The sequence below is a fragment of the Xyrauchen texanus genome, chromosome 1, assembly GCF_025860055.1.
Source record: "Xyrauchen texanus isolate HMW12.3.18 chromosome 1, RBS_HiC_50CHRs, whole genome shotgun sequence".
Classification (NCBI taxonomy): Eukaryota; Metazoa; Chordata; class Actinopteri; order Cypriniformes; family Catostomidae; genus Xyrauchen; species Xyrauchen texanus.
The window spans coordinates 60,379,003-60,439,002 of NC_068276.1; the positions used below are offsets into that span (position 1 = coordinate 60,379,003).

The 60,000-nt window shown below is 39.2% G+C and overlaps 4 protein-coding genes across 4 annotated transcripts; 1 reads left to right on the forward strand and 3 right to left on the reverse strand.

The window, feature by feature from the left end:
- Window positions 1–3,277: 3,277 nt before the first annotated feature.
- Window positions 3,278–5,950, reverse strand: sox32 (SRY-box transcription factor 32). The gene is made up of 2 exons (XM_052148052.1): window positions 5,638–5,950; window positions 3,278–4,139 (listed from the first exon to the last, which is right to left on the reverse strand). The coding sequence occupies exons 1-2, from the start codon at window positions 5,948–5,950 to the stop codon at window positions 3,520–3,522; spliced, it is 933 nt and encodes a 310-aa protein (XP_052004012.1). The 3' UTR covers window positions 3,278–3,519.
- An 11,038-nt stretch (window positions 5,951–16,988) lies between these two features.
- On the reverse strand, window positions 16,989–21,171 carry mrpl15 (mitochondrial ribosomal protein L15). Its single transcript, XM_052148289.1, has 5 exons — window positions 21,018–21,171; window positions 19,463–19,620; window positions 19,171–19,336; window positions 17,985–18,108; window positions 16,989–17,586 (listed from the first exon to the last, which is right to left on the reverse strand). The coding sequence occupies exons 1-5, from the start codon at window positions 21,120–21,122 to the stop codon at window positions 17,249–17,251; spliced, it is 891 nt and encodes a 296-aa protein (XP_052004249.1). The 5' UTR covers window positions 21,123–21,171; the 3' UTR covers window positions 16,989–17,248.
- Window positions 21,172–23,833: 2,662 nt separating this feature from the next.
- lypla1 (lysophospholipase 1) lies at window positions 23,834–38,529 on the forward strand. Its single transcript, XM_052148505.1, has 9 exons — window positions 23,834–24,249; window positions 28,731–28,762; window positions 28,862–28,927; window positions 32,082–32,129; window positions 32,210–32,280; window positions 32,393–32,466; window positions 32,634–32,735; window positions 35,454–35,627; window positions 38,034–38,529. Exons 1-9 carry the CDS (start codon window positions 24,181–24,183, stop codon window positions 38,085–38,087), a joined length of 690 nt encoding a protein of 229 aa, XP_052004465.1. The 5' UTR covers window positions 23,834–24,180; the 3' UTR covers window positions 38,088–38,529.
- A 1,559-nt stretch (window positions 38,530–40,088) lies between these two features.
- LOC127658981 (regulator of G-protein signaling 20) lies at window positions 40,089–45,344 on the reverse strand. The gene is made up of 5 exons (XM_052148616.1): window positions 45,243–45,344; window positions 44,400–44,581; window positions 43,135–43,215; window positions 41,512–41,746; window positions 40,089–41,272 (listed from the first exon to the last, which is right to left on the reverse strand). The coding sequence occupies exons 2-5, from the start codon at window positions 44,576–44,578 to the stop codon at window positions 41,087–41,089; spliced, it is 681 nt and encodes a 226-aa protein (XP_052004576.1). The 5' UTR covers window positions 44,579–44,581; window positions 45,243–45,344; the 3' UTR covers window positions 40,089–41,086.
- Window positions 45,345–60,000: the final 14,656 nt, after the last annotated feature.

Consider the following 60,000-nt stretch of genomic DNA (forward strand, 5'->3'; position numbering starts at 1 on the left):
ACATAATTAGTTTAAAAGTGTAGTTGTAAGACCGCATCTTGGGTGTGGACGGTCGCAACAGAGCTCTTTTGGCGCACTTTGTGTGTAGCGATTCTCTGATTGGTGGGTTTCCCCCCTGAGGATCATGGGTAGTGTAGTTTCTCCTTAGGCTTTCTGCTATTAAAAACAAGGTAATATGACCTTGATCAACAAAAAGCATCCACCATTGATTAAAAACCTCGGAGATCAGAGTAGGTCTGTCTTGAAAGGTTTATCAGTTATTGTTATAGGGATAGTTCACCCAAAAATGTAAATTCTCTCATCATTTGAATGACAAACAATGATTTTTAGTAGACTATCTCAGCTCTGTAGGTCCATACAATGCAAGTGAATGGTGATCAGACAAGTGTAGCTCCAAAAATCACATAAATTCAGCATCAAATATCCATACGACTTCCATGTCTTTTTACTTTTTACCCTAAATCTCTACTTTCACTTTTACATCTGAAAGTCACATGTGGTGCCTGTTTAGTTTCACTTTCACATCTCAAAGTGAAATTTAAAGTGGCGATTTAGAGTAAAAAAAAGGACTTAAATATCGTTCTGTTTCGCTTCAGGATACATGGATTAAACCACTGGAGTCGTATGGATTACTTTTATGCTGACTTTATGTGATTTTTGGAGCTAAAATTTTCTGGTCACCATTCACTTGCATTGTATGGACCAACAGAGCTGAAATATTCTTCTAAAAATCATTGTTTTTGTTTTACTGAAAATAGTAAGTCATACTATTTTCCTTTTAATGTTTTTTTATTAACAAAGTTCGGGAAGAGCAAGTTTATTTAATCTGACCAATCACAGCCAAAGTAAGAGTATATTACCTCTATGTAGCATTGAGAGTTTCCGGCATCCCACCACCACCCCATCTCCTCCTATCTATTCCATCAATACTAATCCAGTCCAGGGTGGCATTAGAGCTCAGGTCAAGTCTCGAGCCCCGAGCCCTCTGCCAGGGACAGCAAGCCACATACTGTGTGTTTACACTCTCCTCACTGCAGGATTACATTAACTAGCGAACTACTGAAACCTGTCTGTTCTTCATCTCTTCCTCTCTTGTTTTATTTGATGACCTGCCATTTCATCCAAATACTTCCTGTCTCACTTCCTTTTTCCAACATCTGCTAAATTCTTTCATGTATCCTGAATGTTCCACTAACACCCCTCCACCTCTATAACGTCATTTTAAACTCTTCTGAAACATTCTTGACATTTCTTCCTGCTGGGGCACTCAGGGTTAATTATGTTCCCAACAGCCCATCCAGATGGACTAATGATTCAAATTGATGGAATTTGGATTTCAACATATCTAAGGAAGGTGAGATGCAAGAAATATTTCCAGAGGCTTGCCTGGTAAACTGATGATAGTTCAGAATCAATATTACACATTCCAGATTCGTTGAACAGCATTTATTTATTTATTTTTGTCATAAATGGGTGTGTCCCAGGGGTTGATTTAGGTCCTCATGGTGGCGCTTCTGATACGTCAATCCGCGCATCTTATCACGTGACTCGTCGTGCATGACACCGCGGAGACTCACAGCATGTGGAGACTCATGCTACTCTCCGCGATCCACACACAACTCACCACACGCCACATTGAGAGCAAGAACCACTAATAACAACCACGAGGAGGTTACCCCATGTGACTCTACCCTCCCTAGCAACTGGGCCAATTTGGTTGCTTAGGAGACCTGGCTGGAGTGACTCAGCACGCCCTGGATCGAACTCACGACTCCAGGGGTGATAGTCAGCATCAATACTGCGTGGGTAAAATGTGGGTGCTATTTAAATGTCTTTTTTTATACATATTTCACTGTTTAGCCTTTTCCATTATAAATTCATATTTATAAAATATATAAATGACATGTTTAAAAATATGATAATCTAACAAGGAGTCAAATGAACAAAAACCATTTCAATATTTATTGAGTGAAAATTATTTCAATAATTTTTCACAAATTTTGACTAACACGTCCCGGCGTAATTTACGCCACACTACGTTTTTTCGAAAGTTAGTGTACTTGATAAAAAGTCGACAAAAATGTCATTGAAGAGCACGCTTGAGATGACAAGTGATGTTTGAAAATTCAAGGTAGATGAACACTTCTGACCAGAATGTGTTTACTGAGCATCATTTCCAGTCTAGCTGTAATTTTGCCGAATTATTACGTGTGAAAATATTATTTAATTTTGTGCATTTAGCATATATAAAATGTTAGCTATGAAATTAGCCTTAGCAATGGCCAATTTTTTCCCCAAAAAATGTATTTTCCATCACCGTCATTTCCACCACAGACACAAATTTTTGGTGTGGTGGTGGTGTAGTGGGCTAAAGCACATAACTGGTAATCAGAAGGTTGCTGGTCCGAGCCCCACAGCCACCACCATTGTGTCCTTGAGCAAGGCACTTAACTCCAGGTTGCTCCGGGGGGATTGTCCCTGTAATAAGTGCTCTGTAAGTCGCTTTGGATAAAAGCGTCTGCCAAATGCATAAATGTAAATATAGTTTTAGCTCAACAACATCTCTTCCAATCCTGTAGCACTTTCTTTCTCCTTTCATAAGTGGCTTTTCTTGTTCTTTACAGATCTGTGATCCTTCAAAAAGGCAATGCTTATCTGTTCATAGGGTGTTTCCTTACATTCAGTTTTACAGCAAGAAACCCTGCAAAATCTTTGGTCGGTAGCCATCAAGAAATCCAGAAATAAATATTCTCTCTCTCTTTGGTGTGCCAAGATAATAAACACGTAGAAAATGTATTTAAATTCTCTATGGTAAGCACATGCAAAAAGCATGAGAAGAGTTGAGACGCTCCACGTACTGCATTCATTCCAGACACATTGATCAGTTGCTGGGCATTTTGGGCTTTTAGTGGGTGGCTTTGTTGATTGAAAGTGTGCTTGAAGCAACAAATATCTGCTCCCCCTTACAGAACTAACAGATTAAGTCTTGTCCAACGGATTACTCCTAAAGTTACATACGGGTTTTGTGATTTTGCCTGGTTGGTTTAACTTATTTGCATTTAGGAGACATGAAGTCTGTCATCTTTGAACATAATATTATTTCAGAAATGATATATCTGTTTGTACATACAAAATTGCCCCCTAAAATATAGCAGAACAATACAGGGATAAAAGCAATGAAGTCTACGACATGTCCCCAATTAGGTAGTTAAACACGCATGCATGTGTGAAAGTAGGAACCGTACATGTGTTATGTCTAGATATTTTATTTATAACATGTGAACCGTCATACACGTATAAAACAAATGTATAAATACACACTGAACTTGAAGTATACAATGACATGACCTTTCTGCGTGCATGTCAACAACTAAAACATTACATATAAATAAAGAGATTTCTTTCTATACAGTCATTAGTCACAGTCTCACAGCAGCAAAAGCTGCTTAAATGTTTCCAGTCTGTGGTTAAACCATTGCAGTCTCTGGACGGAGGTAGTAAAGGACAAGTAGTTTGCGGTCACTCTTTGTTGTGGTCTGGCAGCATTGGGTTGAGGTACTGGTCGAATTCACTGCGGTCAAGCTGATCCAGCATGTCTGATCTCACCTGTTCTAGATAAAACTCCAGAGAAGTTCCACCCAAGCAAAGTACACATGCACACACCTCCATCCCCCGCCAATCGTGGGGCTCCACCCCACTCTGCTGCATGGCATGCTGTGGAAATGAGTAAGCAGCCAGGGGTAGATGTACTGAAGATGAATTCTGAGGATGTAATGATGCACTGCTGGGGAACATTACATCTCCATTTGATGATGGTGCTCCATGGTGGAATGCTGAAGAGTGGTTTTGTAATGCAAAGCCACTGTGTGGGAGATTATAGGAGTTTATTCGGTTGTATGAGTGCTGAAGATTGTACGGATGCTGTGGGACATGGCTTTGGAACATGTAGCTGGGGTGAAAGGAGCTGTTTGGAGAAGTGGTGGTGTCTCTTGGAGGTGTCTTGCTACGCTTGTTGCACTTCCGCCGACGGGGCCTGTATTTGTAGTTGGGGTAGTCGATGGTGTGCTGGATTCGTAGTCTTTCTGCTTCTTGCATGTAGGGACGCTTCTCTGCCAGAGACATGGACTTCCATGTCTTGCCTATGACAAGAAATGACAAAAAAAAAAAAGGGTTTTAGTTGATGTATTATTTAAGATTATGGCTAAAGGGCATTCCCAGATGTACATCTCCGAGATGTCTATTTCAGAGTGTTTCATCTGGAAAGCATCTTCAATCTGATTAACATCTGCTAAACATCTTAAAAAGATCAGATTTACAAACAGTCTCAGTCAATATCTCAAAGACATCTGCTGAATGTCTTATTGCCATCTGAGAGAAAACGTCTTACAGACGTATTTCAGATGAGCACACTACATTAAAATACATCTTCCAGATGTAAACATGCCCATCAGATAGAGGTCTAGGTGATGTACATGTGCTATCAGGGTTGTTAGACACCACACGTTGCAGAATGATTACCCTGATAGCACACATACATCACCTAGACCTCTATTTGATACGTGTTTACATCTGGAAGACATATTTTTTAGGTTGTTTCTTCATCTGCAATACGTCTATAAGACGTTTTCTCTCAGATGCCAATAAGACATTCAGCAGATGTCTTTGAGATGTTTATAATTTTTAATGTTTGTGAATCTGATCTTTTTAAGATGTTTAGCAGATGTCTTTGAGACGTTTATTTAGACTGTTTGTGAATCTGATCTTTTTAAGATGTTCAGCAGATGTCTTTGAGACATTTATTTAGACTGTTTGTGAATCTGATCTTTTTAAGATGTTTAGCAGATGTCTTTGAGATGTTTATTTAGACTGTTTGTGAATCTGATCTTTTTAAGATGTTTAGCAGATGTCTTTGAGACATTTATTTAGACTGTTTGTGAATCTGATCTTTTTAAGATGTTTAGCAGATGTCTTTGAGACATTTATTTAGACTGTTTGTGAATCTGATCTTTTTAAGATGTTTAGCAGATGTCTTTGAGATGTTTATTTAGACTGTTTGTGAATCTAATCTTTTTAAGATGTTTAGCAGATGTCTTTGAGACGTTTATTTAGACTGTTTGTGAATCTGATCTTTTTAAGATGTTTAGAAGATGTTAATCAGATTGTGATGCTTTCCAGATGAAACACTCTTAAACAGACATCTCAGACGGGGATGTATGTGTGCCATCTTGGTATGTATACAACCCAGATAGCACACGGACTGTATGTCTCCGAGAATTAAGTAAATTAATTAAGTGTGATGTTTCTGCTAAAAGATATAGATCCTGACATCACATATCGTTAATATGCATACAGAAAATATGCGATATGGCGAACAGGTGTTTCGCGTCATAGCGAAATAGGCCTATATTGTGTTGTTTTTTTAGTGCGGCTGGGGTGCTGCATTGACCAATAAGCATCCAGCTCTATGATTTTTTTATACAGAATATAGAAGTTACAGCGCCTTCATATTACATTGTGCACTTTACAAAGTTGTTTATTGTAAAACACTATGCAATCTTTACATACAAACGATTGGCCAACCAGATAAATATTACAGTCCCGACTGATTTCAATTAAAATGTGTAGTAGGCTACTCACCGAGGATTTTACTGAGGTCAGTGTTCTCCAGGTCGGGGTTCAGCTGCGCAAGGCGTCTGCGCTCCACTTTGGTCCAAATGATGAACGCGTTGAGAGGGCGTCTCACCCGAGTTTCCGTAGCCGATTTCGGTTCCGGGCTTGAACAGCTGGATTCAGAGCCTAACGACACCGGGCTTGGTGGACCCGACGTGGGGCAATGAGCCACCCTGCGCGTCTCATTCTGCGGAGGTGCCGCGTAATGGCACTGTTGACTCTCGAGCGTCATTGTTGTGTTGCCCATTTCGAGTTCCGGGAGCATCTGGTCGAGGTACATGTTGATGCCTCCTGATTCTCTGAGGAATTCGTCCTGGTCCACCTCAGAGATCAAGTGGGGCTTTAAAAGGACCGCGGACCAATGGGCGCGCAGAGGAGTGGATTAAAGGTGTGAAGCGCAAGAAGTTTCACCTCAGAGATAACACTGATGTCCTTGTAGCAATGAAATGTGTAGGACAAAATTAATAACCTTGTTAGTTAAAACAAAAGACTGGCTGAAGATGTCAGTGGTATCGAAACCATGCAATGGCTAAACCTAATTAAATATCCCGTGTCCAAAAGTCCAAAGGGGATGCTAATTGAATCAGTTTATGTTTATTTTATTTGGAACCAATCCTAATGGATTCTGGTCAACAAATTCTGATAATTATATGAGATATTCTTGTTTGATCCTGATCAAAATATTAAGATTATAATATTATTTATATTAAATTAAATATATATATTATAAATATTTATTTAGAATTATTTTAAGACTCCATTAATATATATGTATATATAAAACTCGAATTATAATAAAAATTATTATATTTTCTATAATTATTTATCTATAATTTTTTTAAGAGGGAGTCTTGTTTGATCCTGATCAAAATATTAAGATTATATATAATATTATTTATATTAAATTAAATTTATATATATATATATATTATATTTAGAATTATTTTAAGACTCCATTAATATATATGTATATATAAAACTCGAATTATAATAAAAATAATTATATATTCTATTTTTTATATAATTATTTATCTAGAATTATTTTAAGGGGAGTCTTGTTTGATCCTGAACCAAAATAATTTCCCCCTAAATTTTTCCTTTTTGTTTTGACTTGTATATAGTAGCTTCAGTGACCCTTCAACTGGGCTGGCTGGATAAGAGGTCATGTTCGGCGTGGACAATGGCAGCTCTCAACAGGTCACTGCCTACAAACTAATAAATGAGTCAGGATGCACTTACAATGGCATGAATAAGTCATTAATCATTAATAATGGCACTATTAATAAGAATGACTCAAGCAATGAAAATAATAATAATAAGGATAATTTATAATGGGAATAAAATCAAATAAATGCAATCTATAGTCAGAAAATCACAAAGGAGTTTGCATAGGATTCCCATTTACATGTATATGGTTTAAAAGAGTACAATCTGAATCCTCAAAGACGAAAAAAATTGATATTTCATAATAATCATAATCATGTTGTGGAATAATGTCTTGATACTGGCCAGTTAACGGAAATCGCAAGTGAAGCTAAATGAGTTTTAACATTCTAAACGATTGTCTAAAATCCCTTGTGATGTCATATTGAGGTGTTCTATAAGATTTTATATTTATTTATTTATTCAAACGTTCTAAACTCGCATGTTTATATTGAAGTAGAAGAACTTACGGGCTCGCAAAATGCAATACACCAAGACAGAACAGTCAATCTGTAATGGGCAACATTAAATATGCAAAGTGGCCGACACGTTGCCAACAGACAACAGAGGCTAGAGATTTTGCCCCGGGTCAAGTCTGATGCACCTGTTGCCCTTGTGTTGTGAGAGACTCGGGCAGTCAGCTATGGCAGCCATACATAATAGAATCATGAAAAGCTTTGACACCTTGATTAAACACAGACTCGTCTGATCAGAAATAGCCGCTCAGTTAATTCAATGACTGCAGTGATCAAGGTTTAGATTTTATCTTATGGTCTGGCCCATGTCTACCCGACGAGCAGCGAAACCTGTGGCCTGCCCTTTGACAGCGGCAAAAGAGGGGCGTTCATTAATCTACACGATTTGGGTATAATGCATGTTAGACAGTCTAATGATACTGAGGATAATCGAATTGAAGTCGAGCGTTTTGTTTTATCATTCGGCTCACGAGACCCGCGTGATTGAGTATTCGCTAATTGGAGACTAATTCGATCTCCCGATGATTATGATGAAATGTCATTAAACTTTAACAATGTTGAAACCAACTTTGAACTGAATGCATCATCACATCCAAATTGATAAACAAGTAATAGGCTAATATTAATTAAAAAAAACGCCACAGTATAAAACACACATAGGCTTATGCTATTTTTAGGCTTTCATAATTCTGGTAGGCCTAATTCAACGTATTGGCATCGCGATCAATAACAAAGCGATTAAAACTTATATTAAAACACAAACACGCGATATAGGCTGATTCATTTTATAGTTTGCTTTGTTTGCTCAATCAAAACGCGCGATTTTAATAATCGCATCAACCCCAAACGCAACACGCGATTTTACGATAATTTCGATATTCGATTAAACTACGCAGCGATATTAAATATGAAACCATTAAAAAAACTCAAAATGAACCAAATGCATCAAAAATTTAACTAATAGGCCTACTTTAGATGTCAAAATTGGAATACACGTCATAGGATGAAGAATTTACATGAATGGCGCGAGATGACTAAACCAATAAACATGCGTCTTTAGTGCAGTAATGTATGTTTACACCAATAAATTATTCCTTTTTTTTTTCTGAAAACTTTGGATGTTCACACTCGATTTAGATTTACGGCTGGAATCCACATCCGAGCACAAAAGCTCTTGTGTTGGCCCGCGCGCTGTAATTTAAGAGTGTTAATGGGTTTAGTTAATTAGTTGGAGCGACTCAGCGTGAATACAATAATGTTAGTTTCGGTCGATGTTTTCCAAAATGGGAAATATTTAAGATATATATATTTTAAAATGGGCTAATAAAAATCACTGGAACACGGGGCTAAACATCCATTTAGGCTATAGTACCTCCCTGTCAAATCCATTTTTTAAGGGTTTTAATAGTGTTTTTGTAATGCTTTTTATATAGTTTGCTTGTATGCAGGTGTGCAATACATATGTGATCCATACAATACAATATGTCAATACTGACCACCTCTCTAAATGCCTGTGTGTGTGTGTGTGTGTGTGTGTGTGTGTGTGTGTGTGTGTGTGTGTGTGTGTGTGTGTGTGTTGGTTCATATCTTTGGGAATGTGATTATCCTGGGCTTCACTGTACCTAATTCAATAGTTTATGTACTGAGTGAATGGGGATTATCCTGAGCACAATGTTCCATTGTATCGGTCAGGCAGTCATATATGGGACTGAGCAGTTCAGGGCCAGTATGATCAAGAAACTCTGGAGAATCCACAGTTACTCTTGTCTGGGATTGCTGAAACCTCTGGAACTGCCAGGACCTACCAGTTGGACATTGTGGATCAAACTATAGAGCGTTCCTGGATTTGGTCTGACATTAAGCCTTAATACCTTCTTGGATCCAAGTGCAAATTTGGATGAGGACTGTGATGTATGTATTCTATTTTCCACCACTTAGATGACACATAGAGATGGACAGATAAGATACATGAGATACATTTGCTATACCATTGTAAATGTTAAAACATTGCATACTGAATTGCATGATAGCACTCTCTGTCCATACATACATATTGTATATATGCTACTCACATATATGCTATTTGCACATATTTGTATTCACTATATGTCATAATGTATGTCCTTTGTCTTTAACTGCCAAGTCAAATTCCTTTTAAGGGTACTCTTACCTGGCTAATAAAAATATACTCTATTCTATATTCTATGTGAGCTGAAGTACTGAGTTTGCTTCAAAAGTCTCTCTGAGATACAATGTGCTTCATGTGTGATTACAGCAACTTCCATACAGTGCTGTCTAAGGGAGCGCATTAAATAGCCATTGTCTGCTTATTGCATTGGCTCAGCAGGTAGCGGAATCAGATAGGCAAACACGGCATTCAATTCGCTCAGTCTGTCTCTCTCTCCATCTCTCGCATTCTCTGGCAGTCTCTCAGATGGCAAAGTAAGAACATACAGGCACACACACAAGTGTGAATGTATTGCCCCATGCCCCCTCCTCAAACAGAAGTCTGGTCAGCAAAACACACATACTCATGCAGGCATACAGTGGATTACAAGACCCCTGCGGGGGCTCCATCCTTACAAAGCCCTCATTAGTGGTCCACAATGACACCCCACCTCTAAAAGAAGATTACACAAATAACACACAACTCAACAGAGTCTTTACACTTTATTGGGAAACACACTTCCCGTTCAATGCAAAAATAAAATGGCACTCATATGCCACCCTCCCTTGCATCCAGTCTGATTTATAACCCAGCAAGGGTTAAACCCCCATACTTCAGAGCTCTTCCCCAGTTTTGGCAACACTCAGGGAGGCTGAGTTCTTCTTTAAAGTGTATATGCATGTGTGAGAGAGACAGGAAGGTTATAATTCACAAGCATTCAGTGGTAACGCTCGATTGTATTCTGTGGTAAATATGTGATAAGACACTGGTTATCAGCACTGGCCATTGTTCACCTTTCAGCTAACTGTGATCAACTACTGTATGTCACAGCAGGCAGTGCACTGTATTCTGTCTTTTCTCACACATTTGTTTTAAGCTCGCTTTTTTTCTTCTTCCTCTTCTTTATAATATAAAATACTTTCAGCTGCCCTCTGTAAGTGTAATTGTGATTTAAAAAGTTAAGCACTTTTTAATCACAATTAGTGTTCACAATTTTCACAATTTATATCAAAAGGTTGACCAAGTCTGAATTGGGCCCTGATTTCCTAGCCTAAAATCAGGCCATGCAAGTTTACAATCACAGAGACAACAGAGTAATAATAAACGTATGAGGTATATCAATGTTAGGTAACCCAGGGACTTTGCAGCTCAAGCAAACGGGACCTTGAGTGCCACATAAAAGTCTTTTATACGAATTTTAGAGAGAATACAGGCCTTTTTATATTTTAAATGTATCTGCATCCAGAGTGGCCCTACAAACTTTGATTATGTTGGATTGACAAAGGCAACATACAGGACTCTACACACTTGCTTTATGTCTTTTTATTTTTTTTAAATCCCTAAACCAAGACCAAAATGATCAATCTTAACTCCTCTTTACAAGCTACATCCACCAAACTTTGCACAGACCTTCAGACTGTCCTTAATTAGCATGCCTTGTCTGTTCTAAATTATCTGAGTTTTCCCATAATGGACCATAAAAATATCATACACTCCCAACCCTGTTCCTGTCTGTCTCATTCTATCTATCTATCTGTCTGTCTGTCTGTCTATCTATCTATCTATCTATCTGTCTGTCTGTATGTCTCACTTATATAGCATCTTATTAACCTTAGCGGTTTAAAAAAGCGCTTTACACTGCGTCTCATTCACCAATTCACACACCAATGGCGGCAGAACTGCTATGTAAGATGCTAGCCTGCCATTGGGAGCAACTTGGGGTTCAGTGTCTTGCCCAAGAACACTTGGGCATGTGGAGTCATGTGTGGCCCGGGAATCGAATCGCCAACCCTGCGGTTAGTGGCCGACCCGCTCTACCACCTGAGCCACAGCCGAATTCTGACATTTGTTTTTAGGCAAAGAAATTGTATTATAGTAGTAATAAATAGCTTTAGAAATTACCTCAAACTCCGACATGCAAATGATACTCCAGAGCTGGCAGGGGCAGCAGAGACGGTCATGCAGATCCACGTCGATAGATGGCAGTATAGTGTCTAACATCACTGTTGTATCAGTACTCAAAGTACAAGAAGAAGAGCAATGCTAAAACTAGCTAGAACTACTGAATGCCCCTTTAAGATTAACATGTTGGTTTCTTCAAAACACCAGTACATAGATGAATTCCTCAATTAAACTAGAGTTAAAAGTCATTTGTAAAACTTTAAAGGAATATTCTGGGTTCAATACAACTTAAGAGCATTTGTGGCATATTATTGATTAGCACAAAAAAATATTTTAACATTATAAGGACAAAAAGAAAGTTATAGTATGGCACTTACAATAGAATTTAATGGGGCCTTGAACACTAAAATACACATTGTTTCAAAAGTATAGCAACAGCATGTAAAAACTATACATTATTAAACTAACCCTAGCCCTAAACATGAATTTAGTGTGATAAAAGTGCTTACTAACCTTATTTAAGTGTATGTATATCCAATATTATAACTTTGTTGTCATGACAACGGAACTCTGTGATCCCGGAATTGGATTTATCTTTACCCAGATCCAGTAAGTATGTGATTTTATTGCACTAAAATCATGTTAACATGTTTAATGATTACATCATGTGCTATGGCCTACTTTTGAAACTATGACTATTTTAGCGTTTTGAAAGTGCTTTACCGTAACTTTATTTTAATATTATTATTATTAGAACTAATGAGGGATGAGTCAAATGTATTTGTTGTGGTGATCAATCACACTTACTTGCACTTTCCTTTTTACACGCACGCACACACACACACACACGTTTTTATATCATTGTGGGGACTCTCCATAGACTTACATGCATTTTATACAGATCTAACGATAATTTCTATCCCCTACCCCTAAACCTAACCCTCACAGAAACCTTTTTGCATTTTTACATAAAAAAAAACAACATAATTTTGTTTGTTTAATTAGACATTTCCCTCATGGGGACCGCTGGCTGGGCCCCACAAGGTAGGTGATCTCAGGTTTTACTATCCTTGTGGGGATATTAGGTCTCCACAATGTAGTATAAACACACACACACACACACACACACACACACACACACTCACACACACTTTGAGTCAGCCTAATATCGAGCTCAACACATTCAGATGTGCTCTCTGCTGCTTTGAAGATAAGCCCTGGTGTTTGCTCATAAACACTGATTGTGAGCCCGCTTTCCTGAGGTTTTGATTTATTTAGAAAATAACGCTGAAAGGATTTGGGGGGCTTTTCCTGTACTGTTCTGGCCATATAAATATCTCCTCGCAGTAGGTTTATTATTGGCGACAGGAACACACTCCAGAGACCCACCCTGTCACAAGAAAATAGTGCAAAATTTAGCCTATGGGGAATACCTTGCACTTGAATGATTTAATTATGTTTCCTTGGTCAAAGGGAACATACGGGGGCATTTAAATAGATGTTATTAAGAATTCATAAAGTTTTTTAGCTCAGATGTAGTATTATTTATATTGTTTTGTTGCAAATAGTTGTTTTGTGTGACGTCACGGTGATCTGTATCACCTTTAGTCAAGTTGGACCCTGTTAGCGCCATAAGTTTTCCTTATGCATTAGCATCTGAATTTCAGGCGTCTATGCATTTCTGTGGAGAAACAAATATTCTTCATTATTTAAGGTGTGCTTTTGTATGACCAACATTTTAGTCCTTTCAATTAAAATGATTAAGTAGTAACAATAACATTTAAATAGCAAATCTGAGTGAAGTCAGAGATTATTTAGCAGAGACGGGCCACTTCTATTGAAATTAATGGGAGAAATTGGACCACTCAACCAAGGAGCTCTGAGTGCCTGTAGAAAGGAAGTCCCGCCTTACAGGTACAACAGCAATCACCTTTTAGATGCAGACATCACCTGTCAATCAACTCTAGCACGGTCATGCGCATTATACAAGCTGGGAATATTGTGTTTTTTAGCGTAATATGAGGTAAAGAATCACAATTTATGATTCCAGTATTGTCAGATTTTATTGCTGATATTGAAATATGGCCTACGATCATAATCTTGACAAACCGTTTTTGAGATTTTGGACTTTCTCGATTCACGTAGATGGGAGCTGCACTGGTATGACTGGACGAGAGCGTTCCAAAGATGGCCGACAGTGGACTGACATGCTAGAAAGACTTTGGTTATGTCTACTTGCATCTAGTTATCTTGACTTAAATGGTTTCGAGTTTAAACTGGAGGCGGATCATAAGCCGCTTCTGCCACTGCTGAGCACCAAAGCGCTAGATGAGCGCCCTCCATGAAAACGGCGATTTCGACTGAGGCTGTTGAAGTTCTCTTTTGACATTGTGCATGTGCCTGGTAATCGATAACCGCTGACACATTATCTAGAGCTCCAGTTAAACACAGTGTGATGGGGCGGAGGGCGGAGCCAGGACGTGATGCTAGTGTAAAGGTATTAATGGAAAGGAGGCGGCGAGAACCGGCTTGACGATATATGATAAACTTAACTAAACACACAAAGGTGTCGGGCAGCTGCCCGTAAATCTCTCTCTCTGTCCCACGGCGGTCTCCAGTCAGCCTTTATCCCTCTCTGAGGCTTGATTAGCCTGATTAGGGTCGGGTGTGTAGCATCATGACCCGGCCCCTCCCAAGGTTGAAAGAGATGGTTGAGAAACAGAAGGCGGACCCTATTTGTGCTAAAATAATCCAATACCGTAAGACTGAGTGGCCTGAGAAACATGTCGTATTACCAGAGTTGCAAAAGAAAACCTCACTGTGGCTGGAGAGCTGCTTCTCATGGGGCAAAGAATTGTGATACCCCACGATATAAGACAAGAAATCCTCCACAGTATACATCAAGGGATTGTCAAATGCAGAGCGAGAGCTCTCCAGTCCATTTGGTGGCCCGGGACTGTCTGTGCATATCAGCCAGCTGTTTGGAAAGCTGCAGTATATGTTCACAGTATAGAGCAGAACACAGAGAGCCTTTGTTGACCACTCCTATGCCGGAGCAACCTCTCACTCTACATAGAAGGAGCACGTCTAAATGACACCACAGCCAACGCGGTCATTGCGGCTCTGAAGGAGTTCAGCCGCCATGGAGTCCGTGAGTCTGTTATGTCTGACAATGGCCCACAGTACAGCTGGCCACTCTTGAAGAACTTTGCCATGGAGTACGGGTATACGCATACTACCAGCAGTCCAAGATACCCGCAGGCAAATGGCGAGGCAGAGCGTGCTGCTAGCGCCTTACATGGCAGCTCTGCCATCATTGGTGTATGAGTGTGTGTGAATGAGTCAGTGTAAAGCGCTTTGAATACTGCACAATATAAGTGCAGACCATTTGCCATAATGTAAAAAGCATAAGTTAATGCAGACTCACGCACAGATATAAACTGCACTTACAATGTGTGCATTTCACGTAATGCTGCCAATCAAGAACGATATGCCGATAAATAACTCTCATTTGCGTGTTCCTCGTCTCTAGATTCATAATTTAGATTAACATCAATGCCAATAAAAAACATGGATAATGTCTGTCTGATGGGCTGTTACGTAAGGAAGGGTTGTTTTGGCTCATGAAACTCACCTGTGTTGCGACATAACCTGATTTTAGAGTTCCCCCACCACCGAAATCCCAATTTAACCCCTGGCAATGACTGTTAACAAACTGGTGACGAGGTGATGTACAACAGGTGTAGGTTGTCACATTAAACATTGACATGTTCCACTATAAGTCTGACAACCACGAAGTGTCCTTTATACTTTCTTTTGCTTTATCATTTCAAACCGAACAAATATATTGGGTCAAACGTTTTGCTTGAAAAGTGTGCTTGTGGGCTCTCTTTCAGTGTATGTGACTGACACATTATGTGAGGTTTTGTCATAGTGCAATGGCATTCAGACCTCTAAGTGTGCATTATGTCACGTGTGGGGGCGATTTCCTCAAACTGGTTTCCAACTGAACTAAACGGAGCTTGATGGATATTCAGTTCTTTTAAAAAAATAAATAAATCGATTTTCCCAAAATAAAAAAAGCTAATTTGCTTACTTACAATGTCAGTGCATTTATTCCTCTATAAAAATAAAATAAATCTGAGCATCTGAAAGGGCAAAGAAAGTGACATGGACGAGAGACTGCAAAGCTACTGGTGGTAGTAGATGGTTGGGTTACTCACACAGACCATGTGCTTCCTTCGATAATGTCAGCAGCAGCTGAGTCTTTATGACAATACAGCAGGGTGCTATATTTAGTCACCATCGAGTACATTTTAAAAAGCAATAAATAAAAGAACAAATGTGACTTTAAGATTAGGAGATAATGAGTCTGATAAAATGTACCATTTCTATTTTCAAGGCAATGTGCTTTATCATTGGGAAATAGTGCAATTACATCAATATAAGAGACGCATACTGTTTTTTTTTTTGTTTCGTTGAGATTCCCAAAAATGAGGCCATAGGAAAATTTCAAGAATTTAAGGTACTTTACCCGTGTTTTTCCAATAATAACAAATTATTGAGAGAGAGAAAATTGCATTACGATAAGTTTGTAGGACCACGACACGTCCAACACACTCTCATGGCGAAATCGTCAGGATTCGAACGACTTTTCTAGATTTGGCTAATTCACACTATCAAGGTGAAATCGTCAGGATTCGAACGACTTTTCTAAATTTGGCTAATTCACACTATCAAGGTGAAATCGTCATGATTCGAACGACTTTTCTAAATTTGGCTAATTTGTTTGATATCGTGCGACTGCACTCGTTTAATTTCCTTCGATCTAATACTTGACAATTACTTGCTGTCATGTTTACACACTCTATTGATTGATTAAGTTTTGATAAGGGGTTTGGGTAAGGGCATAATATTAATAAGTAAGTCTTTAACGCATTGTGCGCGGAATTCGTGCTTACTTCCGCATTAGACATCCGGGAATTTGCTTGACTTCACGTGATGAAGTCATCCAACTTCATGCAAACAACATCGTGCGAGACCATACGAAATAGCCAACTCGAAAATTAGCCAATAACGTCGATTTTTACTGGTAAAAAATAAATGTCATGACTTCCATGAAGAAATGTATAACATTCTTATTCGCTACTCAAATAAATGCAAATAGGTGACTGTGTTGCCAACTGTCCCATATTAGCTGAGATGTGCTGTATTTTGTCCAAAATGTATAAGTCCCTTACGGGACACCTATTGCCCCGTATTTCAGTGGCGAGATGCTCTTGGAAGAACGCAGATGGCAATATTTTTACGATTGAAATCATTGTGTTGATTGAAGAGGGGACATTGTGTGCTCAAGGGGGTCCCGTCCCGTATTTAAGTGCTCAGAATGCTCAAATGTCCCATAGTCATGTGGCAAAAAGTTGGCAACCCTAGACTAACTCCTTAGTATAAAAGTTCAGATTTTCTTGCTTCCACTGAAGCACACAAGAGGCTGTTAAAAAGCAGTTTATTTTTCAATTAGAAAATGCAGATGCATTTTCACTAGAGCTCTCAGACTTTTGGAATCCACTGTATGTATAGACTTCATACAAAGCGTTTCCGGTACGGCACATCTTTCTTCAAATTATGGTTGACTCATTAAGACGTTTTCATTGGCAAGGCTGATTCATCCTTCAAATGGTATCCTTAGATGTCTTTCTGGTTTTAAATCAACAATAAGAACGGACTGTGGGATGGAATTTTATTATAGAAAAAGAATTTAAACAAGTATTTCACTCTATATACACACTGATCTTACGTCCATAGTCAATACATTGTGAGTAATGAAGCATTATGAGCCATAATACTGCAAGACTTTATCATCTTTAGGTTTGAGGATCTTCATGTCGGCCATATTAACCACCCACCCGGGTGACAACCCGAAGAAGATCTGACGAGGATCCTTTCTTTGAGCCAGCATTTCAAACATCATATCTGTGGTGATGTCAGGTAAGCTGTATCCGTACTTCTTAGCGAGAGCTAGCCGCGCAGCTTGAATCTTATCATGCTCTGCGAGGTAGCCGCGGTTACTGGCGTCCGTGTAGTATGGGAGAAGGTCTTCACCAGGAAGGAGGCGTTTGGGAATGGGTTGCCCAGATAGGAAGAAAGGGACTGGTTTGATGAGGACCTCTACAATGACATACACACACACAAACTTAAGAATGCAACTTATATTACAGTAAATTAAAGGTTTGTGTAAAGTGTGGATATTAATCAAGGGGTCAAGGTTTGGCTGGTTAGCATGGTGCGATTAACTCTGCTGGTAGATGCCATAACTACACCATCTGGGCCCAAAAAGCATCTTTCTCCTTTCATGACCAATCAAAAGTATTCAGACAAAATAAAGTCAATTGTAAAATAATTCATTATAGTTAGCGTTAGCGCCATGTTTTTTGGAGGGCTCTTCAAAGCCTGAAATCGACTTGTATATTGCCATTGAGATGAATGGGAATGCTAATGGAGAGCTCTCTTCAGGAATTATAGACCTCCTTGATAATTATTTCTGCAGAGTATGCAAGTATACTGACGGAGACTGCGTGGATCATAGTAGCTGGTTGTGATCACGCCCCCATTTCGTTCAACAGCAGCAATGGCTTTCTCTGATGCAACCTGAACCTCCAGGTTAACTTTGGCACAAAACATATCAGCACCCTGAAACAAAGACAAATAGACAGTAAATAACAAGCATAAATTGAAAAATAAATAAATAACAAATTCACTTGTGAGTCAATTATGCTTTAATGCTGCCCCCTTCTGGACAGTCAGATTTCCTACATATATCCATTAAGAACAGAGAGAGCGTCACCAGCCATGTTTATTTTCTTTAAGCACATTTTTGTCCTTTAAATTTAGTCAATATTTCATCATGTCATATCCATCAATTTTAGTCATTTTTGCTCTGACTTAAAAGTTTCTCTGTTGTGCATTCCTCACGTTAAGGCAGTTTGCTTTGGTGCACCTTTGTCAGTCAACACCATTCACTGCTGCATCCACAGATGCAACTTAAAGGGACAGTACACCTAAAAATGAAACTTCTCTCACCATTTACTCACCCTCGTGCCATCCTAGATGTGCATGACTTTGTTTCTTCAGCAGGACACAAATTAAGATTTTTAGCAGAATGTCTCAGCTCTGTAGGTCCATACAATGCAAGTGAATGGTGACCAGAACTTTGTACCTCCAACAATCACATATTCAAGTAATCCATAAGACTCCAGTGTTTAAATCCATGTCTTCAGAAGCAATATAATAGGTGAGGGTGAGAAACGGAACAAATTTTAAATCCTTTTTTTACTCTAAATCTCCACTTTTGCTTTCAGGTGTGAAAGTAAAAACTAAAACAGGCACAACATGTCCAGATGTAAAAGTGAAAGTGGAGATTTAGAGTAAAAAAGGACTTATATATTGATCTGTTTCTCACCCACACCTATTATATCACTTCTGAAGACATGGATTAAACCACTGGATTCTTATGGATTACATCAATACATGATTTTTAGTGGTACAAAATTCTGGTCACCATTCACTTGCATTGTACGGACCTACAAAGCTGAAATATTCTTCTAAATATCTTCATTTGTGTTCTGCAGAAGAAACAAATTCATACACATCTGGGATGGCATGAGGGGGAGTAAATGATGAGAGCATTTCAATGAAAAATGAAACAACTTTGTCAACAAACATTCCCGTCAGGTATCAAAGACATGCACGCACCTCATCAATGAGCTGGATGCCATAGTCTCGTTTCAGAGGCTGGACCGTGACTCCTCTGCTGTTGACGAGCTGGGTCAGATCGATGGGCTGTGTGGGGTCAACACGCCCCAAATCTATGAGGTACTGCAGTCTGCGCAAGGAGAGTGGGGGATACTGGGGTCTACGACTGGAGGGAAATCGCACAAACACACACACACACATTAGTGTTGCTTCACAATAACAGGATGTATGAACCACAAAGGTCAACGATATATATTTAGCTCCCTATACCGTGACAACTGTAAACCATTACCTGTGATTAGCGTTGTAGCCATATTTTGGGATGATCAGATAGAACGGTGTCTGTCCACCCTCAAAGCCCAGTCGTGGTCGATTCCCGCGCTGTCGTTCACCTTTATGTCCCCGCCCACTTCTGTTGCCGCCATGCATACCTCGACCTCTGTGCTTCTCCTGTGAAGAGAGAACACATCCACGATGATCCATTCTACATAAAAATGGTTGTGCTTTCCAGCAAAAACCACCTAGCTTCCTCCTCTCCTGTGCTCACCTACTTGGAAATATTCCATCTCAGTCTAAACCTTAACCCTTGCGCGACCTTCGGGACATTTTTCTCCTTTTCATTTTAGTTTTTTTCTATCATTTTGGCTGTGTTAATGCTAATGGGATACATTTAGCCAAAGGAGTGTATTTTTGGGAGGAATTTTGAGGTTTCAACCTCAGTTCCTATAATACATCTATAATACACTGTGTACACAAAATAGCAACACTCAGGACTTTCAGGACAAAAATGTCCCCCATTGAAACCCATTAAAACTGCAATATTTGATCCCAGTGTCATTAATGCATAAAACCATGAATTCTGTGATATTGTGCTTTCATTACGGAGCCCTGGCTTGTAAATGTAAATTTTTCCACCACATGGCGCCATTTTTCTCATATTTAGCCTACGGAGCAAATACAAGCTTTTCCACTATTTTCTGTTTGAGGTATTATAGAGCGCTGCAGGCCAACTGAATGATGCAGATAACATTGTGTGTGTGTGTGTGTGTGTGTGTGTGTGTGTGTCGGTATGGATGTCAGACTGTGTTTTGTATGTGTGTATTGAGAAATGTGTGTGTAAAAAAACAACAGTGGCATTATGTAAACAAACTGGCATTTAAAGGGTTGAAATCCTGAAAATCTGACACCGCACAAAAAATACTAATGCATAAAAATCAATGTTGTTGCTATTAACTGACATATCCCAGACTGTGATAACTCCCCCTCCAAAAAAAAATTCCCCTTAGCATTTATTATATGGCAAATAATAAATTTTTTTAGGGTTTTTCCCCATAAAAACAACAGTAGCATTATGTAAACAAACTGGCATTTAAAGGGTTAAAATCCAGAAAATGAATGAATATTTGGTAGTTATGATCAGGACTGATGTTGGCTAAAAAAATAACCAATTGTAATTGAAAGTGGAAAATAATATTAAAATATAATATTTTTATGGCATTTTTTTTGACGCAGACATTTTTATCCTCCAAGGACCTCTAAGTAACTTAAAAAATAAAAATAAAAGGTTAACTTTATTTAGGATACATGATGGGGGACTTCTCATTTTACCACAATAAGTAGGAACAGAAAAATAATTAACTGTATACAGGGATGCATGTGTATCTTATGTGACAAAGCAAACATACGTGTTTTACTTACATGCATTAAGTAATTGATAAAGTTGTTCGGTGTATTAAAATATTTTAACAGAAACTGTACAAGGTAAAACACACGTATTTGCTGTCAGGCTAACCCGCTAACTAGCAGCATTATAACTATGAGCTGCTCGCAGGAGAGTTATGACTTACAGCTTTCTTTGCGCCCGGGTTTGGCCGAAGATTGGCGAGTGTTATGCGAGGAAGGTTCTTTACAATGTTGACGGTTTTTCCTCCGGTTGTCTTGCTCACAGACATCGCAGAGCTCGTCAAGGGCAGAAGACGTAGGGAGACCAACGTGTCACACTAACCCGGAACCGGAAACTGCTCGTGCGAGGAAAATAAAATAACATGATAACATAACATATTTACTGTTCTTAAACATCTGTTTATGATACGTTACAAAATATATATGAGTATAATAAATAAAATAATAAGGATATAATAAATAGCTAAAGAATTCCCCCTAGCTTTAAAAAAATAAAAAAATAAAAATAAAAAATATATAATTATTTTATTTAAATGGCCATAGGAACCATATAATACCATAGTTTTATAACTGTTATTTTTATTTTATTTGTATTACAATTTACCATGAAAATAATGTATTATGATTTCGCAGTAGTAACTAATTGTAGCAACTATAAGACAGTGTTGGGTAAGTTACTCTACAAAAGTAATTACTATAAACTAACTACTAATTACATCTTCTACAGTGTAATTAGATTACTGTACTAATTACTCTGTCTGAAAAGTAATTGCATTACTAATTACTTTCTAAAACCCTCCAACTCGACCAGATGAAAAATACAAGGATAGACATGAAACTGTTCTTTTAATTCTTTCGAATAAATCATCTAAAATCATATAAATTATGAATTATGTACTGGCCAAAAATTTAAGGGGGCAGCATTACATTCTAAAACATATACTTTTAAAAGGATGAAAGAGTTGAAATAATTTTTTGTGGTATTAATATTACACCATATACACAGACGACTGAGCTTAACTTGTATTGCACCCAGAGCCATATAACGGAGAGTTGCGACAACGGAAGTTCTAAATGCTTGATCGTCACGTGATTCACGTAGACTTCAGATAGTTCCAGGAAGTGCTTTTGCGGTCATTCCAAACTGTTAGAGTAGAGTGACAGAACTGCGATTTCTGGTAATTAGTAGTCAATAAATGCATTTATTTTATATATTTATGTAACACACCGACATATGTATGTAGCATGAGTATGTTGTTACAGCGATGTTGTTTTTTAAAGATCAAATCAGCTAATATTTGAGGATTAGTGTTCGCTTACCGTTATTTGTCTCAACTTATTTCAGGCTAGGGTTTCTGTTACCTTTTTATGTTACCTCATGTTCATTGTTTTCACTAATCTCATGGTAACTAATGTCATATTTATGACTTTTCAGATAGTACAGAGACAGGCTGGTGACAGGTGATTTCCAGCTCGCACCGCACAATGGGTCAATGAACTATTAACTATTAGCAGCAGTTACGTAAATGTACAATTTAGTGAAATGAAGCTTATTGTTTACAATTCTATATATAGTAATATAATTATTTATGTATTATAAATATTATATATCTAATGTATAATTCTTACAATACTTATTCATATACACAATATATTCAGCTTTAAAACAACTTAAGCATACTCGTATATAAACTGCCGTTCAAAAGTAATGAGGCTGAAAATTCAGCTTGGCATCACAGGAGTAAATTACATTTTAAAATACATTAAAATAGAAAACAGTTATTTTAAATTGTAATAATATATTACGATATTACTTTTTTTGTATTTTTATTCAAATAAATGCAATAACTATTTACAGCAATTCATGAATACATTTCTAATAAATTAAATAGCATGCCAAGCATTTTGTATGTGTCCTTTCTTTCATGTTGTCGTTGCATAGTCTTCACCATGGTTTGCTGTGCTGCATGGGGATGCTCCAATCGCTCAGAGAAAGGTGTGCGAATGTATGGCTTCCCCACTGACATGGAGAGGAGAAAAAAATTGTTGGCTCAAGTCAGCAGGAGCAATCTAAATATAAATAAAAATTACAACAACAAAAAAATGTGTGAGGTATTTGCAAAGATTTTACAATTAATAGGGTGTTTGTTACTAACTTTATCCAGCTCCAGTCCTTGCCTAATCTGTTAGTTATCCGATAACATCCCTTATCTGCTAATTTAATGAGTAATACTCAACTATAAGGTTTTAATTTACAAGTTATTTTTATTTAGATGTACTGATACTACTGAGATAACTATTGAGAGGCTCCACGAGCCGCCATTGCTGTAAAAAAAAACGTTCCATTGGAGTCAATGGAGTTGTCGCAACTCTCTCTCTATATGGCTCTGATTGCACCCATAATAATAAGTCACGTGTCATGTTGTTTGTCCGATAAAAATAATTTGAGATAATTAAGATAATGACGTGCACTGCATCAAAGCCCTTATAGCAAGTCAGTCCACTGTCGGCCATCTTTGGAACGCTCTCAGGAGACTATTTGCAGTCATGACAGTGAAGCTCCTATCTACTTGAATGGGCAAACTCCGAGATCTCAAAAACAGTTGGTCAAAATTACGATCAAAGAACATATTTCAATATTAGCAATAAAATCTGACAAAACTGGAATCATACATTGTGATTCTTTACCTCATATTATGCTAAAAAACGCAATTTTCCCGGCTTGTTTAGCTAATGCGCATGCGCTTCATAAAGTTGACTGACAGGAAATATATGTAGCTAAAAGCTGATTGGCTGTTTTAACTTGTAAGGCGGGACCTTCTTTCTACATCCGTTGACCGTTGGGCGCTCAGAGCTCCTTCGCCCATTAATTTCAATAGAAGTGGCCCGTCTCTGCTAAATAACTCTGTCTGTATTAAACGCATTGGCGTTAGTAGTGGGCGGGACTTCCTGTGTCAATGCCTTGTCGTTTGTGGCGGTGGTCAGCCTTTAATACTGTTCCAGGATCAGCCGTTCGGGTACCGAGTCCACGTTTGTAAAGGAGGAGACAAGACAATAAACTGACCTGAAGCCTACTATAGCGTTGATACGGGTCATAAACCGAAACTGTCAGGATACCGTTCGGTGTTTATTGATCTCGCTCAACACAGTGACAAGTGTCGCTCGATGGTCCAATGTTTGAACTCTGTTGCTGTTTTACGTTTTTCAGTGACGCAAATTTATAAGCGTTGTAGACAGCTGTTGACATTGAATCTGTGCCTTTGGTGACACCACGGTAGCTAACAGTTTGAGCTTTCCCTCGCTGAATGCAAAGCTCTAGGTCCTTTTATGTGCGGTAATAACATGTCAGCGCCGCTGCCAGCGATAGTGCCCGCCGCGCGTAAAGCAACGGCTGCGGTAAGTGATCCGATCAATACTCTGTTGAGATTTTGGGTACTCATTTTGTGTTCAAACGGGTCTGTTGCATGCTATAGATTGCAAGCAGATTATTTTTTATGTTGCCACAGGGTTCGTTCACTCAGGATACGTTCATTCGTCTCGCGCCACGAGCGTGGCGGTTTTGAGAAATCAGCGGTTGTTCGCACATGACGCGATTTGCCCATTTTGGTCTATGTACACATGCGTAAGGGTCCGTTTTTACCGAACTCGTGTTTCCGTCTGTCTTTACTGTTTTTCACAATTTTTTCTGTGTAAGCATGTGCTTGACGGATGTCTTTAACTGTTGTTCCGCGTCTCGCGCGCGTTTTTTTAGACGCTGTGTCAAAGTAAAAATAACTTTTAAGAACGCAGCTCAAAGCACGTGTGCTCTTCCGTCGCATCACACTGGTTTCACTGCATCTCGCTCCATGAGCATTGCATATTTTGAGAAAAAAAATTAGGGGTCGTTCATACAGGAAGGGGTGCATTTACGCTCGTGCTTACACGGGCTGGAGCCCAGGGTCCCACAATTCCCAAAGGGGATTTGGGGTGTCTGACACCCATTTCCCCTATCGATGTTGGCGAAGTAGCGCGTCTAAACGCGTTCATCTGAGATGCAGTTGTTGACACGGAGATGATGCAACCGTGAAAGCAGTAGGGGTGTAATGATTAGGGCTGGATTGATAATCTGGCATACCGGGCATTTTCCCGGTGGGCCGACACACTTTGGGGCCGACTGGCTATCGGGAGAACTGGGACTAAGCTGAAATGTGCCGCCGCGTTATGCGGAACGGGCCACAAAACTGTGCCGCGATATGTTGAGTCCACCCCTGGATGATGCATCGATCCAATGACCAACAATCCAATGTCAGCCACATCCATACGCATATCCGTCCAACCATATTCATTTATTTGACTTTATGAGCGCTAAATATGCTTTTCATGTGGGACAAGGACTTGCGCAAAGCCAAATTCTGCTCTGCTATCTGTGCGCGCACGTCAACCGAGCTTCGCGCGAAACGCGAGCTCCATTAACAAGAACCGGGCCCTCCTTAAAATGCGATTTTAATCTGACATGAAAATGTGCTATTTTAAAGCACCATGTGTTCAACCATCCTGTGAAACATCTTGACAATGCCGACATTCTTAACAGCACTAATGAGGGAAAGAGAGATCACCTGCTCGGCTTCAGCATCAGTTATTATGGTGCGTTCACACACAACGCGAAGAAAATGTTCGTCTTGCATTGCTCTGGATGGATTATAAATGTGTTTTTAAACTCATTTTGTTGTGGAAGTCCCAGTGTTTATACAGAGAGCTGAATTAAATAATCAAATTATATTTTGGTTGCAATTGAGGGCAAAAAAACAACGATTTAATTGATTGTGTAAAATAAGCACATAATATCGATGGCAGAGCCCTGAATCGAATCGTATCAAGGCAGACTTTGAAGTATCGGCAACTATCGGATTGCAAGCCAAGAGAATAGATTCCCGATAGTCCGATTTACACCCTTGGAAAGCCGTCCGTGTAGTTTTCAATGCACAACAGTTCTGTTCCACCCTCAGACACCCCCACCGTCCCGTCCCTCACCGCTCAACAACTGGAAAGGGGCCTCCCTTCTCTATGCTTGCGAAACGTGGTGGACCCCCCCTAATGGAACATCTTCGCCGGTTAGAAACATTTATGCTGGCCTGCTTAAGATCCGTCCTGGGTTTAACCAGGCTGGATTGTGTGAGGAGCTCACAAGCAGAGTGCGAATTACCCCACCATAATTGGGGGGTACTGCTCCTTCCAGCCAGGTTTCTTAAGCAACCAAATTGGTCCGGTTGCTAGGGAGGGTACAGCCACATGGGGTAATCTCCTCGTGGTCACGATTAGTGGTTCTCACTCTTTTGGGGCGAGTGGTAAATTGTGCATGGATCGTGGAGAATAGCATGAGCCTCCACATGCAGTGAGTCTCCGTGGTGTCATGCGCCTCACGGATTGAGGTGAGTAGCCTCGCCACCACGAGGACCTACTAAGTAGTGGGAACTGGGTATTCCAAATTGGTAGAAAAAGGGATAAAAAAAAAAGTTATATAATAGGTGTGGGTGAGAGACAGATCAACATTTAAGTCCTTTTTACTATAAATCTCCACTTTCACTTTTTTCTTCTTTTGTTTTTGCCGATTCAAATTCTTCATGCATAACGCCACCTACTGGCCAGGGAGGATATTTATAGTAAAAAGCAACTGCAATATTGATCTGTTTCTCACGCATCACCTTTCATATCGTATGGATTACTATTATGCTACCTTTTTTGCTTTATTGAGCTTCAACTTTTTGGTACCAATTCATTTGCATTGTATGGACCTACAGAGCTGTGCATGTACATGACTTTCTTCTGTTGAGCTCAAATGAAGATTTTCCTTCAAAGTGAGTGAGTAAATGATGTGAGAATTGTAATTTTTGGGTGAACTATTCCTTTAAGCACATTTATATTTGCTCAGTCAACACATGGAGGTTATTCTTTACATGTTCTGTTTTAATATGGACAATGACTGAGGGTCTTATTCATGGTAACATTGTTATGAGTTTACCTCAATATGCCAGCCCTTACATTCCAACTGTTTTGTTATGTGCGCTTTGAGCATAAAAAAGGTCAAGAGAAATTATTTTTGAGTGGAAACATACCTGAAGAGAGAAAACCACAACATAGTTCTCCACAATCAGATGATGCAAGCAATATGGGCGATGACTCGTTTTGTTGTTGGGTGAGCAAAGTAAACTGTTGTTGTTTCCAGTAAGATGTGTCACTAAAGGTTAAAAGCAGGGCATGTCAACAAGGCCAACGTGTAACCATATGTAGTCAATACATTTTATAGTGGTTTATAGTGAAACCGGTAATCGTCCCATCCCTACAGGTAAGTAGCCGGTAATTCAATATATGAAGACGTGACATGAGCTATGAAAGAACAAAACACGTTAATAAATGAAGGTTGTAAAATCAACAAGCTAGACGTCAGCTAGCAACTTATAATTATCCATGCACGCCAGCAGCAAACCGTTCTCTATCTCCAATGCTTCTAGCCGCCACGGTGGTTAAAAATGGTACGGTCCACTATAGGGGTGTCTGAAATCGCTTTACATTAAAATGTTCCTACAGTGAAAATAGGAGTTGACTTATATTGTAACCGTAAATATATTTTTTCACAATATCAGAAAAATTATCTGACCCCCCCAATACTGATATTTCTGTCCCTTTGGGGGGTACTGGGTCTTCATTGGGGGGTATAGTACCCCCCAGTACCCCCTGTAATTCGAACTATGCTCACAAGTCTTTGAAAGATGTGGACAAAGTCCCATCGGTGAGCTCCTCCTGCAGGCATGGTTGCGCACAAGCCCTCAAAAGTGAAGCCAAAACGTCTCAATCGCCCCCCGGTGGCTGGTCCTAGTATAGGTCATAAACCCCGCCTCCCCATGTTATTCAACGGGACGTGAGACCAACTAAACAATTAAATTACACTTCACATATCTTTTTTCCAAAGATAGTTTCTGTCATTTACTGTCGTTTCTGTCATTTACTGTCGTTTCTATCACGTTGATGTCATTTCAAGTGTTTGTTTTCAAAATAAGTTTGTTTTTAGTTATTTGATGCTATAAAAACGGTGCTGTGACATCATGATTGACAGCTGTGATTGACAGGTTCTCTGAGCGAAGTAGTCACTGAAGCACCAACAGACTTTTTTCGGGATCTTCGGAGGACTGAGGAGATTGGAGCTTTAACTTTAATATCTACATTTCTATAATTAATTATTTCACACCGTCAATAGTCAAAAGTGCAGGGGCGTGTGCTTGCGATTGATTCAGCGAGAGTGAGGGCGGGGCCTTGATTTCGCGGCTTTACTTCCTGCTCACTACTGCGCAGGTCTGGTCCCGAAATCGCAACTGCGCAGACTCAAGTCCCAAGATGTCAGCGCCATATCGGGACACTGGCGGCTTCAGTTCTCACCAATGGAAAAGAGCGAAGGGGCGTCGTCCATCTTTTTTAGTCTATGATATTTACATCCAAGTTACGTCCATTTGCTAATTTGCTTATGCAAATTAATGGTGATATCGAAAAATACCTGTGTAAATAAGATCTAAAAAAGACGTGCATAATTGTGTTTTTTATTTTACTGCAGGGAGGAAGAAATGTTATACCTTTACCGTTATGTAAAAAAACAAAAGTTATATCTGTTTAGTGTCCGGTTAAAAATGACCACGAACAGCCAATTAAGCAGCCCTACTTGATCGGAATAGGAGGTTGTTATTGTTTTTTGCCTCGTCAAGTTAAAAACAGCTCAGCTTTTTTAAACGCGTACAATTTCATTTGATTGTGCTCCATCTTGTGTTTGATTGCAAGAGTGTATTTTGAGAGTGAACGCCCCCTAATGAAGTCAAGACTTATATGTTTATAATGGGTTTTTCTCTCTCCAGGTGATCTTTCTCCATGGCCTGGGAGACACAGGGTAAACATATCCTGATTTTGTGGTGTGACTTGAATGATTAAACCTCATGAAAAGTCAATATGTAGTTTCTTCCAACTTTTTTACCCTACGTTTCTTCAGGCATGGATGGGCCGAAGCTATGGCGGGGATCAGGACCCCTCATGTCAAGTACATTTGCCCTCATGCGTGAGTACTGAAAATATTTATATTAATTGGATTTTGTATAAAGCACTATTGGTGTGTATCTGTCTCTCTTATTGACCACGATTACCTGCACATCATTTTACAATTATATTTAATTTTCTGGTTCAATGGATAGTTTATCCGAAAAGGAAAATTCTGTCATTATTCACTCACCCTCACGTCGTTTCAAACTTGTATTGTTTTCCTTCTTGCGTGAAACACAAAAGTAAAAATGTTGACACTAGGGATGCACCGATGTATCGTCCAACGATATTTATCGGCCAGTTATTGACAAAGTTAAGACCATCGGTAAATCGGTTTTAATATGAAAAACCGAAGGTTTATTTATAATTGATTATCATCACACTTTGTTAAAACTCTGTGAGTTCAGATGTACAATCCAGAAATAATGATAGCCACAGAATGTTAAAATACATTTTTAATAATTCTCGTTCTCACAATAATGAGGAAAAACAGACTTGATCGTTGTGAAAGCGCACTTACCTATACATTATGAGGTAAAACAATCCAAAACATTTTAAAACCAGCACACTTTGACTTCTTAAACATTGGTATGGCATCGATTAAAACTGCAGGATTGATTGAGTTAAGATTGAAATCACAATATGGACAGCAATCAGCTCTTCAGCCAGCACTTCAGTCAACATTGTGTGAACAAGCGGCGCACTCTAGCGGTTTGGTCGCCAATTTTCATACTATTATTTAGTTATTTTTCAATATTTTGTATCTTTTTATCTTCTATTTATCATTCATTGTGGCTTTCTGTAAAATTGTGGCCTTTCAGTGTTTTCATACAATATGGACATATTATTTTTGTAAATATACACATAGTGTTTTTATAAACATGCTCATGAGCGTTTTGATCTAGTCAAGCTATCAAATTGGCCAACACGATCTAATTGGCCAATCGTTTAAATCTGTATTCATATCGGGATCATATTTTGATATCGGCGCATTCCTAGTTGACACTCTTTCCCATATAATGAAAGGGAATAGGGATCAGTGTTGCCAACTTTGTCGCTAGATTTAGTGACTTTTGCAGACCTGCATTTAGTGATTTTTATTCAAACATGCACATAGCGTTTTGTACAACATGCACATAGTGACTTTTGACAAACCTATGCACAAAGAAATGTTGCTAATACTGCCCATGAGTGCGTGGCCTTGCTAATCATGCCCAGTATTTTGAGGTACATCTCTCTCGAGTCTACTCTGTTCAGTGAGACTGACTGAGAGAGGTGAGCATGGCGTGAACGTGAGCATGCACAGTCAGTTTTGTAAATCTGCACGTAGCAGCTTGATGTAAACATGCATGAGCTGTGTTTGTGTAAATAGCTGCTATCATAGTGTTTTAGTAAATATGCACAAATAAATGTTTTTGTAAACATGCACATAGTGTTTTTGTAAATATGCACATAGTGTTTTTGTAAACATGCACATAGTGTTTTTGTAAACATGCACATAGTGTTTTTGTAAACATGCACATAGTGTTTTTGTAAACATGCACATAGTGTTTTTGTAAACATGCACATAGTGTTTTTGTAAATATGCACATAGTGTTTTTGTAAACATGCACATAGTGTTTTTGTAAACATGCACATAGTGTTTTTGTAAACATGCACATAGTGTTTTTGTAAACATGCACATAGTGTTTTTGTAAATATGCACATAGTGTTTTTGTAAACATGCACATAGTGTTTTTGTAAACATGCACATAGTGTTTTTGTAAACATGCACATAGTGTTTTTGTAAATATGCACATAGTGTTTTTGTAAACATGCACATAGTGTTTTTGTAAACATGCACATAGTGTTTTTGTAAATATGCATATAGTGTTTTTGTAAACATGCACATAGTGTTTTTGTAAACATGCACATAGTGTTTTTGTAAACATGCACATAGTGTTTTTGTAAATATGCACATAGTGTTTTTGTAAACATGCACATAGTGTTTTTGTAAACATGCACATAGTGTTTTTGTAAACATGCACATAGTGTTTTTGTAAATCTGCACATAGTGTTTTTGTAAACATGCACATAGTGTTTTTGTAAACATGCACATAGTGTTTTTGTAAACATGCACATAGTGTTTTTGTAAACATGCACATAGTGTTTTTGTAAATCTGCATATAGTGTTTTTGTAAATCTGCACATAGTGTTTTTGTAAATCTGCACATAGTGTTTTTGTAAATCTGCACATAGTGTTTTTGTAAATCTGCACATAGTGTTTTTGTAAATATGCACATAGCGTTTTTGTAAACATGCACATAGTGTTTTTGTAAATATGCGTGTTTTTGTAAATATGCACATAGTGGTTTGTTATGGCTGAACGTTGTGTAAGAGCAAATATAATATTAATTATATAGTATATTATTATACAAATATAATAACAAATATATATATAAGTTACCGTCGCTTCTAACTTTCTCTCTGAGTGATTGATTGTTATTGGAAATTAATAGGGTATTACAGTAGGTACGATAAGCACAGAAGCAAACACATGTAAAGGGCGGACACTATACAAAATGCAAATGAGACGCGGTGACGTCACGGATATGTTAATTAGCATATGACGTCATCTAGCAACATTTAGCGACTTTTTGAGCAGGCTTTAGCTACTTTCTATTGAAACTAGTTGGCAACACTGATAGGGATCAAGACTTCCACTATGATGTCATTGATGTAAAGAAAAAACTATCATATGGATGAAGACAGCAGATGGGAAGATATTCAGTGACACAGATATTTCAGTGTGTTCCTCACACAGTTATTGTATGGCTTCAGGACACTTGGAATGTAATGCACGACTCCTATGGACTACTTCTATGATACTTTCATGGTGTTATTTTGAAGCTTGACAGCTGAAGCCCTCATTGTATCATTGCATCAGTGGGTCTGATAGAGTTCACATACACACAAGATTTACGCATTTCAATGTTTAATTTTATATATATATATATATATGTGTGTGTGTGTGTGTGTGTGTTATTGAAATGCGTAAATCTTAAAAATAGGCTAAATCTATAAATATATATATTTTGTGCATTATTCATACATTAGTGGAATATGACCACATGGCCCATTAACGTTGTTCCCTCTCTTTGTTATTCTTTTTTCTCTGTCGCTGACCATAAAAGACCAGTCATGCCCGTCACCCTCAACATGAACATGGCGATGCCATCCTGGTGAGACACAGATTGTCTTTTTTAAATGTTTGCTAACTACAGACTATCATTTCACCCAAGTATTTATCCCTGGTCCTTAGGTTTGACATAATTGGACTCCGTCCAGATGCAGAGGAGGATGAATCAGGAATTAAAAAAGCTGCTGAAAGCAGTTAAGTATCATATGAATCAGACGTACAGTGTGTAGAAAATGCGGCCAATACGGATAGCCAATAATAGTCCAAATAGAAAGTAAAAATAGAAATATCTTCATTCTTCCACAGTCAAAGCACTGATTGATCAAGAGGTTAAGAACGGCATTCCTTCTCATAGGATCGTTCTTGGAGGATTCTCTCAGGTAAGACAAAAGTCTCTTTTTGAGCATTTTTCTTTATGAAGTTAATTCTTAATTCTTCTAACAAACTCCCAATTGTCCTCATTCAGTTGAAGCCAAAATTATGGCTGTAATACAATGGAGTGAAGAACTGCGATCGTTTAATATTGACTGTTTGTATGTGTTTAAAGGGTGGTGCACTCTCTCTCTACACCGCTTTAACGACTCATCAGAAGTTGGCAGGTGTGGTCGCGCTCAGCTGTTGGTTACCGCTCAGGAATTCCCTCTCACAGGTGGGTTTATGCAAGCATGAATAATAGCAAATAATGACATTTTGTGGTCTGGAGCTTTTAGTAAGATGGCATCATAATAGAAAACAAGGAGATGTTTAAAATGACTTGGCATGCTGCATATATATATAAATACATATATGTAAAGGGATTAATGGAAAGGAGGCGAATACCGGCTTGACAATATAAGTAATAGTTTAATAAGCAACTTAATCAAAAAGACAAACACACAAAGGTGTCGGGCAGCTGCCCGTAAATCTCTCTCTGTCCCACGGCCGTCTCCAGTCGGCCTTTATCCCTCTCTGAGGCTTCACTAGCCTGATTTGGGGCCGGGTGTGTAGCATCATGACTCGGCCCCGCCCTCCGCCCTGCCACAACATATCAATATATATTCATACATTAAATATATCTTATAAACGTTATATTTCAGGATACTCTCATTTTCAACACAATTTTGTCTATGAAATAATCTACGACATTTTTAGCAAGCACAAGATGCTTCAATTTAGTAAACTAAACGGTTTTTATTTTATTTGATCAAAATCAGCAAAGATTTTACAAGAAAAAAATGGTCATATTGGAAATGATATTACAAGGTCTTCTTCTACGTAGCAAATTAGAGGAGAGGGTGGGACTTAGACGATTATGAACACAATATACTGTATTAAAACTGTGGTTTCCGCAAAAAACCATGGTCAATTTTCATAGTAGTAAAACCATAATTACCTCTAAATTATAATATTTTCTACCATAGTTTTCATTTTAATATATAATTACGAGGGTACGTAAAACTTCTTGCGAGGGAGTGCATTCAATTGCGAGAGTATGTGAAACTTATCGCGAGGGTACACAAATCTTTGCATGGTGATGTTAATCTTATTGCAATGGTCCATAAAACTTATTGCAAGGGTACACAAATCTTATTGTAAGGAACTCAAACTAATGCGAGGGCACGCAAAACGTAATACGAGGTAACGTACACTATTGCAAGGGAATTAAAAATGTATTGCTTAGGAATGCACACTATTGCAAGGGTACACAAAACGTATTACGAGTGAAAGAAAACTATTGTGAGGGCACGCAAAAACGTATTGCAAGCAAACGCAAAACTTATTGTGAGTTCATGGCTGCAGCAGCAAGCGCGCCAAACAAAGACGTTCGTCACGCAAGGTCTTCATTTTTAGACCAAGACAAACGGATATTGCAAGATTAGAATTGCAACTTAAAAAAAAAAAAAAAACTCTTTGCGGTGAGTTTTGCGATTGTGATAACGTGAGCATGTCTGTGTTGTGGTGATGGTCAAGTGATTCTTTAACTATGGGATCTTATGGTTTCTAAGTATACATTTTTATACCAGTGCTCAAATATATCAGTGTCTACTGTATAAATCCATGTAAATATCCACGTTAGGTGTAAATGCCTTTTGCTCTGCCTATCGTGTGCGTACATGACTACAGGAGCGCATCTCTGTGCATGCATACTGCACAGCAACTTTGCATTTGACAGATGCGCCACTTTTTTCTCAGGGACATCAGGGAACAAACTCAAGCCTAACATGCTTCCAAATACATTGATAAGGTGCAGTTTACCGTTACTGTACAGAACTAAGGATCTAAATTCTTTCTACACTGAAAATACTGTAATTTGACTGAACTAAGAATCCATTCAGGACTTTAAAACGCGGTGAAATAGCAAAGGTAGCCATTAATAAAGCATGATCTTGCTTCTTTTTATTCAGCCTTATTTAAGATTGGGCCTGTGGAATATCGTTCATGTTTTTCACCGTGTTAATTACCAGAAACTGGTTTCCAAACTTCTCTTCTAATTGACAGATTTGCGCAAATCTGAGAAGCGTCCTTAAAGTGATAGTTCAGCCGTAAATTCAGATTCTGTCATCATATCCCCACCCTAATATTGTTCCAAACCTTTCCGTATTTTTGTGGAACCCAAAAGATCTTAGATAGAATGTTAGAATGTTAGATAGAATGTTAGATAGAAGTCACAGTTCTCTTTTAGAATATGGAGGAAAAACATGCAGTGAATGTAAATGGTGACTATAAGGCAAACATTCAGTCTGACATCTTAATGGTGTTGCATTGAAGAAAGAAACCCATACAGGTTTGGAACAACATGAGAGTGAATGATGAAAGAATTTCCAATAATAATAATGATTATTATTATTCTCTAATACATGTTAAATGTGTAGTTTGTAATGGAATATTGGAGATTAAACATCCATTGTGTTACATATGAAAGTAACTAGTTACTCGCTACTTGAGTACTTTTTTAATTGGATACTTTTTTTACTCTTACTCAAGTAATTATTAACATCATTACTTTTACTGCTACTCTACTCACCTCTGCGAGGGAATGCAAAACTGATTGCGAGGGAACATATGTACATGTAGACATGTCGAAAATGGCAAATAACAGGTATCAATCATGTTGTAGAGGCTTTGTTTCGACTCTTCCATTTCATCATCCTTAACTTTACAAAGGTGCATATTTATGAGCGGAGTAGTCCTCCACAATTCACTGAATACCCGCATTTAGATCTCTCTCTATTCTGGGATATGACGCCCACTTTTCACCATCCAATCACTACTGTTGGAAAAAAAAAATACAAAATGGATTGTGAATGCCGTTTTATGTCAACTTTAATGTGCCTCATTCTTTCTCTGTCTGCTCTGTTCTCATTCTAACTCTCTCTGTCTGTTGTAGTCAGTGATGAGCAATAATAAGGACATACCGGTGCTACAGTGTCACGGTGAAGCAGATCCGCTGGTTCCTCTTGTCTTTGGCTGTCTCACTGTAGAGAAACTCAAAACAATGCTTAACCCTGCCAATATCACCTTCAAAACATATCCCAGGATGCCTCACAGCTCATGTCCTGAGGTTTGCAGGAACCGATCTAAATTTGACATTATTGAGGATGCACAGAACGCATTAAAGGGGTCAAATCATGAAGAAGTTATATTTATGCATTTGGCTAACTTTTTACGGATGAGCGTATAGATTTGATTGGATCGCGTGTTCCCTGGTAATCAAATGTGCCAGTTTGTACTTTGTAAACATGCTTTAACTCTCAAAACTCATTCTGTCCATATTGAATCTAAGCTGCAAAAATGACTCGCTCTGAACTTCTGCAAGGTCTCAGAGCAATCATTGATGCCTATTGGTTGATCAGTAAACCTGGTCCAATCAAGATGAGGTAATGAGGAGGAAGTTGGATAGATGCAATTATTCCCAAACACCAGAAGAACTAAAAGTCTGTTAAACCTGGTCCTGTTTCTTACTGTGTAGCTCCTGCTGCTCTGCTTGATCCTTCTGAAGTAGAGGTTGACCGATGGTGGATTTTGCCAATACCAATAACTAAGGTGGTGGAAAAGGCCAAAAACCTAACACTTTAATAACTATATCTTGCACCGACAAAGAGGCTACAAGAGTCCAAAATCAATACAATCCCAGATGCAGTTTATTATTGCCTAGATCAGTGTTTCCCAACCACTGTGCCCAATATATATAACACTAGTGTGCCTTGAAAGATTGTCAGGTGTGCCGTGGAAAATGGTCAGATTCCACAAAATAAGACTGAGACTACCTTTCTAACCATTTTTCCTAACAGTGCGATTAAACTTTGCAAGAGGTCGCATTGGTGCGACTACAAAGTTGGCCGACTCTCTGATTGCGCTCCGTCGTTTTTCGTTCTGTATGAGAAACATCAAACGGCAAACGTTACAAACGCTAAAGGAAACGGCTTTACCCGGATCAGTCAGCGCTGCTCAATGGACAGATCAGTGCAGAGACGTGCATTTACACGTGGACCGGTCTCAAGCACTCAGCCAAGCAGATCATCATAAACAGAGCTGCGAGAAGCACGGGCCGGGTCACCAATTCGGCATTGATTATTTGTTTAAAACCTCTATGACAGCCCATAATGTGTCGATGATTAAACCAGTTTAAAACTGTTAAACAGCCCCATCATTCTAAACAGTATTGAATACAAATAAAGACGAAATCTGCATCTTGAACTGACAGAATTGGGAAGGTTTCAATCCACCATGCTAATCATGGTTTTACTTTTGGTTACTATGATCTCATTGCAAATGCCACAGTTGTAACTATGGATACAAGGGAACTTTCTGTGTAAAATCTGTTCTAATGGCCTTTGATGGTAGAAAAAGGCTTTGTTTGTCTTCAGATGACTGTATTTTAACCATCAAGATCCTGATAAAAAGAAAGCAACCGTGAAAGAAAACTAATTTTCTTTCAGTTGGACCAGTGCGACCAACTCAAGTGCTGGTGCGACCATTTGTAGAATTTAACACTGATGCTACTCTTAAATGTTATTCTGGAGCCATGTAAATAAATAGATAAATAAAAAAAGATTTGCTGTGGCATTGCAAGAATTTATTTGCAAGAACAAATCTAAAAATGAGAAAAGATGCAAATTTGTTGTTTTATTCATTACTCAGTTAGCACCCTTGCTACCTGCGATCTCATTATACACCGTACCTATGTGACTTCTGTTTTTTTGCATAGCCGAATTTCAAACATTACGAGTAATATAACATGCAACTAAAATGGACAGAAAACATGGAAGTTCTTGAAAAGGAAAACTATCAAGGATGGTTATGTGGGACAGTGGTATAGAGGTGAGCCATGGGATTTGTTTAAATGTAAACAAAATATTTAAGTGTGCCGTGGCAGAAAAAAGGTTGGGAAACACTGGCTAAGATCCCGATAATTACCAGATTTGGTGCACAGTACAGGACGTTTTCCTATTAAATGCCCGATACACCAGGGACTCTTATTTTGAAATGGAGACTTGGCTCTGTTATAATGCTCTTTATTTAAGCATTTACTACTTATTTATACCTGTTTAATGAGGAAGAAGGTTTATTAACATTTCTTTGGCAGGCATGGCACATTTCAGTGTGGATTTGTTTATGAATCGGTTGCTGTTGCTTATTTGAATGCAAAGGGGGCGTTTCTTAAAGGTGTAGTAGCTAAAAAACAAATCCTTTAATTCTAAGGATAAGAAAGAGGGTTAAAAATGGTCATTGGAAAAATGTGTATATATATATATATATATATATATTAATAATACTTTTGGCACAAATAGAGTTAACTAACATAAGTGGAACTCAAAGGAAAATAATGTATATTTTTATTTTTAATAATAAAACAAAATATGGTATGACCCCTTTAATCAATGGGATTTACATTACATGAAGCAACATCAAATATCTGTGTTTTCAAGTATTGTCATCTGATTTCCTTATTCCTTTCTTTTAACAGGAAATGATGGACATCAAACAGTTTATTGAGAAGCAACTCCCCCCAATTAATTAATCGATAACTCGTAATTGGCCATGCGACTCGATCATTGACTGTTTCAAGCTGCTACGTCTTCATCTGACTGAATTCAGCCCAACACCTCCAAACCCAGCTGAAACTAAGAGAGTATTAAAACCTCAGAGGTTAGGACAGTTTAATTGGCACTGTACTGACATAAACTAGTATCATTAAGTCTATAGAAGACTCTGAATTGCACGATAATGCCATAGTAACCGATTTAACATTGCAATGTCCTACTCAGGCTATTGATTGATTGATGTGTATTTTAAAATAGGTTTCCACGGCTACTGCAAGGCTCATTTTCCCTTTGGTTAACACTATGGCATTAAGTGATGTAAAAACCCATGTGACCACTGAATATTGTGTACTTGGGTTAAAGGGCTCCACGTATTGAGTTGGAATATAATAAAATTGTGAATACCAGCATCGATTAGTCGTGATCTAACAGTTTGTTATAAGTAGGTTATAAGGACTGTAGGTTTGGAAAATGAATGTTCTGGGTTGAACATTCCTTCAACTCTGGTGCAATTTTGGGCTGCCGCCTGCAAATTTTCTAAGCATGTAATTCCTGTTCTCTTTGCTCCATCTCCCTGCAAAATGGCTTATTTACTCCCACTAGATGGCAGAAAGTACTAAGAAAAATAATAAGTCCTCTATCACCTTCTGTCACAACGTGCACATCTGAAAAGTAGGTGGCGCTCTTACGCAGGTCTGCCCTCACAGATGTGCTTGTCCATAGACATTCAGTCTAATTTGCAGTTCATGCACCATCCCCAATGTTTCATCGAATATCCCGGCCTCTTGAGTGGACTAGAAAGCCAATTTAGATGTAATTAGAAAGCTGAAATTGTGTATAACATTTTGTCATCCATAGTCAATAACATATTTTCCCTATGATTTGTTTAGCACGCTTTTCCTGCTGGAATGAATGTTTTGTTCTGGTCATCTAAGATATAAAATTGGACTGTTCACAAAAGCAAGCTCACAGACATGTTAAAAATGGTTCATTTTACAGAAAACTGCCCAAGAGCAGATATCAAAGCAGTGCATAAAAGAGACCTCTGTATATGATGTGTTACAGAAATCATATTTCACTTTGTGATTTTTTTTAAACTCTTTAGAAATGTGGGATTAGGGCAACATTATACACTTTATAGTTGCATTCCCTTTCATTTGATATATGACTCGCTATGTGAAAGACTTGATGTTACTACCACATCACCTCTAGGTGGCGCTTATTTGCGACCCTGAAGTTTTCAGCTCTTATTTTGCTATTTTATGTATCAAAAATGTGAAGTGATGCATCCTATGAAAAGTTCAGGTTGTAATAATATCCATATATGCCTGACTTGTGTATCTGGGGACTTTGACGTTTTAAGCATAAACTTATTTCCCGACATATTCCCATATAAGAGGGAAAAGGCCAACGCAGAGCGACAATGAGAGAGAGATGAAAAAAGTACGCCGTAGCTTGTTCCTCTGTAACTCCTCCACCCTCTATCAGACGACAGCCTCGCCTCTCCGGGCGGATCAGAGGCAGACCTCCAGCCCCTGGCGGACAGAACGCCCCGCCGAGTTCTCGGGGAACAGAAGGGGTCTCCCCCGGCCCTGGCAGCGGTTCTCTCGCTCCAGGCGGTCGGCAGTGAGCCCCTCCCCGTTCGCGGTCGACGGTCTTAAACCCCGCTGCGTTTCAGCGGCCGGTAGGCGACTCCTCCGCCCCTGGCAGTGGCCATGACCGCTCCAGGCGGTCGGTTAAGGGCCCCTTCTCCCCTCGCGGTTGGCGGCCATCGTCCTCGTTCAGGCGGCTGGGCTCCTCGTCCCCCGGCAGATGGCCGCGGCTGCTCCGTTGGGGTGGACGGCAGTGGCGAGAACTCCACTACACAGTATCCCTCCTCCTTCCCGGGCTTCGGCACCAGTGTAACAGGATCAATGGAAAGGAGGAGGCGAGAACCGGCTTGACGATATAAATAATAGTTTAATGATAAACTTAAAAGACAACATAAACACACACATGACGGGCATGTCCGTAAACGATCTCTCTCTAACGCACGATCCTCTGCAGTCGACCTTTATCCCTCACGGAGGCTTAATTAGCCTAATACGGGACCGGGTGTGTAGGATCACGACCCGGCCACGCCCTCCGCCCTGCCACACTGTCCTTTGCATTAGTTGTTCATTTTAGAAGACGAAAATGAACAACCGTCCAAAAACTAACCGTTTTCACTTATTTGTGCTTTATTGTTTAATAAATGTATTTGTACAGCTTATCCGGTATACACAAATGTATCAAATGCAATCACTGCATTTAAAAACATGCATTACGTCATAAATAGAAGATATGCCAGCACGGAGCTGAGTTCAGTTGATCTGTGTGAATGGATTTCAGTGTTGGTGTGTGTGTATAAGTAAGACTTGTGTTGATTATTTCACATTGAAATTGTAAATCATCGAATCTGAAACTACTTGACAGCACCAGTCTTTAATGACACTTGTCTGACTCTGAGCAGTGTCATTTTTCTAGCCTATCCTAGTCTGTGAGGCAAGGCACAATTACGGTTCTGCCATTTGAAGTGCATGGACACAGCACAGGCAGAAATAGCAGAATATATTCTTCGTTTGAGAAAACCTATGAAAAATGCAACAACTTTTTAAATAGTTAAAACTTTATATGACATATGATTACGTGTTTCAGGAGTCTATTAGGGCTTCAGGGAAGTGTATTAAAAGAATAGTTCACTCAAAGATGAAAATTTGGACATTTACACCGACTTATACTGTTCCAAACCAGTTGCATTTGGGGTTTTTTCACTCTTCTTGCTCGTCTTGAAGCATGACCGACGTAATCAACAGATGCATGGTCCACGGTAACAAATAACATCACACAACAGGGTTTGGAACGACATGAGGGTTATAATGACCCAATTGTAATATTAGGGTGAACTATTCCTACTATAGCCCATTTCTGATTTCTAGATCTTGTGTGCCTGTGTGTGTTAGGAGTCCTTGGGTTGTTCAAGGCTGATCATGAGGTCTGCATACACGCTGGAGTTCATATATCGTGGGTAGGAGTCCCGCTGCATGAGCGTGTATATCTGCTGCTGCGCATCATCAAACGTGCTCGAGGAAGGTTCCTGCATGTTCCTGTTGATCACTTCTCGCACACGCGAGTCCAGGCTTACCTACATGCAAACAAACACACACACAAGAGAAAAAAACCCTAATGGGCTACCTCACATTTTTATTTATTGATGCATTTATTTTTATGTCCTATGCAAATTGAAGGTCGGGGTCAGTTGGGTCCAAAAGTCCAAACCTGTGTGAAAGCCGACATTTTTTGCCATTCCATTTAAATGCTGGTTACTTCACTTTTACCACAATTTGAGCAGAATATGTGTGTGTTGCCATAGAGCATCTATACCTCTTTCGGTGACAGTATAGAGACGTAGTCCTCATATATTTGTTTCACAGTCTGTTCCACCACGGTTTTGTTGGTCTCTTTCTTCAGTTCCTCACAGGCGAGCCAGAACAGCAGGTTCTCTTCGCTAAACTCAGTCTTGAGAAACTGTTGGAAGAGTGCGCGGCCTTGTGCGCTCTTTATTAACCGCTCAAAAGACTCTCCCCAAGAACGCACCTCCTCCAACGTTAGCGGAGGCCTACGGGAGACAACAACACAGGTGTCAGATTCCCAATTTAGATTTCATGGATGAAAATGATATTTCAGTGGTGGCTCAGCGGTTGAGGCTGGGTCACTGACCAGAAGGTCGGGGTTCAAGCCCCAGCAATGCCAAGATGCCACTGTTGGGCCCTTGACCCCATCCAGGGGCGCTGTATCATGGCTGACCCTGCACTCTGACCCCAGCTTAGCTGGGATATGTGAAAACTATACATTTCACTGTATATATGCAAAACATGTATAATGTGTGACCACAATAAAGGCTTTTATTCTATCTAAATTCTGATTGGATGAGCCGCACATTTACCGTGTATTAATGCACCAATGTGTAACAGTGTTTGGCAACCGTAAACAGTGGAATAATACTTTGTTCTAAACATTGAGACAACGTATGTAACTTTTCATTGAACATTGATGTTAAATATTGCAAATATCACGTAACACTTTTTCAACTTTTCAAATGGTTCAATGATGCTACAGTAGTTACTGTACATTATACAGTTGGCTTACAAATGGTTTTCGGTTAATTCTGGTTGGTCATAGGGCTGTCACTGAGATCTGGCAATCCTGACGTATGGCGAGGGCTGGGTATTGATCCAGATTTCCCGATTCACAAGCTCTCGATTCGATATCGATTCATACGGGTATTTTTCAGCTATAATGTCCATTTTGCTTACATATGAATGAAATGCTCTCAGCTAATGCTGTTAATAATACAGGGGACTTTCAAAGTAGGTACATTACGAAAATATTAATTTAGCTAATTATATAAATTATTGGTTTTTCATCGTTTTGGCCACATTTTAGCTTTTTAAAAACGTACAAATCCGTGTATTCCGAAATTATATTGCATATATTATCTTTGGTTTCATGTTTAATGCATAATATATACCATTTCCAAGTATTTACATTGATTGGTAGAAAACGTGCTAAAAACCTGTACTGTCTCTTTAAGAAAACCGGCAGTGCTGAGAAAAGCATCTGTAAATGAGCACATAATAACGAGAGAGGACTGGAACAGCTTCTTTACCTCATCCGTGCAATGCATGATGATAATTAAATGTTCATTTTCCCTTTTTTGCCAAACAATTGACCATAAAGTACAGAAAGGATATTAAAAGAGACTATCTGCAATGGCAAATGGATTGCGTGGACCTTGGACGCGCATTTCACGGAATGAGTCAAATCACACTTTTACTCTCAAAATGCAAGGAAAGGAGGCTAAACTTCGCGAATATACTCAATCACTGGTAAGTCCTAATCCTGACGTCAGGTACAGTTTGAGAAAGAAACATCTTTATAGACACATACTGTATTTATTTATATTTATAGAAACATATTTATATAAATGATATAAAAACAACTCACATGTGGTCAATATTGACCTTGTCTTGTTTTTCTGAGATTGTCGTCAGAATCCTTTCCTCCTTTGCAGATCGTACCGTCAGACTACACACACAAACACTCACATTAGAAAAACATGTTTTTGGGCATCATAAATAAACACAGTGTGCATTGTGTTACACATGTGCGTCTCAGGAGAGGCTCCACAGGGATAATGATGCTGTAAATGTTCACTGCTAAACTCTGCCGTGACCTTAATGAAGTTTCCAAAAACACCTGTGGCTCAATACAGAGGATGAAGAGACTTCTAGGATACATTGAGTATTTCTTTTAAAAATGGCTATACATTACAAAAATGCCTATATTGTACACAATCATCTTCTCTTTTCCATACAATAAAAGTATTTAGCGTTTCAGACTCAAGAGATGAGCAAGAACCAATGACGTTTGATGTTCCACGGGATGCCCCGTGCCATAGAGTCGCTATATCAGGTTTAAATTGAAAAAAGTGATAGCAACTTAAAGGGACAGTACACCCAAAAATGAAAATTCTCTCATCATCATTTATTCACCCTCATGCCATCCCAGATGTGTGTGACTTTCTTTCTTCAACAGAACACTCATTTTTAGAAACATATCGCAGCTCTGTAGGTCCATAGAAAGTGAATGGTGACCAACACTTTGAAGCTCCAAAAAGCAAATAAAGGCAGCATAAACGTAATCCACACATCTTATGAAGCGATCCAATCGGTTTTGAGTGAGAACAGAACAAAATATATATAATCTTGACTTTCGCAGTCTACTTGGCGATCATGATTTCAAGCTCGATTACACTACTTAGCGCCATCTAGCGGTCAAGCACTAGGAAGTGTAATCGAGCTTGAAATCGTGATCATGCGTGAAGTCTGCAATGGCAAGATGTACAGAGAAAAGGAAGTTACATTTTGGTCTGTTCTCACCCCAGACAAATTGGATCACGTCATAAGATGTATGGATCGTCGTTTGGATTACTTTCATGCTGCCTTTATGTGCTTTTTGGAGCTTTGACTTTTTGGTCACCATTCACTTGCATTGTATGGACCTACAGAGCTGAGATATTCTCCTAAATATCGTCATCTGTGTTCTGCAGAAGAAAGAAAGTCACACATCTGGGATGGCATGAGGGTGAGTAAATGGTGAGGTATTCCTTTAAAGTGCCCATATATTTTTGGGGGCCACTGTATTTTGTCATTGTTCCCTTCACTGCAAGCTAAGCTACAAATTGTGGATGAATGCGAGTCGTTTCTCACCAAGAGCAGCTACAGCAGCAGCACCAGCAGAAGCAGCAGGCGTTTGGTGGAGCGTTGAGCCAGCCGAGGGTCTGCGTGTTCACACTTCCCAGCATGTTGGGGGGCATATTCTGTGCCTGAGTGGCATTTACAGCATCCTGCGGTGGACGTTTCCCCATCTTCACTCGTTCAGACCCCATGAGCTGCAGACAATATGCAGTTCACCAGTGCAACAGTTACTAATATGGCACAAGTTCACATTAACCGTTGTATCACGCCTAATTAATTTAAGCATCCCTCCAGGTAGGAAAGAGGCCTGCATACCACAATACACAGCAGACATGCAGTGAACATTTATATCCAATGAGACCAATTACAACAAAACACCTGAGCACAGGAGATCATTGTGGTGTTTACATTTATGCAAGCCATGATAACAATTTCTCAAGTACTGATCCACTACAAACTACGACCAAATACCTGAATAAGAGGAATCCAATGCACATAATGGCTGTTTGCACTACTATGCATTTAAATAGCACAAACCATGCAGTAAATAAACTGCATGACATGAAGGGTTTCCTCAATTTGGACGATTCAAATACATTTGTCATGTTGCATAATTGGTTCCATTTTAAATGCATTATTATTTGCTTTATGGTACAGGGAATGCTTGCCATTTAACGCCATAATTCAGCATCCGCACGAGCGTTCTAGTGTATCTGGGATGCAGACGTCTCGTGACATGATGCTCCAAAGAGAAACGCCTTAATTATGAGGCGATAAATGCTATATGTCTGTGCCGAACTGCATCAGTTATCTAATAATGCACTGAGTAATTACATGCAAAATAAGGGAGCTCACCGATTCACCATGGGTGTCCAGTGAAGAGTAACAGCGGCCCGCGCTCACACGCCTATCATCTGCACGCGAAGCGCCCGAAGCTCAGCCTCAGCAGCCCTCGCGCATGCGTACGTCAATATCTGCTTCTGACGCGCACGTTCATTCCAACAGCTTGCACTTGTGAGCTTCAGCATATGTACATGGACTTAAAGGAAGGTTTGATTATTATAACTGGCCGATATGATAACATATCTGGAGAATAATAATAATAAGACTGTAAGGAGATAGTAATAAGGATAAAGAGATAATTGTTCATGTACGTTTTGGTCAAATCCGTCGCAGTGCCACTAGAGGGCTGCAATATCATCTCTATTCACTGATTTTTAGGTTGGTCGTTTATGAAAAGTAGATTTGTGCAGAACCTTGAATCTTGACAGTCTTTGCAGCAGTGTGGCATTCATGTATGTTTCATACAGGCTACATTTGGGGTCCAAAGTCTACGTTTAAACCAGGAAATAAGTGTTATGATTTGGAAAGAAATGAAGTAAATAAAAGATATGACGAATATGCAAGATTTTGCACTCTTTCCATGTTACTAATCACATACAAACAGTTGAAGTCAGAAGTTTACACACACTTAGGTTGAAGTCATTAAAACTCATTTTTTAACCACTCCACAGATATTAGCAAACTGTAGTTTTGGCAAGTCGTTTAGGACATCTACTTTGTGCATGACACGAGTAATTTTTGTTTACAGACTGATTGTTTCTCACTTAATTGACTATATCACAACTCCAGTGGGTCAGAAGTTTACATACACTAAGTTAACTGTGCCTTTAAACAGCTTGGAAAACTCCAGAACATTATGTCAAGCCTAAATTAGCTTCTGATTGGCTAATTGGAGTCAACTGGATGTGTACCTGTGGATGTATTTTAAGACCTATCTTCAAACTCAGTGCCTCTTTGCTTGACATCATGAGAAAATCAAAATAAATCAGCCAAGACCTCAGAAAAAACATTGTGGACCTCCTCATGTCTGGTTCATCCTTGGGAGCAATTTCCAATCTCCTGAAAGTACCACGTTCATCTGTACAAACAATAGTACACAAGTATAAACACCATGGGACAATGCAGCATCATACTGCTCAGGAAGGAGACGCATTCTGACTCCTAGAGATGAACCTAATTTGGTGTGAAAAGTGCAAATCAATCCCTGAACAACAGCAAAGCACCTTGAGAAGATGCTGGAGGAAACAGGTGGACAAGTATCTATATCCACAGCAAAACGAGTCCTATATCCACATAACCTGAAAGGCTGCTCAGCAAGGAAGAAGCCACTGCTCCAAAACCACCATAAAAAAGCCAGACTACAGTTTGCAAGTGCACATGGGGAGAAAGATCTTACTTTCTGGAGAAATGTCCTCTGATCTGATGAAACAAAAGTTGAACGGTTTGGCCATAATGACCATCGTTATGTTTGGAGGAAAAAGGGTGAGGCAACCGGAAGAACACCATCCCAACTGTGAAGCATGGGGGTGGCAGCATCATGTTGTGGGGGTGCTTTGCTGCAGGAGGGACTGGTGCACTTCACTAAATAGATGACATCATGAGGAAGGACACTTATGTGGATATATTGAAGCAACATCTCAAGACATCAGCCAGGAAGTTAAAGCTCGGTCACAAATGGGTCTTCCAAATGGACAGTGACCCCAAGCACACCTCCAAAGTTGTGGCAAAAATTGAGTTTAAATGTATTTGGATAAAGTGGATGTAAACTTCTGACTTCAACTGTAAGTACAGATTCTCAGATTGATTGCTCCCATTGAAACACACAAGATGCTCTTTGGAACATTCACAAAGGATACTGGGATTTCGAACAACATGAGGGTGAGTCAACAATGACAGAATTTTCATTTTTGGGTGAACCAGTGTCTGGCATTATCTTTTACGTTAAGGGGCAATATTTGTGCCCTGGATTTGATTGTCAGTGACATTTTTAGCCTTTATGAGAGCAAATATTTTCTAATGATATAAAATGTCAACATTAATAAAAGAATAGTCCGGGTTCAATACAAGATAAGCTCAATCAACAGCATCTAAAAATGACAATTTAAACAAAGTACAACTCAAATAATTCTGTGGGGGGTCCCGCTGACCCCCTGGACTCCCCCTCTAGAACAGCCACTGTCTACAGTAGGACTATAATAGTAAAGGAATATTCCAGGTACAATACTTAAGTATACAAAGTTAAGTTCAATCGACAGCATTGATGTTTCACAAAACTTATTTTCGACTCATACCTCGTTTTATATATATAAAAAAAACATTTATAATTTAAAAAAAGCCAATATCTGGGTTACAGTGAGGCACTTACAATGGAAGTGAATGGAGCCAATCTGTAAACGTAAAAAAAAGATAAAACATTTCAAAGGTATAGACACAGAATATGCTTGTTAACATGACTTTATTGTGAAACATCGCTTACAAACAGTTTGCAAAATCATTTGTAAAGTTATTTCCAATTTTATAGCTTTGTTGCCATGACGACGTAACTGCTTAAACTCTAAAACGATTAGGAAAGCAATAATTTAAACAAGTTAACAGCACAAATTATACATACGTTTTATCAGAAGATTTAATTTAAGCTCTTATACACAGTAAAACTACAAGTTTCAATATTCTGCCATAAAACCCTCCAAAAATTGGCTCCATTTACTTCCATTGTAAACGCCTCACTGTCACCTCAATCACTTCCAGAACAAACGGAAATTATTATTATAATTTTTTTTATTGTTATTTTTTGGTGATAACTTGCACTGAACCCAAAATATCCTTTAAAAAAAACAAAAAACTGAAGGATTCATTACAATGGCATTTTTTGCCACCACATTTGGGAAGCAGTTTTGCCCCGAGCCCTCCCTAAATTTACATTTACATTGATGCATTTGGCAGATGCTTTTATCCAAAGCGACTTACAGTGCACTTATTACAGGGACAATCCCCCCGGAGCAACCTGGAGTTAAGTGCCTTACTCAAGGACACAATGGTGGTGGCTGTCGGGATCGAACCAGCAACCTTCTGATTACCAGTTATGTGCATTAGCCCACTACACCACCTCAACTCTAAATTTATGACTCTGGGTTGAACTATTCCTTTAGCAAGCCAACTGAGTTTTCACTTGGCACAAATTGCTAACCTTACCACCCCAACAAAACGCACACATAGACAAATCTGTTTGAAAAAACACTTGTGCTATCTATAAATTCAGGATTCTGCTGAAACAAGAGGATTTCACATACATAACTTACCTCTGCTGCGGTACACAAGCTCACCAAAACACTCTCATTCATTCAGCACAGAGTATTAATCGATCCGAATTCTCTTTTTCACCATTCTTAATTTCACGCTAGACTGTTTTCCATCCTATAGGTGAGAATACAGACTGGAAGAATATGGTTCCCATTTTCACTCATCCTCTTCCCTTCTGTTTTTCTTTGCTTTAGATGTGCAATTGTGTCCTGATGGAGTGCTTTTGTTACTCATCTCATATCCATCCATTTCTGCTTTGCAAGCTAGATTTTAGCTAGACTTCGTCTATCTTTGCTTCGGGAACAAAGTGGCAATAGTCAGTGTGATATGCATTAGCATTTAGATCGACCTAAGAGGCTGTTTACATTTACAAGCATTTTGTATGTCCAGTTTTACAAGGAAAAGCAAACACAACAAGAATGTTTAGTATAAATTAAGTTTATTTTGGGCGGGGCCGGGTCGTGGTGCAACACGCCCGGCCCCAAATCAGGCTAATCAAGCCTCAGAGAGGGATAAAGGCCGACTGGAGACTGCCGTGGGACAGAGAGAGAGATTTGCGGGCAGCTGTCCTTTTTGTTTAGTTGTTCATTAAAACTATTATTTATATTACCAAGCCGGTTCTCGCCTCCTCCATCTTTCCATTAATCCCTTTACACTGGTGTTGAAATCCGGGAAGGAGGAGGGATGTGCTGTAGTAGAGTCCTCGCCACTACCATCCACCCCAACGGAGCAGCTGCGGCCATCTGCCGGAGGAGACCGGCCGCTTGAGAGAGGACGAACGGCCGCCGACCACAAAGGGAGAAGGGGCTCCTAACCGACCGCCTGGAACGGTCAGGGCCGCTGCCAGGGGCAGGGGGAGACCCCTTCAGTTTCCAGAGAACACGGCAGGGCGTTCCGTTCACCAGGGGCCGGAAGACTGCCTCCGATCCGTCTGGGGATGCGCTGCTGTCGTCCGTCGGAGGTTGTAGGAGTGGCCGAGGACCAAGCTACGGCGTATCGGAGAACCGGTGAGTAATTGTTTTTTTTCCTCTCTCCTCTCTCTTCCACTGCTGCTCCGTCTTGGCCTTTCCCTCTCTTTTTTTAAATGTTTTGTTAATTCGGCATGATCGCCGTTACGGCGTGTAGGTGCCACATAGCACCTTGTCCCCTCCCTCATCCAGGTAGAGGGATTCAAACCGTTGTCTCTGGCATGGGAGGCGGGTGCGCTAACGAGGAGGCTAAATGCTACAGCCACTAGCGACAGTCGCTAGTGCGCCTCTTGAGGTCAGGAGAGCACATGGGATTGAAGTGACATCAGGGTGAGTAAATAATGACAGACATTTCATTTCTGAGTAAACTACTCTTATAAAGTATTACGATTAAGGCTGCTGAAATAACTGATGTCATGGTGCTACATGTCTCTTTCTACTAAAACCAGTAACTGTCAGGTGCTCTTAAGGCTCTGTGAGGGCTCGTTAAAAGCTTGTTATGGGCTCATTAAAGGCACATTTACGTCATCAGGGGCATGTTGAAGATGTAAAACTACTAATGACCTGTCAAACTTCTCTTGTTCCCCTCTCTTTCTTTCTTGAGAAGGGATGAAAATCCTTCTGATTCCTCTTACTGATTCCATCAATTATTTGAGTTCCTTTAAGTAAGAAATCATTTGAAATAACACATCCAATTTGCCCTCAGCAGCCGTGTTGCCAAATAATGAAATCTCTACAGATTTCAACAGAACAAATGTATAAATGTAATACAATTCTGCAACCTAGTCTCATAGAATGAACATTACTATAGCCAAATTTTGGCAAACTGACGTTAACGTGCCGCTTTCTACGTTTTGCCGCAGTTTCCTGGTGAAATGAACTCTAGTGGCGCTACAACAACTGTGCGTTTTATTCACTTTATAAACACGTATTTTTCACACTATTACACACACATTGCTATGTGTGACGCTCTTGTTCTACCCGCTCCGTACAGGACTCGAACCTAGGTCTCTGGTGTGGAGGTGGGTGCGCTAACAAGGAGGCTAAAGGTTACAAGCTGGCTCCCGTTACATATGCTATGATATTGAACGCATGATTTGAAAAACGCTACATTTTAATGCTTGTATTACAGGCCCACCTACATTTACACACTTATTCCAACTTGATTATCTTGCGCAGTAGCTCGTCTAATGCGTTTTTTATTCACTGAAAAGAGTATATATATATATATATATATATATATATAGAGAGTCATTTGTTTGGACTACTCTGGTTGCGCTGTATGTTTGCCGTTGTGTACAACCAGCCAAATAGAAATGTAAAATAATGTATATTTGCACATATAAATAAAGTAGTCAAAACATAAATTAGGACTTAATTAAAAAATATCAAACCCATTGAACGTAGCGCTGAAGATTAGGTAATGGCGTTGAATATTGTTGCAGGAAACCGTGTGAGAGTATTTAAGCGTGGAGTTCGGTCCACCTCTGCAGAACAATGTGTACGCTCGAGAACCATTAACGAAACCTGAACACATGCATATTAGTCGATTATGGTATACAAAAAAGAAAAATAAGAGCCAGTTCTCCCGCTCTATTTTTGAGATGTTGTCTCAGACTTTCTCTTCTCATGTTTGATTCTTTTGAGGTTTTCATTGTCATGGTTGGATTGAGTCTTGACTACTTCAATATGCCATCAACCGCAAATCCTTGAACAGTAACAATCATGTCTCCAGCACTGAAAGCCCGTACTGGAAGATTCTCTGGACATATTCCTTTACTCATTTATTCCTCACAGTGAGATGCAGGAGTGACGGGTGAGTGAAAACTTGTGAAGAAAGAAACAGGAAATACACTGCCTGCCTACCTGCTGATAGTGAGGTTTATTTGCATGCTCTGTCTGCACTGCTTTAGCTCAATTAGCCCATTCACTAAAGGAATTATGCAAATCACTGAATGTAAGCACAAAAAATAAAAATGCACTGAATGCAATTTGCATGCTGCACTTCTCAAATCTTGCCAGTCAGCTCAGAGCATTAGGTTGTGGATTCAGGAAAGAAACTTCCACACAAAAGGGTAAATTCTACTGGGACTGTACAGTGATATGACCTAAAAGCATTTAAAACATTAATTGTGATTGTTTCCAGCTGTTGCTGAGCAGTTTGCAATCATTAGGCCAAATTGGAAATGTATGAAAAGCGATCGTTAATGATCAACTGTTGATGATGATGGTATAGTGTTGGTGCAATATGACAATCAGGGCTCGACATTAATGCTGGTCTGTGACAGAGAACTTTACTTGCCCGACCAGACAAGGAGTCTGATTAAAACGTCAATACAGAAAAAACTATCGCCTACATTATTAATATTGCATAGCCCTGTGTCACTCATTATAAAGTTTATATTGTTATTCTGCTGTGGAAATAAATTGAGAGCATGTCATTTGATCATTTCCTAGTGATCTAGTAGCTGTGCGCTGTTTGACTGAAAGGCGGCTTATGTGTGTGCGCCGTGCTTAACGTCCACGTTTGCTCTGAGAATGCACTTGCTAACGTGCCTAAAAAGGTCAGGTTCAAAATTCTGGCAAAATGCACTTATTACAGGGACAATCCCCCAGAGCAACCTGGAGTTAAGTGCCTTACTCAAGGACACAATGGTGGTGGCTGTGGGCTCGAACCAGCGACCTTCTGATTACTGGTTATGTGCTTTAGCCCACTATGCCACCACCACTCCATTGCATGCGAGATTAACCCGATGATCTCAACTCTCATGCAGCCTAAAGGCCTTTGCACACCAAATGCAATTTTCTCACTGCGATCAACATTTTTAATCGAAACAATGGATTCCTAATGAGCCATTCACACTTGGAGCGAACATTTGTGCCTGAACGCGAGTGACAAATTTTGAGTGTATCAATTTTTCTTCGTCAGGCGATGAAATGCAATAAAATATGAGCATTGGATCACGTGTCAGGAGCTGTTGCAGTTGCCAAAACCAGCGCAACAGGTGGCACTAAAGCACAGAAGCATGTTTTTACCACCAAATTTAACGCCGAAGGAACTCAAGCAAGAAATCCTGAACCAGCAGTGTGGGACGTGTGTTTCATGTGCATCAAATGCACATGATTTTCTCATTTGGTTTCTCTTAACCTGTAAATGATATTGCTGCACTACTGCATTATATATCCTTTATGGTTTTCTTGCTTTGCTAGATTGTTTGAATAATCTAATATTAGTTGTAATCAGCATATTGGTGTAATGTAAACGCACTCAATCAGGTTTTGCTTAAATCATTTATGACCTTTCCCTGGTAAATAAACCCTGTTTGAAGCTTTTACAGTACATGATCTGATACAGTGTGAGTTTATTAAGCATTACTGGACTAAGATGCATGTAAACACACTGAATGAGAAACAGATGTTGATGTTTTAAAAATCATCTCATTATAAAAACCCATTTTAAGGATGCAAATCAATAAACCAACAAGCCAAAAAAACTCTTTGCATGAGATTTTGCAATTATAGAAACTATTACATCTAGGTAATAGGCATACATCTAGGTTTGTCGATTGAGCTTTGCTTTAACCATATGTACGTATGACCTTTTTCCCTGCAAATGAACACAGCTGAAGGTGTTTACAATGTTGTCGGCTTATTACGACAAATCAATGCATGCAAACACTCAATGAGAACAAGCTGTTAAATGTTAGTCAAATGGCGTTGGCTTTGTTTTGATGTCAGCAAACAACATATCCAATAATCGTTGGAAGGTATTGCCTTCACACTTGTATAGCTAATGCCCTTTTTGGCCGATTGATGTTTGTTTTCTTATATGAGACTTACATTTTGTATTGTTTCCTGCACAAAGCTTGTATGGCTCTAGAATAATTTGGAATACGGTGCACAAATCTTAAAGACCACTTTATGATACTGTCGGGATGCTGACAACCCCACTCTTCTTGAACTGTTTCATGTATGGAAAAGAGTGCTCCTAAAGAAAAACAAAACAATATGGGTTTGGGACAACATGATGGCCGAACTTTCATTTTTGGGTGAACTGTTCCTTTATGAACTAGAAGGTCGCTGGTTCGATCCCCACGGCCACCACCATTGTCTCCTTGAGTAAGACACTTAACTCCAGATTGCTCCGGGGGGATTGTCCCTGTAATAAGTGCACTGTAAGTCACTCTGGATCAAAGCATCTGCCAAATGCATAAATGCAAATTAACTTGTATAGCTACATAAAGTAATGTAGCAAAAGAGAGTACCATGGCTATATAGAGCACATAAGGTTGTCACTTTACAAGTTTATAGTAATACATTATTTTAAGGGTCCACAGTGATACACTAGTTAAGCAAGAATAAGACAGTAATTAATAATTAACTGAATGTAGAGTACGTCTATCTTTGCCAACTATGAGTCTCTTACCTACTCAAGTTAACACTTCAGAATTGAATAAAATAATTATATTGAACAAAATTGAATTCTTAGTAATCCCTTAAATGCATGGGAATTTCACCAAACATTCTTACAAATCCAGGTCCTTTAGAGACCCGGGACATATATTTATCACAAATGGATCTACAAAATGCCCAGCTAGTGTATACATTTCAAAGCATTTTCAAGGCCATTATGGCGGAGGGCGGGGCCGGGTTGTGATGCTGCCGTTACGCCATACAGCCCAAAGGAGCAGCCGCGGCCATCTGCCGGAGGACGGAGGAGCCCGTCAGCCTGGAAGCAGAGGAACGGCCGCCGACCGCAAGGGGAGGAGGGGCTCCCAACCAACCGCCTGGAGCGGTTACCGCTTCCAAAAATGCGCCGGGGTGTTCCGTCCGCCAGAGGCCGGAGGACTGCCTCTGATCCATCCGGGGTGGCGCGGCTGTCGTCCACTAGAGGGTGGAGGAGTGGCCGAGGACCAAGCTACGGCATATCAGAGAACCGGCTTGACAATATAAATAATATTTTAATGAAGAACTAAACAAAAAGACAAACACACAAAGGTGTCGGACAGCTGCCCGTAAATCTCTCTCTCTCTCGCACTGATGCTTGATTAGCCTGATTAGGGATGGGTGTGCAGCATCCCGACCTGACCCAGCCCCGCCCTCAGCCCCGCCACAAGCTACTTAAAAGCTACATAGAAGCGACACGTGTGTATTTTCACAGGCACTTAATGAGTCTAAATAGATGCACGACTTACATAATTTTCAATAGTACACTCAATTGCCAACAGTCATATCATATTGTTTATGTTAAACTTGCTATAGTTTACTTCCATGTTGCTGCTTGTCAAATAGAAAAAAAACAAAAAAAACAATGACATTACTGTATTACATACCTGGGTCTTTAATGACCCTATACACCTTTGGTACTCAAGCCATTATAGAAAATAATATACAGAGAAAGACTGAGGCATACTAAAGAGGTGTTGGCACAACTCGAAAAAATGGATGAGAGGTCCCAGGTCACTAAAGATCCGAAGTATGCATTTAAGTGTTAATAGAATAAGCAGTTAATATTACTTGAAAAATTTAAATAAGTAGTTTTATAAAGAATAAGCATCTAGATGTCATTCAACCGCATTTGGGTTTCAATTTATCACAGGTCATGCCCCCTCGCCACCCTTCATATTATAATAGCAGCATCCCTTTTGTTTATATGGATGCCATAAGTCTTCTTGACTAGAGTCTCCCAGTCAAGAAACTGAGATGTAATTCCCATTAGAGGACCTAACATTTCTCTAAGCTGCAAACATCTGACCAGCCAGACTTCTCCATCAGGGACTTCTGAGTTTGCAGATATTGGTTTGTGCCTCTGCCCTGCTGCCTGTGATGCCAATTTCATGGTTTACTCTGGATGGCACGACTCTGGAATAGCCCTCTTGGGAAATCACAAAGCTATATCTCCTCTCTCTCTATCCTGGACAACCTTAAGGAGTGTCAGTCGTGTGGATGGAGTTTTCCTAGCGGTCGTTCTTCACATGCTGGACAGCCCAGTCTCACTGTTCTCTGGAAGAGAAAATAGGAAAAAGGCATTAATTTGCTGCTCCTCTTTTGTGTTCCCATGCAATGTTCATCAAAGAGAAGCAGCTGTGGCTTATTACTCAGCCCTGAATAATATGATGATCATATATTTACATTGTTTTGGGCTTCCCAGGGTGTTTGGGACATCCAGTTTTATGGCCACCGGATAAAATATTTGTAAAAACTGAATCTAAAAAGAAAATGGAGATATTGCTCCTAATAATGTTTTCAAGCACTGTACAAAAACACCAAGGTTCAGTTCTGTCACCACAGGAAATGACACGCAGGGTTCCGGTAATCATAGAAAACCTAGAAAAATGCTGGTAAGATGAAATTTGTGATTTCAAGGCCAGGAAAAGTCATGACAATTAGCACAATCTCAAAACAGCATGAATATTGTTGTGAATATACCTGTCTAGTTATGCTCGGCTCTAAAATATTTTATAGTCTAGATATTGCTTGTTGTGAGTGCACTAGCTACAAAATGATCACGAGTGACTGGAAAAGTCATGGAACGATCAAATAAATGAATTCTTGAAATTCAATTACATTTTGTCTGCTGTCCTATCACATAGAGATAACTCATACAGTTATATACAGTACCGCTGTGCACTGTAGTTAAGCTATGTGTCAGAGAAAGAATCTGTCATGACACAGTTAATGAAAAGAGAGTGAGTCACTTGAAATGACATGCTGAGATTCATGTTCGCATTAAAGTCGCTTGTTCATTGCAGAGATGCAGAAGTGATTCATGGGTTCACCTAGATGTGTCCCTGCAGAGCTGCAAAATAGGATTACTGTACACCAAGGACATATAGTATGATAAATATTTCAAATTCGTTCACTATGAATGAATTTCGGCCATTGATTGCGTTGTTTATTTGCACCCGATTCACTAAAGCAATTATGCAAATCAAGTAATGGTGCAGTTACACCCAATAATTTATTGTTGAACACAGTTTGAATGGGCAATTCCAGGTCAGATGGGTCTGTCCTTGGTGCCACAATGGCTCAATGCGGGTGTGTCCAGTGACTTGACAAAGTTGAGAGAAGTTTATAGCTGAGGAGTTTAACTTCTGCGCCACAAGCATCACCGAACGGAATTGCACTAGATAGGTAAAGCTTGTTATGACCAACTTTGATGTTGACTTGAAAGTTGAAAAGGTTTAAAGATTTTACAGACCATACAGTATGCAGACAGACAGACATACAGACTCAAGTACAGATAAACAGTTAGATAGATAGATAGATAGATAGATAGATAGATAGATAGATAGATAGACAGACAGACAGACAGACAGATAGATTCAGACAGACAGATTGATAGATAGATAGACAGAAAGACAGACAGACAGATAGATACAGACAGACAGATAGGCATACAGACAATGATAGATAGATAGATAGATAGATAGACAGACAGACGGACGGACGGACGGACGGACGGACAGACAGACAGATAGGCATACAGACTCAAATACAGATAGACAGTTAAATAGATAGATACAGACAGACAGACAGACAATGATAGATAGATAGATAGATAGATAGATAGATAGATAGATAGATAGATAGATACAGACAGACAATGATAGATAGATAGATAGATAGATAGATAGATAGATAGATAGATAGATAGATAGATAGATAGATAGATAGATAGATAGATAGATAGATAGATACAGACAGACAGACAATGATAGATAGATAGATAGATAGATAGATAGATAGATAGATAGATAGATAGATAGATAGATAGATACAGACAGACAATGATAGATAGATAGATAGATAGATAGATAGATAGATAGATAGATAGATAGATACAGACAGACAATGATAGATAGATAGATAGATAGATACAGACATACAGACAATGATAGATAGATAGATAGATAGATAGATAGATAGATAGATAGATAGATAGATAGATAGACAATGATAGATAGATAGATAGATAGATAGATAGACAGACAGACAGACAGATAGATAGATAGACAGATAGACACACAGACAGACAGATAGATAGATAGATATATAGATAGACAGACAGACAGATAGATAGATAGATAGATATATAGATAGACAGACAGACAGATAGATAGATAGATAGATAGATAGATAGATAGACAGACAGACAGACAGACAGACAGACAGATAAATAGATAGACAGATAGACACACAGACAGACAGATAGATAGATAGATAGATATATAGATAGACAGACAGACAGATAGATAGATAGATAGACAGATAGACACACAGACAGACAGATAGGCATACAGACTCAAATACAGATAGACAGATAGATGACAGACAATCAGACAGATAGATAGATAGACAGACAGACAGATAGATAGATAGATACAGACAGATAGATAGATAGACAGATAGAGAGACAGACAGACAGACAGACAGATAGATAGATAGATAGACAGACAGACAGTCAGACAGACAGACAGACAGATAGATAGATAGATAGAGGCAGACAGACAGACTCAAATACAGATAGATAGATATATAGATAGATAGATAGATAGATAGATAGATAGATAGATAGACAGACAGACAGACAGATAGGCATACAGACTCAAATACAGATAGACAGATAGATAGATAGATAGATAGATAGATAGACAGACAGACAGACAGACAGACAGACAGACAGACAGACAGACAGACAGATAGATAGATAGATAGATAGATAGATAGATAGATAGATAGATAGATAGACAGACAGACAGATAGGCATTCAGACTCAAATACAGATAGACAGATAGACAGATAGATAGATAGATAGATAGATAGATAGATAGATAGATAGATAGATAGATAGATAGATAGATAGATAGATAGATGACAGACAGACAGACAGACAGATAGACAGACAGACAGACAGATAGATAGATACAGACAGATAGATAGATAGATAGATAGATAGATAGATAGATAGATAGACATACAGACAGACAGATAGATAGATAGATAGATAGACAGAGAGACTCAAGTACAGATAGACAGATAGACAGACAAACAGACAGACAGACAGGTAGATAGATAGCTGTGCGTCTCTCTCTCTTATTCCCCGTCACGTGGAGCTCGCCAAAATAAGACCAGGAGTGCCACATGAGCATAAACAATTGTAAAAGAGTGATCTTGGATGCTATTCATGGAGTAACGTACCTTGTGAAAGTGCGTGATTGTGTATTTATCCCCTCGAAGCTTGTCGTAGGAGGTGTATTGACATATGCTTTCATCGAGTAAAGAAATTATGTTCAATAAAAACAGACTGTTGTGTCTCCGCGTTCTGAGTTCATTAGTCATTTCAGTGTAGGAAAACGCTTGGTGACAGAATCACTCTGGATTAAAATCAGCGTTTGTGATGATATGCAGCAAGCGCGATGACAACGTTCAGATAAGCTTGATGTCAATTCTTCTGTAAAGAAGCTCATTGATCACTTGATGAGAACACAAGAGACCACCCAGGCAAAAGAAATTAATAAATTCTGTCATGTTGGATCCTTTCTTCCCATTGCTGGAACCATTAACTCAGCAGGGAGTCCCGACGGTCAAGTGATTAACGACCTCCAGCTGGCAGACGCTAATACCGCTTCGTCATCCTCCGCCTGGCCGGCGATTACATTAACGAAGCTCACACCGGAAAATCATTGGGAAAATCGGCAAGTGTGGCACCGGTTTTGCTTTATGGTTGTCTCTGTATATTAAGATGGGATACCATAACTAATTTGATCAAAATGACACACTTCAGCTTTAACTTTATGCTTTATGTAAAGATAGTGGATTTCACGTGATCCATCCTGGCGTTTGTGCTCTTGGCCACAATATTAGCGAGCATGTGGCACTTTTACAGCATTGACAGAGCCTAAGTTAATCTATATTGCTTGTAGTTGGTCTGTTTAGTGAAATCACCTCTCAGTATAATTGTGTGGTGGTGGAAGTGGACTGTAGACTATTTACAGTTTAACAGTTAGAGACAGCGAATCTCTTATGCTCGAATTCTGTGCCATATTAACTGCTGTGAAAAATAACCAACCCTGGGGCCTTTTCAAAAGATTTGTTTTTTTAATTATTATTGAATTGGCAAATGAAGTTGAAGGGTCTTTCTTGCATGCACAGCCTCTCTCTTGTTAATATTCACACATTCGCATGCACACACTTTCACACCAACATAGTGTTTTAAACAATCAATGACCTCAAGTAATGCAGGGAATAACTATTAATCATTCTGCTCATAGAGTCATGTGTTTTGTGTGTGCATGGCTAAAACCGCAGAAAGCTCAAGTGTGTATTTATTCTGATGTTCAAATACTTTTCTTTTTTCCATCTTAATATGCAAAGACAACTTTAAGGAAGACATTTGTAGATTGACTTCCAAAAGTGTAAACACTGTTGCGCTTTTAAACATTATTCTGTTTATGCATCACAACAACCAGCATGTCATAACAATATAGGCTCAACCAGTG

Coding starts and splice junctions, on each gene's coding strand:
- sox32 (XM_052148052.1), bottom strand. CDS start 5,950: ATGTACCTCGACCAGATGCTCCCGGAACTCGAAATGGGCAACACAACA. Junction 4,140..5,637: donor TGACCTCAGTAAAATCCTCG/GTGAGTAGCCTA, acceptor TTCTTGTCATAG/GCAAGACATGGAAGTCCATG.
- mrpl15 (XM_052148289.1), bottom strand. CDS start 21,122: ATGTCTGTGAGCAAGACAACCGGAGGAAAAACCGTCAACATTGTAAAG. Junction 19,621..21,017: donor ACCCGGGCGCAAAGAAAGCT/GTAAGTCATAAC, acceptor CTCTCTTCACAG/GAGAAGCACAGAGGTCGAGG. Junction 18,109..19,170: donor GCATCCAGCTCATTGATGAG/GTGCGTGCATGT, acceptor TCTTTGTTTCAG/GGTGCTGATATGTTTTGTGC.
- lypla1 (XM_052148505.1), top strand. CDS start 24,181: ATGTGCGGTAATAACATGTCAGCGCCGCTGCCAGCGATAGTGCCCGCC. Junction 28,763..28,861: donor CATGGCCTGGGAGACACAGG/GTAAACATATCC, acceptor ACGTTTCTTCAG/GCATGGATGGGCCGAAGCTA. Junction 32,736..35,453: donor TCAGGAATTCCCTCTCACAG/GTGGGTTTATGC, acceptor TGTCTGTTGTAG/TCAGTGATGAGCAATAATAA.
- LOC127658981 (XM_052148616.1), bottom strand. CDS start 44,578: ATGGGGTCTGAACGAGTGAAGATGGGGAAACGTCCACCGCAGGATGCT. Junction 43,216..44,399: donor TGCTGCTGTAGCTGCTCTTG/GTGAGAAACGAC, acceptor TTGTGTGTGTAG/TCTGACGGTACGATCTGCAA. Junction 41,747..43,134: donor AAGGTCAATATTGACCACAT/GTGAGTTGTTTT, acceptor TGTCTCCCGTAG/GCCTCCGCTAACGTTGGAGG.